General features: G+C 51.8%; 5 protein-coding genes and 2 long non-coding RNA genes across 11 annotated transcripts; 4 read left to right on the top strand and 3 right to left on the bottom strand.

Moving 5' to 3' along the window:
* Positions 1 to 1,103: 1,103 nt before the first annotated feature.
* On the bottom strand, positions 1,104 to 5,871 carry LOC126038211 (uncharacterized). Its single transcript, XR_007505952.1, has 4 exons — positions 5,690 to 5,871; positions 5,359 to 5,523; positions 1,459 to 1,644; positions 1,104 to 1,210 (listed from the first exon to the last, which is right to left on the bottom strand). It is a non-coding gene; the product is annotated as an uncharacterized LOC126038211 (long non-coding RNA).
* An 847-nt stretch (positions 5,872 to 6,718) lies between these two features.
* LOC126038212 (uncharacterized) lies at positions 6,719 to 11,937 on the top strand. 3 transcript variants are annotated; one of them, XR_007505955.1, is made up of 4 exons: positions 6,719 to 6,827; positions 7,181 to 7,351; positions 11,397 to 11,582; positions 11,831 to 11,937. It is a non-coding gene; the product is annotated as an uncharacterized LOC126038212 (long non-coding RNA). The 3 variants fall into 3 exon arrangements; XR_007505953.1 differs by lacking the exons at positions 6,719 to 6,827; positions 7,181 to 7,351 and adding an exon at positions 10,669 to 11,220 and having other exon boundaries at positions 11,394 to 11,582; XR_007505954.1 differs by lacking the exons at positions 6,719 to 6,827; positions 7,181 to 7,351 and adding an exon at positions 10,669 to 11,220.
* Positions 11,938 to 22,476: 10,539 nt separating this feature from the next.
* FDXACB1 (ferredoxin-fold anticodon binding domain containing 1) lies at positions 22,477 to 27,143 on the bottom strand. 2 transcript variants are annotated; one of them, XM_049799569.1, is made up of 5 exons: positions 26,903 to 27,143; positions 26,217 to 26,373; positions 25,874 to 26,077; positions 25,340 to 25,498; positions 22,477 to 24,602 (listed from the first exon to the last, which is right to left on the bottom strand). In XM_049799569.1, the coding sequence occupies exons 1-5, from the start codon at positions 27,108 to 27,110 to the stop codon at positions 23,414 to 23,416; spliced, it is 1,917 nt and encodes a 638-aa protein (XP_049655526.1). In that variant the 5' UTR covers positions 27,111 to 27,143; the 3' UTR covers positions 22,477 to 23,413. The 2 variants fall into 2 exon arrangements, with proteins under 2 accessions (XP_049655526.1, XP_049655527.1); XM_049799570.1 differs by lacking the exon at positions 25,874 to 26,077.
* Positions 27,144 to 27,955: 812 nt separating this feature from the next.
* CFAP68 (cilia and flagella associated protein 68) lies at positions 27,956 to 29,294 on the top strand. The gene is given in 3 exon segments (XM_049799603.1): positions 27,956 to 28,175; positions 28,177 to 28,212; positions 29,104 to 29,294. Coding segments are annotated over 3 exon segments (318 nt in total). The 5' UTR covers positions 27,956 to 27,986; the 3' UTR covers positions 29,197 to 29,294.
* Positions 29,295 to 30,521: 1,227 nt separating this feature from the next.
* On the bottom strand, positions 30,522 to 34,058 carry CRYAB (crystallin alpha B). Its single transcript, XM_049799597.1, has 3 exons — positions 33,774 to 34,058; positions 32,055 to 32,177; positions 30,522 to 30,869 (listed from the first exon to the last, which is right to left on the bottom strand). Exons 1-3 carry the CDS (start codon positions 33,969 to 33,971, stop codon positions 30,666 to 30,668), a joined length of 525 nt encoding a protein of 174 aa, XP_049655554.1. The 5' UTR covers positions 33,972 to 34,058; the 3' UTR covers positions 30,522 to 30,665.
* Positions 34,059 to 36,135: 2,077 nt separating this feature from the next.
* Positions 36,136 to 38,191, top strand: HSPB2 (heat shock protein family B (small) member 2). The gene is made up of 2 exons (XM_049799595.1): positions 36,136 to 36,258; positions 37,147 to 38,191. Exons 1-2 carry the CDS (start codon positions 36,165 to 36,167, stop codon positions 37,587 to 37,589), a joined length of 537 nt encoding a protein of 178 aa, XP_049655552.1. The 5' UTR covers positions 36,136 to 36,164; the 3' UTR covers positions 37,590 to 38,191.
* A 3,621-nt stretch (positions 38,192 to 41,812) lies between these two features.
* On the top strand, positions 41,813 to 50,629 carry C5H11orf52 (chromosome 5 C11orf52 homolog). 2 transcript variants are annotated; one of them, XM_049799600.1, is made up of 4 exons: positions 42,001 to 42,142; positions 46,541 to 46,581; positions 47,364 to 47,410; positions 47,774 to 50,629. In XM_049799600.1, the coding sequence occupies exons 1-4, from the start codon at positions 42,111 to 42,113 to the stop codon at positions 48,008 to 48,010; spliced, it is 357 nt and encodes a 118-aa protein (XP_049655557.1). In that variant the 5' UTR covers positions 42,001 to 42,110; the 3' UTR covers positions 48,011 to 50,629. The 2 variants fall into 2 exon arrangements, with proteins under 2 accessions (XP_049655556.1, XP_049655557.1); XM_049799599.1 differs by lacking the exon at positions 46,541 to 46,581 and having other exon boundaries at positions 41,813 to 42,142.
* The last annotated feature ends 209 nt before the right edge of the window (positions 50,630 to 50,838 follow it).

Consider the following 50,838-nt stretch of genomic DNA (forward strand, 5'->3'; position numbering starts at 1 on the left):
TCAACATATCATTTCCACACACCCACACAAAATCTTTAACATAAATTTCCAAACATTCACATCATGCAAGCATCGCTCCAGTTGACAACCTTCAGCAGCTGCAAAAATAAACCAAGCGCAATTGCAAGGGGGTCCACTTACCCCATAAACCAAGCGCAATTGCGAGGGGGTGCGCTTACCCTTCTCCTGCCTCTTATATACCAGTCATTGACAGGTCCGTCCTGGCTCCCGATACTGGGATGCAGCAGTCACCCCGGATTTGCTTGATCTACCCCCAAGATCGCTAGCGGCCGCTCTATCGGTCAGCAAATCCCCCCATACAGGGTACCCTCCTCCCATACAGGGACTACACTGCACGCCAGACGTCTCTGTGCGATTCACCAGCTGCCCCGGCCCGTACTTTTACAGGCTCCCCTTGTAAAACATACCGTTTGGTCTGCGGCTTCAGGAGGTTGTTGTCTGCTCCCGCGGTGAGCGGCTGGCAGCGGAGGCTCCTCCGAGGAAAGTGCTCGGGGCGCGCCTAGGGGCGTCCGCTCCACAGTCGGTCCCGCAGCCGGGCAGAGTCTCCTGCCTGGCTCACCAAACTGACGTGCAGAAAACAGACTCCACGATCACTGAGACTGTAAAGTAGGTATGTTCATTTAGCGCTGGGCGGCACAGGGGGTAGTCCCACCAAAGTCGTGCGCGCGCAACTCGGCAGTTTGCCTCAAGTTTATACAGTCAGGTATTACATATTCACAATACGCCTATACATATGCATGACCTATCCCCGCTTCGTATTAAAATTAGCTGCGAGAGATCATTTCCATAGTCTCCTCCCAGCTGCGCCTGTGCAGGGCCTCTTTATGGTGGTCGTCTGGTGGTCGCAGAGATGAAGATAGACGACTCCTCTTCGTCACCGCTAGTACCCTCTTTCCTTGCGCAGGCTCAGTGATTTCTTGGTATTCACCCAAGCCGCAAGACCAGTCTTAGCTGGCTCTTGGGGCCTGATCCTGCTTCTTATCAAGGACTGTCTTTACCTCATTGGCTGGTTCTTGGGACCAGCTCTTCTTATCAAGGACTGTCTCTACCTCAGCTAATTTCAACAATGTAAGCACTAAACATCATCTTTCACCCCCCTTTATTATGTCTACTGAGATTCTTTTGACTCCCCTTGTCTCGGTGTTCCTCCAGAGGCTGAGGTCCAGCAGCTTCCTCCCCCGTGCAGGTGCTGAAAGAGAAACATTCAGAACAGGGGAAACCACCTCAAAATCCCTGCTCTTGAGTACTTGTCCCCTGGCACGCACACAGCCTCAAAGGACACTTTCGGTGGCTGCGGAGCCCTTCCACTCCCCACAGCTGGTGCAGCAGCATCAAGGTACAAAAAGTCGTTCTGAGACATCTTTGGGAAGCCGTGTCATCTTAACGCGGAAGTGGAGCAGCTTCTAAAAATCTTGAGAACTGCAATGAGCCAAGTACCTGCTCCAGAAGCACAGACAACCTCCCAGAAGGGCCAGGGATGCTTTAGGCTTCGCAGCCCCAAAGACAGGGAGATCGCCTTCCCAGGAGTGCCTTTCGCTTGCCCCTTCTTCATCCCGATGCTGCTCCTCCTCTTGCTCACTCTTGCCTCGCTGCTCCGCAAGACACCTCTTCTTTCTCTGTCAGCTGCTGCCAAGGAAGGAGGACATGGTTAGGCCTGAAAAGCGCCAACTCCTCCGCCTGAAGGAAACAGGGATCCCTACGCCCCGCGAGGGAGCTCCCCAAGGCACCACCCGGCCACCACCCACGCGCCCACAGAGCCCCCCACCTCCGCAAAACCCTCCTACTTCAGCTCGTCTCACCAAAGCAACGCACAGCAGAGTTCCCACCGGTGCTGGAGCTGGGCTTGGAGGCAGGCACCCTGGGCAAATCCAGCTGGGCATGCAAGGCAGCAGCCAAAGAGGCTGCACCCCTGCTTACAGGGGGCTCGAGCCGCTGCCTGGACTGCAAAGTGCCTGGGACTCCAGGGCACTGGCCGGGCCCTCGCTTACAGGGCAGCCCTGGTCCCAAAAGCCCACGGAGGCTCCTTCTCTCCGATTCAGGGGCACCCTGACTTGCACCCCGCTAACCGGGCAGTCACCCCACACAGGCTGCCAGCTGAGCACTATCAAGAGTGCTGGGCACTTTCTGCCCTGAAGGCAAGTGAATCGGCAGCAGTGGCTGGTGACTGTTGCAAGGGCTTTTCCTGGGAGGTTTTGGGGGCTTGGGCAGAAGAACTTCCAGAGGTGGGTTCCTCATCACTTGGGACAAGCTGCCACTTGAATGTGGGGCAGCTGGTTGGAGGGTAACTGGTGTTTGGGGCCTGCAAGTGGTGCTTGCCACCCTAAATCTCCTGCCTTGCCCTGCCCTGCCCTGCTCTGCCGTGCCCTGGTCCCCTTGCTCTCTGCTCTCAGCCCCAGGAGCAGCTTGGGAGAAAAAGAACCATGGGGGAAGGCAGGAGGCTGGGGGCAAGGGGCCTGTTCTGGACATCGGGGACGTGCCTGCAAGCAGGGCCCAGGTCCTGCCCGGGCAGCCCTGGCACTGAGAAGCCCTTTTATTGCCCTGAGCTGGGCCGTTGCCCTGGAAGCAGGGCTAGGGCCTCTGCTCTTTAAATGTCCAGGCTGCTGGGCACCACACAGTGAGAAAAGTGGGTCTAAGGCAGCTGAGCCTGGGGGGGTAGGGGGGAGAAGGGAGGAAGGATGGCCAGGGACCGGGGAACACTGTGGGGAGGTCCCTCCGAGGGCCAGCGTCCCTCTCTCCTCCAGGCAGAGGAGCTGGTGCTTGACTGCACCCTCCTTCCTTGGCAGCAGCTCCCAGAGAAGAAAGAAAAAAAGAAGAGGCATCCATCGTGCGTGGAACCACGAGGCAAGAGCAAGCAAGAGGAGGAATGGCAGGCTGAAGAAAGGGAGAGAGAAAGGCACTCTGGGCAAAGGGACCTCCCTATCACCGGGGCTGTGGTCACACAAGAGCATTTTGGCGCTTTTGGGATGGTTTTTATGGGTCTGGGGGAGGTACTTGGCTCAGTGCTATTCCCTAGATTTTTAGAAACCATTCCAATTCTGTGGTAAGAAAACACAACTTCAAAATCTTTGCCTCTGAAAGGCTGGGGCCAGGGACACCCACCTGATTACAGGGGGTCCCTCCAAGCACCTCCCACCGAGCGCAGGGGGCACGCACAGCCCTACTTACAGGGCAGTCCTCCACGGCTCGGCACACACTCCCAACAAGCCCCACGGAGCCCGAGGCTCCGACCTGCGCCCCAGTTACGGGCTGGCCATCTTGGCTGCAGCACAACACCACGTCTTCAGGAGCCCAGGGAGCGACCTCGACCCCAACTAGCAGGGAGGTCGCCCCAGCCAAAAGCAGCGCCAAAGGCGGGACTGCGCCCTCCAGCACAGCGCTTCCTCAACCTGCACCCTCTAAAGGGCGAGGGAGAGCTCGCTCCTGGTACCTGGCTAGGGCAGCCTCCCCAACCCTGCTTACAGGGAGGGCGGGCTGCTCCTGGGGACAGAGGGCTCCACGGCTTGTGACACACGCCCCGAATACAGGGCTGTCACGCTGGCAGGTCACCAGCAGGACAGGCAGCCAGGCAGGCAGAGACCCAGGCCCAGCCTACAGGCAGGTCGCGCTGCCCGCGCTACGACGAGGCAGCTTCGCTCCATCCTTAGAAAGAAGGGGCAAGCCCGGACTCTCCCTCCACTCGCAGGCTCAGAGGGGACCCCCCGCTGCTGCACAGAGCCCTTCTTTCCCTCCTGGGAAGTTTAAACTAAGCTAAGCTAAACTAAGCTAAGCTAAGCTAAGCTAAGCTAGGCTGCAGCGATTTTAACGGGGGCCTAAAGGACAAGCTCACTCGCTCACTCACACCGACAAAGACAAGGACACACAAAGAGGAACTTCCCAGAAGAAAGAGCGAGCTCTGTGCAGTCAAGCTCTGGGGAGCCATCCCTACCCCCAAGCAGGAGAGGAGAGCCTCAGACCTGCCCCCTGGGCTGCATGGAGGCCAGAGGAGCCTCAGCATGCCAAGGGGATTCACGGGTGGCCGAAGGGCAAATGCCATGACACGCCCCAACTCCAGGGGGGTCACGCTGGCCACGCTGCCAGCAGGCAGAAAGCTGCCGGGGCCAGAGGAGGGGGGCGTGGGGAAAAAGCCCTTCCCTGCTTGCAGGGCGGGCTTGGGGTCCAGAGAGCTCCATTTCCCCCTCGGGTGTGGAGACGGTGGCTCTCACCCTCCTTACAGGGTTGCCACTCTCTCCGGGCAGCCTAACTATGGGGCAACGTGGCAAACGGCCAACGACCTGAGACCTGGTTACAGGGAGGTCGTCCAGTGCAAAGCCAACCAGGGCACCAAAGGCACTGGCAATGCTTTTGTGTGACCACAGCCCCGGTGACAGGGAGGTCCCTTTGCCCAGAGCACCTTTCTCTGTCCCCCTCTTCAGCCCACCCCTTCTCCTCTCGCTCGCTCTTGCCTCGCAGTTCCACACAATGCCTTGTCTTTCTTGTCCGAGAGCTGCTGCCAAGGAAGGAGAGCACAGTCAAGCACCAGCTCCTCCACCTGGAAGAGAGCGGGACACCAGCCCCCGGAGGGAGGTCCCCACAGCACTCCCCGACCCCCAGCCATCCTTCCCCCCTCCTACCCTCTACCCCCCCAGGCTCACCCACCCTTCTCACCGCCATGGTGACCAGTGGCCCGGAGGGAGGCAAAAGAGCAAGGCCCCAGCCCTGCTTCCAGGGCAGCGGCCCAGCTCAAGGAAATAAAAAGGCTTCCCAGTGCCAGGGCTGCCCAGGCAGGACCTGGGCCCCGCTTGCAGGCACATCCCCAATCCCCAGAGGGGGCCCCTTCCCCCCAGCCTCCCGCCTTCCCCCGTGGCTCTCTTTCTCCCAAGCTGCTCCCAGGGCTCAGAGCAGAGAGAAAGAGAGCTAGGGCAGGGCATGCCCAGCCCCACTCATCTCAGCCCCACGCCTCTGAAAGGCCAGGGCCAGGGACACCTGCCTGCTTACAGGGGGTCCCTCCCAGCACCTCCCGTTGAGCGCAGGTGATGTGCACAGCCCTGCTTACAGGGCAGTCCCCCTCGGCTTGGCATGCTCAAAAGCCCCGTGGGGCCTGAGGCTCTGACTTGCGCCAGAGTTATGGGCTGGCCATCCTGGCTGCAGCACACCACCACATCTTCAGGAGCTCTACTTCCCCCCCAGGTGCAGAGACGGTGGCTCTCACCCTTCTTACAGGGTTGCCACTCTCTCCAGGCAGCCTAACTACGGGGCAACATGGCAAAAGGCCAACAAAAGCAAAGACCCAAGCCCTGGTTACAGGGAGGTCATCCTCCAGCACAAAGCCAGCCAGGGCACCACAGATGCTGGCAACACCCTTGTGTGACCACAGCCCCGGTGACAGGGAGGTCCCTTTGCCCAGAGTGCCCTTCTCTTTCCTCCACTTCAGTCTCCCGGGCTTCTTCCGCTCCTCTTCTCACTCGCTCTTGCCTCGCAGTGACACACAATGGATGCCTCCTCTGTCTGCTCCACCACCACCTGCTGCATAGGCAGGAGGACGCCGTCAGCACCGAGGGGCGCCGGCCCCGCAGGAAGCTCTCCACAGCACCACCCGAAGCCCGCCCATCCTCCCACACCTATCCCCTATACCCTAAGCCCCCCTCCGCTACCCCCACCGGAAAAAGCCTCGCAGATCGGCTTTTCTCACCGAATTGGTGCTCCCGTGCTCCCTGCAGGGACGAGTGCCAAGTGCCCTCTGCTGCTCCGGGCTCCGCTCCTCTACCGCTCTCGGGACCTCCGCACCTCCTGCGGCGATGGCTGACTGCGTCTCCTCAGGACGGTGCTCCCGGACCCGCCGAAGGCGGTGGCCGACGCCCGCCTGCCCCGAGGCGATCGCAGACGCTCCCCACCAAGGCGGCGCCGACCCTCGCCCGCCCGCCCGCCCCGAGGCGATCGCAGACGCTCCCCACCAAGGCGGCGCCGACCCTCGCCCGCCCGCCCGCCCCGAGGCGATCGCAGACGCTCCCCACCAAGGCGGCGCCGACCCTCGCCCGCCCGCCCGCCCCGAGGCGATCGCAGACGCTCCTCACCAAGGCGGCGCCGACCCCCGCCAGCCCGCCCGCCCCGAGGCGATCGCAGACGCTCTCCACGAAGCCGATGGCCGACGCCCACCCCGAGGCGATCGCGGACCCTCCCCAGGCGGCGCCGACCCCCGCCCGCCCCTTCCCCAGGCGGGTCCCGCTCCCTTTCCCCTCAGGCGCCCGCTCTCCCCCTCACACAGGCGCGCGACCGCGGGCGACACAGGCGCGCGCCGCCTGTTCCCGCCCGCCCCTGCCCCCGCCCCCGCGAAGCGCCCGCGAGACGCCTGTTCCCGCCCGCCCCCGCGAGGCGCCCGCGCTCCGCCCGGGGAGGGGGCACGCGTCCCGCGCCCGTCGAAGCCTCGCGAGGGCGGGGGCCACGGCAGGGGCGCGAGCGGGCGGAACAGGCCTCTCGCGAGGGCGGGGGCGCTTCGCGGGGGTGGGCGGGAACCGGCGTCGCGCGGGCGCTTCGCGGGGCGGGGGCGTTGGCAGGGGCGCGGGAGCGGGAACAGGCGTCGCGCGGGCGCCTCGCGGGGGCGGGGGCAGGGGCGGGCGAAAAGAGGCATCGCGCGCCTGTGTGAGAGGGAGAGAGGGCGCCTGAGGGGAAAAGGAGCGGGACCCGCCTGGGGAAGGGGCGGGAGGGAACAGGTGGCGCGCGCCTGTGTGAGGGGGAGAGCGGGCGCCTGAGGGGAAAGAGAGCGGGACCCGCCTGGGGAAGGGGCGGGCGGGGGTCGGCGCCGCCTGGGGAGGGTCCGCGATCGCCTCGGGGTGGGCGTCGGCCATCGGCTTCGTGGGGAGCGTCTGCGATCGCCTCGGGGCGGGCGGGCTGGCGGGGGTCGGCGCCGCCTTGGTGAGGAGCGTCTGCGATCGCCTCGGGGCGGGCGGGCGGGCGAGGGTCGGCGCCGCCTTGGTGGGGAGCGTCTGCGATCGCCTCGGGGCGGGCGGGCGGGCGAGGGTCGGCGCCGCCTTGGTGGGGAGCGTCTGCGATCGCCTCGGGGCGGGCGGGCGGGCGAGGGTCGGCGCCGCCTTGGTGGGGAGCGTCTGCGATCGCCTCGGGGCGGGCGGGCGGGCGAGGGTCGGCGCCGCCTTGGTGGGGAGCGTCTGCGATCGCCTCGGGGCAGGCGGGCGTCGGCCACCGCCTTCGGCGGGTCCGGGAGCACCGTCCTGAGGAGACGCAGTCAGCCATCGCCGCAGGAGGTGCGGAGGTCCCGAGAGCGGTAGAGGAGCGGAGCCCGGAGCAGCAGAGGGCACTTGGCACTCGTCCCTGCAGGGAGCACGGGAGCACCAATTCGGTGAGAAAAGCCGATCTGCGAGGCTTTTTCCGGTGGGGGTAGCGGAGGGGGGCTTAGGGTATAGGGGATAGGTGTGGGAGGATGGGCGGGCTTCGGGTGGTGCTGTGGAGAGCTTCCTGCGGGGCCGGCGCCCCTCGGTGCTGACGGCGTCCTCCTGCCTATGCAGCAGGTGGTGGTGGAGCAGACAGAGGAGGCATCCATTGTGTGTCACTGCGAGGCAAGAGCGAGTGAGAAGAAGAGCGGAAGAAGCCCGGGAGACTGAAGTGGAGGAAAGAGAAGGGCACTCTGGGCAAAGGGACCTCCCTGTCACCGGGGCTGTGGTCACACAAGGGTGTTGCCAGCATCTGTGGTGCCCTGGCTGGCTTTGTGCTGGAGGATGACCTCCCTGTAACCAGGGCTTGGGTCTTTGCTTTTGTTGGCCTTTTGCCATGTTGCCCCGTAGTTAGGCTGCCTGGAGAGAGTGGCAACCCTGTAAGAAGGGTGAGAGCCACCGTCTCTGCACCTGGGGGGGAAGTAGAGCTCCTGAAGATGTGGTGGTGTGCTGCAGCCAGGATGGCCAGCCCATAACTCTGGCGCAAGTCAGAGCCTCAGGCCCCACGGGGCTTTTGAGCATGCCAAGCCGAGGGGGACTGCCCTGTAAGCAGGGCTGTGCACATCACCTGCGCTCAACGGGAGGTGCTGGGAGGGACCCCCTGTAAGCAGGCAGGTGTCCCTGGCCCTGGCCTTTCAGAGGCGTGGGGCTGAGATGAGTGGGGCTGGGCATGCCCTGCCCTAGCTCTCTTTCTCTCTGCTCTGAGCCCTGGGAGCAGCTTGGGAGAAAGAGAGCCACGGGGGAAGGCGGGAGGCTGGGGGGAAGGGGCCCCCTCTGGGGATTGGGGATGTGCCTGCAAGCGGGGCCCAGGTCCTGCCTGGGCAGCCCTGGCACTGGGAAGCCTTTTTATTTCCTTGAGCTGGGCCGCTGCCCTGGAAGCAGGGCTGGGGCCTTGCTCTTTTGCCTCCCTCCGGGCCACTGGTCACCATGGCGGTGAGAAGGGTGGGTGAGCCTGGGGGGGTAGAGGGTAGGAGGGGGGAAGGATGGCTGGGGGTCGGGGAGTGCTGTGGGGACCTCCCTCCGGGGGCTGGTGTCCCGCTCTCTTCCAGGTGGAGGAGCTGGTGCTTGACTGTGCTCTCCTTCCTTGGCAGCAGCTCTCGGACAAGAAAGACAAGGCATTGTGTGGAACTGCGAGGCAAGAGCGAGCGAGAGGAGAAGGGGTGGGCTGAAGAGGGGGACAGAGAAAGGTGCTCTGGGCAAAGGGACCTCCCTGTCACCGGGGCTGTGGTCACACAAAAGCATTGCCAGTGCCTTTGGTGCCCTGGTTGGCTTTGCACTGGACGACCTCCCTGTAACCAGGTCTCAGGTCGTTGGCCGTTTGCCACGTTGCCCCATAGTTAGGCTGCCCGGAGAGAGTGGCAACCCTGTAAGGAGGGTGAGAGCCACCGTCTCCACACCCGAGGGGGAAATGGAGCTCTCTGGACCCCAAGCCCGCCCTGCAAGCAGGGAAGGGCTTTTTCCCCACGCCCCCCTCCTCTGGCCCCGGCAGCTTTCTGCCTGCTGGCAGCGTGGCCAGCGTGACCCCCCTGGAGTTGGGGCGTGTCATGGCATTTGCCCTTCGGCCACCCGTGAATCCCCTTGGCATGCTGAGGCTCCTCTGGCCTCCATGCAGCCCAGGGGGCAGGTCTGAGGCTCTCCTCTCCTGCTTGGGGGTAGGGATGGCTCCCCAGAGCTTGACTGCACAGAGCTCGCTCTTTCTTCTGGGAAGTTCCTCTTTGTGTGTCCTTGTCTTTGTCGGTGTGAGTGAGCGAGTGAGCTTGTCCTTTAGGCCCCCGTTAAAATCGCTGCAGCCTAGCTTAGCTTAGCTTAGCTTAGCTTAGTTTAGCTTAGCTTAGTTTAAACTTCCCAGGAGGGAAAGAAGGGCTCTGTGCAGCAGCGGGGGGTCCCCTCTGAGCCTGCGAGTGGAGGGAGAGTCCGGGCTTGCCCCTTCTTTCTAAGGATGGAGCGAAGCTGCCTCGTCGTAGCGCGGGCAGCGCGACCTGCCTGTAGGCTGGGCCTGGGTCTCTGCCTGCCTGGCTGCCTGTCCTGCTGGTGACCTGCCAGCGTGACAGCCCTGTATTCGGGGCGTGTGTCACAAGCCGTGGAGCCCTCTGTCCCCAGGAGCAGCCCGCCCTCCCTGTAAGCAGGGTTGGGGAGGCTGCCCTAGCCAGGTACCAGGAGCGAGCTCTCCCTCGCCCTTTAGAGGGTGCAGGTTGAGGAAGCGCTGTGCTGGAGGGCGCAGTCCCGCCTTTGGCGCTGCTTTTGGCTGGGGCGACCTCCCTGCTAGTTGGGGTCGAGGTCGCTCCCTGGGCTCCTGAAGACGTGGTGTTGTGCTGCAGCCAAGATGGCCAGCCCGTAACTGGGGCGCAGGTCGGAGCCTCGGGCTCCGTGGGGCTTGTTGGGAGTGTGTGCCGAGCCGTGGAGGACTGCCCTGTAAGTAGGGCTGTGCGTGCCCCCTGCGCTCGGTGGGAGGTGCTTGGAGGGACCCCCTGTAATCAGGTGGGTGTCCCTGGCCCCAGCCTTTCAGAGGCAAAGATTTTGAAGTTGTGTTTTCTTACCACAGAATTGGAATGGTTTCTAAAAATCTAGGGAATAGCACTGAGCCAAGTACCTCCCCCAGACCCATAAAAACCATCCCAAAAGCGCCAAAATGCTCTTGTGTGACCACAGCCCCGGTGATAGGGAGGTCCCTTTGCCCAGAGTGCCTTTCTCTCTCCCTTTCTTCAGCCTGCCATTCCTCCTCTTGCTTGCTCTTGCCTCGTGGTTCCACGCACGATGGATGCCTCTTCTTTTTTTCTTTCTTCTCTGGGAGCTGCTGCCAAGGAAGGAGGGTGCAGTCAAGCACCAGCTCCTCTGCCTGGAGGAGAGAGGGACGCTGGCCCTCGGAGGGACCTCCCCACAGTGTTCCCCGGTCCCTGGCCATCCTTCCTCCCTTCTCCCCCCTACCCCCCCAGGCTCAGCTGCCTTAGACCCACTTTTCTCACTGTGTGGTGCCCAGCAGCCTGGACATTTAAAGAGCAGAGGCCCTAGCCCTGCTTCCAGGGCAACGGCCCAGCTCAGGGCAATAAAAGGGCTTCTCAGTGCCAGGGCTGCCCGGGCAGGACCTGGGCCCTGCTTGCAGGCACGTCCCCGATGTCCAGAACAGGCCCCTTGCCCCCAGCCTCCTGCCTTCCCCCATGGTTCTTTTTCTCCCAAGCTGCTCCTGGGGCTGAGAGCAGAGAGCAAGGGGACCAGGGCACGGCAGAGCAGGGCAGGGCAGGGCAAGGCAGGAGATTTAGGGTGGCAAGCACCACTTGCAGGCCCCAAACACCAGTTACCCTCCAACCAGCTGCCCCACATTCAAGTGGCAGCTTGTCCCAAGTGATGAGGAACCCACCTCTGGAAGTTCTTCTGCCCAAGCCCCCAAAACCTCCCAGGAAAAGCCCTTGCAACAGTCACCAGCCACTGCTGCCGATTCACTTGCCTTCAGGGCAGAAAGTGCCCAGCACTCTTGATAGTGCTCAGCTGGCAGCCTGTGTGGGGTGACTGCCCGGTTAGCGGGGTGCAAGTCAGGGTGCCCCTGAATCGGAGAGAAGGAGCCTCCGTGGGCTTTTGGGACCAGGGCTGCCCTGTAAGCGAGGGCCCGGCCAGTGCCCTGGAGTCCCAGGCACTTTGCAGTCCAGGCAGCGGCTCGAGCCCCCTGTAAGCAGGGGTGCAGCCTCTTTGGCTGCTGCCTTGCATGCCCAGCTGGATTTGCCCAGGGTGCCTGCCTCCAAGCCCAGCTCCAGCACCGGTGGGAACTCTGCTGTGCGTTGCTTTGGTGAGACGAGCTGAAGTAGGAGGGTTTTGCGGAGGTGGGGGGCTCTGTGGGCGCGTGGGTGGTGGCCGGGTGGTGCCTTGGGGAGCTCCCTCGCGGGGCGTAGGGATCCCTGTTTCCTTCAGGCGGAGGAGTTGGCGCTTTTCAGGCCTAACCATGTCCTCCTTCCTTGGCAGCAGCTGACAGAGAAAGAAGAGGTGTCTTGCGGAGCAGCGAGGCAAGAGTGAGCAAGAGGAGGAGCAGCATCGGGATGAAGAAGGGGCAAGCGAAAGGCACTCCTGGGAAGGCGATCTCCCTGTCTTTGGGGCTGCGAAGCCTAAAGCATCCCTGGCCCTTCTGGGAGGTTGTCTGTGCTTCTGGAGCAGGTACTTGGCTCATTGCAGTTCTCAAGATTTTTAGAAGCTGCTCCACTTCCGCGTTAAGATGACACGGCTTCCCAAAGATGTCTCAGAACGACTTTTTGTACCTTGATGCTGCTGCACCAGCTGTGGGGAGTGGAAGGGCTCCGCAGCCACCGAAAGTGTCCTTTGAGGCTGTGTGCGTGCCAGGGGACAAGTACTCAAGAGCAGGGATTTTGAGGTGGTTTCCCCTGTTCTGAATGTTTCTCTTTCAGCACCTGCACGGGGGAGGAAGCTGCTGGACCTCAGCCTCTGGAGGAACACCGAGACAAGGGGAGTCAAAAGAATCTCAGTAGACATAATAAAGGGGGGTGAAAGATGATGTTTAGTGCTTACATTGTTGAAATTAGCTGAGGTAGAGACAGTCCTTGATAAGAAGAGCTGGTCCCAAGAACCAGCCAATGAGGTAAAGACAGTCCTTGATAAGAAGCAGGATCAGGCCCCAAGAGCCAGCTAAGACTGGTCTTGCGGCTTGGGTGAATACCAAGAAATCACTGAGCCTGCGCAAGGAAAGAGGGTACTAGCGGTGACGAAGAGGAGTCGTCTATCTTCATCTCTGCGACCACCAGACGACCACCATAAAGAGGCCCTGCACAGGCGCAGCTGGGAGGAGACTATGGAAATGATCTCTCGCAGCTAATTTTAATACGAAGCGGGGATAGGTCATGCATATGTATAGGCGTATTGTGAATATGTAATACCTGACTGTATAAACTTGAGGCAAACTGCCGAGTTGCGCGCGCACGACTTTGGTGGGACTACCCCCTGTGCCGCCCAGCGCTAAATGAACATACCTACTTTACAGTCTCAGTGATCGTGGAGTCTGTTTTCTGCACGTCAGTTTGGTGAGCCAGGCAGGAGACTCTGCCCGGCTGCGGGACCGACTGTGGAGCGGACGCCCCTAGGCGCGCCCCGAGCACTTTCCTCGGAGGAGCCTCCGCTGCCAGCCGCTCACCGCGGGAGCAGACAACAACCTCCTGAAGCCGCAGACCAAACGGTATGTTTTACAAGGGGAGCCTGTAAAAGTACGGGCCGGGGCAGCTGGTGAATCGCACAGAGACGTCTGGCGTGCAGTGTAGTCCCTGTATGGGAGGAGGGTACCCTGTATGGGGGGATTTGCTGACCGATAGAGCGGCCGCTAGCGATCTTGGGGGTAGATCAAGCAAATCCGGGGTGACTGCTGCATCCCAGTATCGGGAGCCAGGACGGACCTGTCAATGACTGGTATATAAGAGGCAGGAGAAGGGTAAGCGCACCCCCTCGCAATTGCGCTTGGTTTATGGGGTAAGTGGACCCCCTTGCAATTGCGCTTGGTTTATTTTTGCAGCTGCTGAAGGTTGTCAACTGGAGCGATGCTTGCATGATGTGAATGTTTGGAAATTTATGTTAAAGATTTTGTGTGGGTGTGTGGAAATGATATGTTGAAATTTATAGGTGTATGTATGTTTGTTAATGTGTGAATGTCTTTATGTATTAATAGGGGTGATTCCTTGCTTTGTATGTGGGCTTGCAACTGGACTATATAATAATTAGCATCCGGCTTGGGTTTTGTTGAACTGTAAATCTTGTGGGAGAAGCTGGTACTGTACATCTAGCAGACGGAAAACCAGACTGCCTTGAGTGTTTTCTCCAAATTCCACACTTTTATGATTGGGAAAGAGCTCACTAAGAATCCGAAATAGTGAGACCGGTGTGTAAAGGAAAATTTAATTCCAGAAATTTGGGACGTGTGGGAGGAAAACTGGGCAAGACTGTAAAAGAAGTGTAAGAAACAATTTGCATGGAAGCTTATTAAAAGGAGAAGCCAAGATTAAACTTAAGAATCATGAGGAGGAGTTATAAAATGGGAAACAATCAAGGAGGAATATTGAGGAAAAGTCCTCTGGGTTGTGTAATTGCCCACTGGAAAGATACTGTTGGGACCGGAGCTACAGAAAGTAAAAAGAATCTTATTAAATACTGCAATCAATGGTGGCTGTTGTATAAGTTAGAAAGTAATGCTAAGTGGCCACTTAATGGGTCACTAGATTATAATACTCTATTACAGCTAATGCTGTTTTTAAGAAGAGAAGGAAAATGGGATGAGGTTTTGTATGCAGACATGTTTTTCACCCTCCGAAATCATCCGGAGTGGCAAAGGGACTGTGGAATGGTACCCCCACAGGACCCCATGGTGCTTGCACTTGAGCGAGAGAACAACAAGGAGCTTAGAGGTAAACTGAGGCGGTGTTGTTCGGCATGTAGTATTGGACAAAGATGTACAAAGACAAATGAAATTCATCAGGTACCAGAACAAGATCTAACTGATTTGTTTAAGCCTCCCCCTTGACCGCAGGAAGAGGATGCAGACTCGGATAGAACTCCGACTTCCCCGAGCAGTCCTGTATCTTCCCGTACTAGGAAGAAAATTACCTCAACAGCTTTACAAGTACCTCTCCGAGAGGCGGTGAGGCCAGATGGTGGGACGATGTTAATCAAAGTACCCTTTTCTACTGCTGACCTAGGGGAATGGAAAAAGGTTGCAAAAGATTATAGGAGAGATCCGATAACTGTAGCTAAGCATTTCCAATTTATTGTGAAACAGCATAACCCTGATTGGAAGGATATACAGTTATTATTGGAATATATGACTGAGACAGAGAAACAGCTGATTTTAAAAACAGCAGGGAACCTTGCTGGACGTATGAGCTGTTAAGGGCAGAGTTGCAGTTGCATGTGTTGTGCAATGGGGCTGGTATGCAGAGCAAATTGGGGCTGAGTTTTTGAGAGCAGGCAAGGCCGCAGCCCTCCGTGGCCATCTCAGCCTCCATCCTTCTGCATCTCGAGGCTGAGGAGGGCCATCGATAACTGCAGTGTTCTCATTCACTTCAGAGAAGCACTGCTAGCTTGTGCCTTAGGAAATTCAAAAGTAAGTGTCACAACTGCAAATCAGTGAGTTGGAGCGCCACTTCCACAGTTAAGATGTTCTTCAGAGTGGACTGGAGTAAAATTGCTCCCCAGTTTGGGGCAAAAACAGGAAAGGTTCATTTCAAGAAATGCAAGTTGCTGTTGTCAACAAAGGTGTAAATGATGGGCATGACTGCCTGTTTTAGGGTGGTTTTGATGATTCCCAAGAAGGTAAACACACACACTGACTATAAGGGAAAAAGCAAGCATTTTGTTAACTACACGCATACCTTACGCTAAGGGTATCTTACAAAGCAAAAAAACCCCACTATTAACATACCGACCCAAGGACTAAGAAGATGAACCATCTGTACATTCCTGTGCCATCTTGCGCTGCAAGCTCAGCCCAGCAGTTGGTAGGCGCCAGCTTTTCAAGTGCATCCCCACAGAGGCAACAGTGACCTTGCCGTCCACCTCCCCACTGCTCTTCAGAAAACCCCGGTATTTTATACATTTGCGGAGGAACAGGTGTCGACACTCATGGCCAATGAGTGCCAAAACACGCCTCGATTGCAACATAGGGAGCCTATGGCACATGCGCCCACTGGCCAGGCATGCTGCGCGTGCCATAGCCATCCCTTCTACTGGTTCATGGGCTCTGTACATGCGGCATATTACCATAATCCATCAGTCACATCCACTATGCTCTACCCAACAGCAGGACTTCTGCAAGGTGTGGTGCCTTGTATTCCTCCATTATTGCACATACTACCTCCCCCTAACATTGCCCAACCTCCTTATCCCCATGGTCAGCATTTCAAACAATAGACAAGAAACTGTCTGTTCCCTGTGCTGACTGCATTTCTTAGTTATATACGTCTTACTCAGTGTTGATCCATGGACCAAAATTCCATCTTTTAACCCTTCCATACACACTGCCTTACTTCCTAACCTTTTATTTTAATGCCATTAAAGTTGAGACAGACCCTGGAAAGTGCCTGAGGCAATTGCCAAGAAATGCAGCACACCTGTGAGCTCTGTGGAGAAAGTGAAGCAGCAGCAGCAGCTGCCACTCTGCAACCACAGAGTGTTTTCCTCCACTCCCTCACCTTCTGAACTTTCTATAATAAAACTTGAGCATTTCAGTAACAGCTTGTCCTGCCTGTGCCTGAACACGAGGGAATGGAGCCTCATCATGCTTGTTCTCGGTTCTGAAGTTGTGTTGGGAGGTGAGTGCTAGCAAGCGGGAGTGGAGGTGGCCAGGGGCGGTACCCGGGCCGGAAGCATCACAATTGGTGGGCAACTCTTGGGGAGGAGCAGGGAATCAGCAACAATCACGTGTCAGACTCGAATGCCTTTTTTTCCCCCTAAAAAGCTGCAGAACCTGGCTGGCTTTTTTCCTTTTTCTTTTCCTTCTTTCCTTAAAGCCTTGCAGTTGTGAGTGATGGGCCATTGCCAGAGCACTTCATGTCAAATGCAGTGGAGAAGTAGCTTGCGCTTCCACCTGGGTCTGATATGCAGCTAAAAACTCCCAAGTCAAGACTCGATGGCAATTACCCTTCAGAAATACTAATTATTATTTGCATTGCAGTAGCACTGAGGAAACCAGCACCACGATGTATTTGGCATTGACTTACCTACAGAGATAGTCCCTGTGCTAAGTCTTGAAAGACGTGTATGCACAAGACCCAGACGAGTGTCATTAAACCCTTTTTACAGCTGGGGAGTCAAGGCATAAAGCAACTAAAAGCATGCGTGGTGTTACTAGTGCTCACACAGTAATAGTTAAACTGCTCAGACCAGCTCTTCAGTTTTCTCCTGTTTCTTCAAATGCCCCTTGCAGGCATTTGACAGCATACTTTATCCCTGAGGTAACCATGCTGGCTCACCATGTTTGTTGTATTTCTGTTTAAGTATTTTCTCAGTTTCATGCACTGACGTTCGCCACATGCTAGTTCTGGGGTCTCTTCTGTTCTTTATCTTTCTGGAGAGTTTTCCACTTCTTCATCCAGCTCATGTGTGCAATGCTGCACAGGACCCTGGTGGATTTCTCTCTGTGTAAAGCCTTCCTTTCCTTTCAGTATCTGTCTGCCTCGCTTTCACCCAGCGTATACTGATGCCTCAGGCAAGGAATCCCATCTTCAGCACAGTGCAATTGCTAAAGGATTGTTGCATTGTGCCATTTTTCATCTTGTATTCTTTCAGCATTTGCCCACCCAGTGCTCGATGCTAGAGAGAAGGGCAGTCTTATGGAAATGTAGACATATATCCAGCCTGGCCAGGCTCTGCACAGTAGCCTGGCATGAGTGCCTGGAATTAAGCGATGCAGCTCCTCTGCATACCAAATGAGAGTGACACTTAGGATCCACCTCTTGGCAGTAACTAGCATGGCTCATCTCAGGTAACTCCCTACGTCCCTATGCAAGTCAGAAGTAGGAAGAGCTCCTTTATTCTTCTCTGATACCGCCTGAGCAGGAGGCAGACAGCCAGGCTGACTTTTCTGTCATGACTTCGGAGAGAGACCGGCAACTGGGCAGCTTAACTGTCTTTAATAAGGACGATTTTGAAGAAGACTGGGTTAAAGTGGCCAGTGGAGGCTTTGGGCATGTGTACCAAGTCAAGCACAAGAGGTGGAGAACAGTTTATGCAGTGAAGTGCTCCCCATATCTGCTGCAGGACACCAGCGTGGAGAGGTAACTGCAGTCTCTTCTAGCTCAGCAGTTCAAACTGTCAATTAGAGCCATCTATGGTGAATTGGTGCTAAAACTCTGAAGGAAATGCTCACATGGCTTCTTCTCCCTGGGAAGTCAAGTTTTTGGTTCCCAAAGGGAGTGGAAAAACCACTACTGATCTGGAGTTTTGCCTCTCTTTCTTTCTTATGTGTGTATGTGCATGTGCAGGTGGGAAAAGAACACTTACTCAGAACAGTTAGTGTTGAAATCTGGAGGCTGAAGTAGGCATCTTAAACTAAACATGGGCACGTGGATAAAAGCAGCCTGATTACTTATTTGCAGCTTTCACTGGACATTGGGACTAATGGGTATCTATTAAACTAAATTAGTCACTAAAGTCACCAGATTTAAAGCTGAGGGACAGAGAATTTCCAGCTGGTTTTGCTGGCCTCACAAAGCACTCTGCTCCCTCACTTACCCTCCAGACATGTTCTTTTCTCTTGATGGTGCATCTGCACCTTCAGTTTACTTTTTGCTGTGTCTCTCACCTGCAGAGACTTCTCTGCTGACTACCTTGGGTCTGGAGATAGAACAAAGCCAGGTAATTGCAACTACTGCCAATACCACATACAATATAGGCAATCCTGATCTAAAAACTGAGTCAATGAAGTTACTTATTCTCAAATTTTATTCTGTTCAAGTTGGAAGGAACCTGCCTAGTTAAAAATCACATGCTTGTATGACTTCTTGTCATGTTACTGACAACAACTGAGATGGTTCAATTTGAGCAGTGACTGTCCTCTTTTGTTTGCACTGCTTATGCTCTTCAGGTACTACGTTTGCATTTCATTTTCTTTTGGGGGAAAAAAAAATGAGTCAAGTTAATCAGTTTTACTTCTGCATATATTAATTCTAGTAAATTTATTCATATGGCTTTCATGGATTATATCAACTCCTAGTGTACACTCCAGAAGAACGGTTGAATGTGAACAGAAACATTCATGGGTTTTTTTTGTTGTTGTTATTTTTAAAAACAACATTTCTGCGATCACCAGGATTTGAAAGCCTAAATCTGAAAATCTGAGTTTGGGAAAAATGTCTAACAGTTCATGTGCCTTTAATAGTTACTGTACTGGTGTCCTAGGGACTGAAGTTGCACTATTTTGTCATTAAAATAACTTTGCGCTCCAACATAGTGTTATAAAAGGCTTTCCTACCCCTTACTTATATCTAAACAGCCTTGAGGCTGCTCTGACTTACATTATACTTTTCAGTAACCCCTGTGAGTTCTGGATTACAAGACAAGGCCGTGCTGTCCTGCACTATGGCCGTGCCAAAAATCCTTCCTTTCTGGGGGGGGGGGGGGTGGGTGTTGTAAGAAGGGCCAGCACTGGTCCTGTAGTGTTGTGCATCTGGGGTGTATGGTTCAATGACTGTTTCTGCTTGCTTTAGAATGTTTCCACGTTTGTGAGAGGCAGACCTTCAGTGTGCAGTTTGTCTAATGCACACATACCCACAGAAAACATCTTTGAGTGCATTGCATATGAGTCTGTCATAAGCCTTTTCATGTGTATTATAAAATGGTTCTGGTTTATCTGTCAGCACTAAGTACAAGCCCCAAATGCAAAACTGAAAGTTTCCAGGCCACTCAGTGGTTTGAAAAAAGCACAGCAGCTCAGATGTCTGGTAAGGGGGCCAAGGAGGCAAAAGTTTCAGAGGAGCTTTTAAAAGTCCTTAGCACTCCTGTCTCTGGGCTTGTAAAAACAATGTGTCTCATCAGTAGCTATGAATGGAGACAATGGTGTGGTGACTTCCATCTGCTCGCATTCGTGATGCGTAACCAACTGCTTTGCACTGTTCCTTCAAAATGATGGCGCAAATTGACAGCCAGTTTATTAACCGTGGATGGTTTTGCTTGTCAGGAGAAAACAGGAGATGGATTTTGTGGGATGATGGAAGACATCCCTGTGGGCACGTGAAAGCAAGGAGGGCAGGTGCTCTGTGAATGCCACTGAATCTATGTATCACCTGAGAGAAGGAAAGAGAGTGGGTGGAAGATGGCTCTCGCCTCAACTTCTGTCAGCTGCAAAGGCTCATAGCTCGCAGGTCTGTTGAGGCTGAGGAGAGAAAAAAAAATCACAGGGAATCCACAGAAAAGAAAATACAGCCACAGATGCAGCCACAGTATTTTCCAGAGGGTTGAAACACTCAGATTCTTATATGGGAATCACTTTGGGGCTCTTGCTTTTCTCCCTTACAAGCCTCATTTCTTGGGGCTCCCTTTGCTTGTCCAACATCCACCTTCTCGCTGTACCTTCTCACGTATCTGTGCTAATGGTGCAAATGCCTCCCCCTGGGCTAATCTCACTCCCTCTGTTACTTCCCACAATCCTGATCCACCACAGGATCCAGCATAACCTTCTGTGCAGGTCAGCTCCCACCAGCCCCTGGGGTGCCTGGGAGGGAGGCACACAGGAGCTGTGCCCAGAGATTCTGTCCCAGGAAGGGAACCAGAAATCACAGAAGTCACTTTTTCTCCACACGCATCATTTTCCTGGGAGGGGGAAGAATCAATCTATCTGCAACCCTCTACGCTGCAGGTTGCAACTTCTTCCTGTGCTAACCCTTTCTCCCGCAGTGGGAAAGATAATACCTGAGACTCCTCAATACAGAGGTACGTTTTACTGTGGGGAGCCTGCTAGAGGAAGTCTGGCAGAAGGATTTGCTTAGCTGAACTATGTTTAGAGCTATTAGTGGCCTGGCATAATGTTGCAAGCTCAGATTCATTCCCAGGGTGTTCTTTCTAAATGCAGTTTTGGCACTTTACTGCTTGGCTGCTGTCAGCATGCTCTGGGCATCCCAACTCGTTCAGCAGGTTGGGAAATGTAAAGATTTAGTGAAACAGGTCTGCCAAAACTGGCAACAATGGACAGACATGTCTAGACTCCCTTTGGGACCAGATTCACCATGCTCACGGACAGAAAGCTGCAGGCAGAGGCATAGGTATAGGTATGCCAAGCCTCCACGTACTCAAGCTCAGTACGTTAGTGTGTCTGCCGGCAAGCAGTGTGCAGGCTGTCACTGAGGCTACCCTGTGGACTTGTGGTGTATGAAAAAGGCATGGCTCACCATGTGTCCTGGTTTCAGCTGGGATAGAGTTAATTGTCTTCCTAGTAGCTGGTACAGTGCTATGTTTTTGAGCTAGGTATGAGAAGAATGTTGATAACACTGGTGTTTTCAGTTGTTGCTAAGTAATGTTTAGTCTAAAGTCAAGGATTTTTCAGCTTCTCATGCCCAGCCATCCAGAAAGCTGGAGGGGCACAAGAAGTTGGGACGGGACACAGCCAGGGCAGCTGACCCAAAGTGGCCAACAGGGTATTCCATACCATGTGATGTTCACATCTAGTATATAAACTGGGGGGAGTGGGGGCAGGGGGATCGCCGCTCGGGGACTAACGGGGCGTCGATCAGCGGGTGGTGAGGAATTGCACTGTGCATCATTTGTATATTCCAATCCTTTTATCATTACTGCTGTCCCTTTATTAGTGTTATTAGTTTTTTCTATTCTATTAAACTGTTCTTATCTCAACCCACAAGTTTTACTACTTTTCCTGATTTTCTCCCCCATCTCACTGGGTGGGGGGGAGTGAGTGAGCAGCTGTGTGGTGCTTAGGTGCTGGCTGGGGTTAAACCACAACACCATGCTGTGCCTGCTCCTGACATCATGCTTTCAGGAGCATCCCTTGGGAATTTCACCACAGTGTGAAAACGAGCACGAGGACAAGGCTTTCTGTGATCACTGAAGTTCTTCTAAGAGCTGGACTAAGATGGAAGTTTTGATCTCTTTCTCTAGGAGCCTAGTGGTTGAATTTGCCCAAACAATCCTCTGCTCATTTTGAAAAGTCGTAACACCTTGTATGTTAGATTTTAGTCTGCAAAAGATCATGATGTGGTTGCATTATCACCAGTTCAAGGGGCAAATTGGAATGAATCGTTTTGGGGTAGGCAGGGCGGCTTGGAAAGGCTAGATACCACTAACCTACTATACCATAACTTAGCTTGTGAATCAACTGATACCATTTGTTGGTTCCATGTTTTTTGTTTTGTTTGTGGTTTTCCCCCCCCAGGACCAGTATGAACTGTCTAATGAAAGAGGCAGCCAAGATGGAGAAAATCAAATTCCAGCACGTTGTCACTATCTATGGGGTCTGCAACAACCCTTTGGGGATAGTGATGGAATATATGGCGAGAGGGTCGTTGAAAATTCTTCCCACTCACAAAATATTATGGCAGCTCAAATTCCAGGTTACCTATGAGATGGGCTTGGCTATGAATTTCCTGCATAGCATGACACCTCCTTTGCTGCACTTAGATCTAAAACCAGGGAACATTCTCCTAGATGGGAATATGCATGTCAAGGCATGACCTTAATGCTGTGTTTGTAGGGACAGGTTATTTCTCAAATATGAGAAAGGTTATTTTTGCCAAATGAGTCCAGAATCCTAGTAAATTAGGTTCTTCAGGAACACTCAATGAAAGATTGACTGGTGGGGCTTGTAAGAAGCAGCTGGTAAACAAAGTACCTCCAGATCATACAGGCAATCTGTGCCAGAACTGGGAACTGAAGGCTCCAACTTAGGAGGAAATGCTGATCTGCTGGACTCACTGAAAAGCACTGACCGCAATTTTATCAGGATTTTACCAAGTTTCAGCTGCTAGGCACCTCCTCATATCCCTGATCATGAAGGATGGAGGTATCTCCCAGCTAATATAAGGAGGGGTGAGATTGTGAGCATTATGGGGGAGGCTCTCATTTTTTCTGCTTGCAGATCTCGGACTTTGGGCTGTCGAAATGGATGGAGCAGTCTAGCCGAATGCAATATATTGAAAGCTCTGCTTTGAGAGGCACTTTGAGCTACATCCCCCCAGAAATGTTTCTCCAGAACATCAAGCCCCCCAGGAATCAAATATGATGTGTACAGGTAAGGGCTGCCTTTCTGTTCAGAGGTCACACAGGGTTGCCACCTAGCTCTTACACAGAACAAGAGAGACTGGCACATTGCCTCTGGGGCTCCCGGTGGCATCAGACCCACTCCCCACGCTGCGGTGGAGCTCCCACCGCTGTGGCGGAGCCCACTGGGCTTCGCTGGGACACAGCGCTGGTGGCAGGTTGCGACACAGTCTGTCAGCAACTGATGGGATCAGTCAATATTGGACGGGCCCCCCTCTGGCTCCGCCGTGAAGACTCTTGCGCTTACGATGAGGAAGTTTTTATTTCGTTCCCAAAGAGCCGGGGGGGGGGGGGGCTCCACTGTTAGAATTCGGGAGCAGACTTTCCAGCAGTAGAATTACATACTGGTAGAAGAGCCTAACAGAACTACCTGCAAGGGCTTCTTCATGTCTGCGGCAGCCATGAATTACCTAGCACAATCCGGGAGTCGCTATGGTGTCAGCAATGACCTCAGGTCTTGTGAGTCTTCAACATTTGTTAAAAGAAAGGCTTCTTGCTACCTTTCCCCAGTGTAAGCCTACAGATCCCAGTAACTCACTCTCTAACTGGAGTTCTCCGTCAGCAGTTACATCTGCTGTAGCTATTCATGCACTACTGGCGGTACAGCTACCCTTTAGGACCAGTTAGTATCCTTTAGAATCTAGTAATGGAATCATCATTTGTGATTACCATTGGTATTACTCAGAAAACAGCCTGCTGGTGCACGCGGCTGGGGCCCCACCAGGTGCACCCCTGGCACGGGCCTCCCTTCTGAGATAGGCTGCATGGGGTGACCCAGCACACACCATCCTCCCACAGGGATCGAGCATCTGTGCAGAGTGCTTTCAGTGCTCAAACCGTACGCTACCCTTCGGAAATAGCAAGATCCTCCCTCTTCCAGTGTACTAAATACAGTTGCCACCAGCACAAGATGCTGGGCAAACACAAGCGAGAGTAGGAAAAGTGAATTGGCATCAGTAAGGAGATCAAGCCCAGTCTCACAGGACCCTAGCAAAGAAAGGCTCCACTGGTTAAAATGAGCTTTCATTACACACATGCAGAACAGGAAGGTGCTTGGTCTGCATTAACAGAATTTCCACATTTACAATGTGTGCAGGTACTTGAAGTCCACACCGCCTTTGTAAGAGGCACTGCAATAACACACAGGTCCAACAAGATGTAGGCCACATTTTCCAGATCAGCAACAAGCGCAGACGCTGCTCAAGCCCCTGAAAACAACAGAGAAGCCTCTACCGAAGAGCTACTCGCAAGCGTTGGTTTATTTCCTTCCGAAAGAGCAGCTGCATCCCTGCCACCTCCTGGCGGCTCAGTGCCTTGTCACAGGACTGAAAGGTCAGGCGGTAGCAGAGGCTCTTCCGTCCGGTCTCGGACTGCTGGAAACTATCGATTAACTGGATGGAGACGACCATTTCACCTGACACCTGCCTAGCAACTGTGTGAAAAGCAACTTCATCAAATTGTTCCCCATCAGGAACCCAAAAGCTGACATCATGCACATAGGAAGGTGGATAGAGAGAAAAACTCTTGAAAAGCCTTAACTCTCCTCTAGGAAATTGACGGAGGAACCGTGTATCTGATGTCCAGAGCATTCGCCAGTCAGATATTCCACAGATCAGCATGGCTAGGAGGTCAAGATTCAATGAAGCAAAGACAACAACCAGTTCACTGCTTACTAGTTCGTAATGAGCTGTCCTTATAATTCCCACACAGAAGCCCTTCTCACAGGAGCCTGAAGTATCTATCTCCATACAGATGAAGTACTGAATTTTACTAAGCTGAGATTCAAAAGCAGCAAAGTCATTTAGCTCAGTTGTTTCAAAGCTCTTTGCTTCCTGCAGATTGATATTCACTTTAAAGCGTGGAACAGTCTGGTGAAAAGAATGTATGCTGGTTTTAATGTTATTCATCAACATCTGGATACACTTGCTTTCTGTACCCCTGTTAACTGCACATACAAAAACCATCTCATGAAAAACAGGCATGGAGTAAGGAGTGATAAGACACTTCCTGAAAACTGGGCCAGAAAGAACATGAAGTGTCCCCGGAAGAAATGCTCCTCTTTGTATTATTGCCTGAGCATAAGGTAGAAGGGAAGGTCTAAGATAATACTGTTTTGAAATGTGGCATCCCTCTTGTACATTCACCCAGCCATTCTTATCTGTGTCCCTGCAAAAATCAACATGGGAAAATAAAACTGCATTTGCCAGTCCATTAGACATTTCTTCAGTGCTTGGAGTCTCCTCTGGGCTCAGAATGATCCAAAAGATGTTTGAGTGACAAACACCATTCAGGTGACCTTGGTGGAGCAGAGAAAGGCAGTAGTCAATATTTTGTAATGGAAAGGCTTGGCTGAGCTCTGCAGTAAGCTTCTCCTTTATTGTCCGTACTGGATGATTTGAATTTACTTCTAGGAAACCCCTGTGAAAAATAAAAGAATAAATTACAGACACCACTAAACAGATTTCCTTGAAATGCCTTCCTGTGATCATAACTTGAGTGCAGCAATTTACCCAAAACAATTTCAGATATTAAGCCAGTTTCTAGGAACTACCTGAACAAGCCAAGCCTTTCATCAAAGGTGTTGCAATGGCTAACACATTTTCAGGACAGCGGTGTTTGTCTCCAGGTTGCAATCAAGAATTAACTGCACTTTTGCTGGTAAAAAAGGAATGAGACTTAACAGTCAGCATCACCATTTCCACTCAGCACAAGCACTACCACACTACAGAAATTAATAAAATTATGCTAGCCCTGGAGAGTCTCCAAAGTACACAGCAGTTTGTCTAAGAGGTTAGCATTTTTTATCCTAGCTAGCCTTAGTATTGTGGTATTAGCAGACACCATGTCAGCTCCTGAATTTCTTCCACAGTACAGTAAAACAGATTAAAGTTTTCATCTTTATTTGTGTGTTCGAGTATATAGCAGCTTGGTCTCAACCATTAAGTTTCTTTTTCTTCTGTAGACTTATTTTTAAGTAAGCCATAACCAAAAGCCAGCATGAAGGAGACCTGAAGCAGAGATCGAGCAGGAAATTCTGTAAAGGGGAAGGGAGGGAAAGTGAAGCAATTCTATTTTATCTGATACCTATGCTGGTCATTCCCACTCAGAACTGGAGTGTGTGGTATTGCCAAACAGAAACTAATTATAAAACTTACCTATTAATTTTGTCCACAAGTACTTGCGGTACTTGAAAAGAAACTTTTCGGCTTTCCAGTTCTATCTCGCAGATCATGGGTTTGAAATATGGAAGTGGCATGCTTCGTGTGAAAATGTGGTTTAAAGCTCCCTCTACACAGAAAGGTTTATCTTGACTCCTGACAATACACAAAAGCAGAGCAAAGTCATTGATTGTTCCCTATATTTAATGTGTCCCAAGTTGAATCCCAGGTCTTGTTACAAGATGACAAAAATGCAACTCTACTATACTTTTACTGGGCAGGTGGTCCAACACTGGAACAAGTTGCACAGAAAGGTTGTGCAGTCTCCATTCACGGAGACTGAACGTGGCTCTGAGAGACTTGCTCTAGTTGGCTCTGCTTTGAGCTGTGGGGTAGGACTAGATGATTGCCAGAGGTCCCAGCCAACACCAACCACGCTGTGATTCTGTGATTGCTAAGCAGATGCACATACCGCAGTCCTCCTGCTGTCTTTAGGCCAAGATTGACCTTTGTTCTGAAATGGATGGTTACCTGTAGCCTGTACACTTATATCCATGGATAGTGTCTGCTTTAAAAGGATGAACGTTACTCAAGATAAATCCAGCTCCTGCTGCCACAGCCACTATTTGCCAGCTGTTGTGCCATTCTCTCCTTGGTTGATCAGCAGGTGTCCCACCCTGTCCATTGCAAAGAGCCACATGGATCTCTCCCTCCACTGTCAGCACTTCTGCAGAGCTGGAAGAAAAGCCAGGCAACAAGAAAAATCCTGCTAGCGCACCCAGAAATTTTATAGTGCCAGAAAAACACCTGTAACACAGCTAGAAATCTGTATCGCAGCAGTCAATTAGCATAGAACTACGTCTGGTTTACTTACCCATGGAAAAACTGGGCAAGAAGCTCTCTATTCTTCACTACCCCAGCCTTTCTCCCACAGTGAGGGAAGTTGAAATAAATACAGTCAAAGTCTCTTTTTTCTGGTAAAAAATAGTCCTTCAGCTTGGTGCAGTCCACAGAAAACAGAACTTCAGCTCCTTCAAAAGTGGATGAAAAACAAGACTCTGATGTTTATCATTACAGAAAATTATAAAGAAAGGCAGCAATTAAAGTCCTTGAGTCCATTTTTAAGCATATCAGAGCAGCAGCTGCCAGTCACATGCAAGAGGAAAACCAGAAAGCCGGGGCTCCCTTTGCTCTCCTGCAGAGACTTCTGCTGACTGGCTACTTGTTTCAGTAGTATTCCAGTCTGATTAGATTTCAGGGCATTTGATTTAGCCTCTCGGACAATTCCAATTCCTCGCGGCAAAAGTGGCCTTCCGAGATGCCTGCAGTGGTGAAGGGCTACGAAGCGACGGGACAGCTCCTCCCGAGGCACGGCAGCGCCAGGTCCCCGGTTTAACCGAGGCCTGCCGCTCCACAGCCTCGCTCCCACCCTTACCAGAAGAGCGGTTACAGCTAACGGCTGACTACCAGCGACACCGCTTCCCTCCCCGTCCCGGCCTCCTCCTCCGTCGCTTTGCCCCACCACCTCCGGCCCACCCAGCCCCGCAGGCGCCGACCCACCCCTCTCCCGCAGCCGCCGGATGCTCTCCGCGGCTCGCCCCCGCCCGGCCACCTCCTCTTCGCTCTCGTAACAAGTGGCCACGACGTGGGTGCCCGCGGCTCCGCACAGGGAGGCCGCGAAGGAGAAGTTACCCTCCCCCAGCAGCAGGACGCGGCGCGCCGGCTCCATCTCCGTAGCCAGAGCCGGAGGCCGCCGGCGCTCCCTCATGACGTTTCTGCCGGCCAGCGGGCCGCTGCCGCCCTCCCTCACCGCCTGCTGGCGGCGTCAGGCCTCGCCGACCCCGACCCCTGCGAGGCACGGAGCGGCCGGCGGCGGGGCGGAGAGCGGCGCCTTGCCGCGGCCCCGGGCCTCCGCGCCTGCCTCTGGGCCCGCCGCGGAAGGGGCTTCTCCCCTTGGGGGCGGCCCGGGCTTCTGCGGGCCTCGCCGGTGCTATGTCGGCAGCCGCTCCCCCTCAGGGACCCTCTGCGCAGGGCCCAAATGGCTGCCGGCGCCCCTGGCGAGGCCGGGAGCTGTCACTGGCGGGCCGCTGCAGTCCCAGGACTGCGAGTCACGGCTTGGGAGAGAGTAGCCATGCTTTGCTGTCGTCTGTTCCATTTGTGTGCCCTCAGCTGCTGCACTGGGCCAGGACAGTGTTTCAGGAGTCACATGAGTGATGACAGCAGAAGGTTTAAAATTGGCAAAGGCAAGCTTCAGCAGAGACCTACTGCCTGCAGTTGATGAGGTGTGGTCCTGGTTCAGATATTAGGTTCCTGTGGGCTTGCGTAAATCACTTTGTCTATTTCAAAGGGTGGGTCAGTTACAATGAGAGGTATTCAGTAATGTGAAGCTGAGAAATGCAGTATCGCAGTTTAGGAAGATATGTACTTGCTATACTACCTACCCATGCCCACCCCACCCCCCAAAAAAAATTTTTGGCATCAAGAAGGAACACAGTTCTTCTCTGATGCCCACTGGCACCCGTGGAAGTATACGAGGCCCCTCTCCAGTCAGCAGGGAGGTGGAAGGGACAACATTCCATGCCATGTTAGGTGCTCTTGAGGCACAAGCTGATCCTAGGGAATTGTTGATTTCTATTGCCAGATCATGTCCAAGATCTGTCTCTATAACTCCCTCCATGGTGCCTTAATGCATACTACCGGCCATGGGGAACTGTGGATGGACTGGGACAGCACTTACAAGTTTTCCCAGTATGGCTGGAGGTGCACCACCAATGAAAATGATTACTCAACGAAAACCCTTATAGGGAACTGGAATGAAGAGCAATACGATATCCCAGAGAATTGTGCAGCCCAAGCCACCTCCTTCCCAGGTATGTCCTTGTGCTTTTCCTTATTGTGGATATAGCAAATCTCAGTTGAGATGATCACTTAATTTGTCATGCACACAGGGCATTATCTTTTCCATCCCCAGCTACGAATGCATCAGAGGTAAGCGTCCCGTGAGTAGCTTCCCTTTCTGCAGCCCTGCTCCTAGTCTTTTCTACTCTTTTTAAAAATGCAGAAAGGCAACAGTCAGCACCCTTTTCTCTGATGAGTGTCCTACAACAGTTCCTCTACAGCAGTAAAGATGTGAGGAATGCTTTTTTGTGTAAATTCAGTCTTACTCCTAATAGTGGCCCCAGTCCAGCTCTCTTTCCTTTGCTGTTCAGATGGTGAATCACAAGTCATCACTGAAGCTTTGTGATCTTAGGTTAGACTGATCTGAAAGTAGTAGTGCAATTGCAGATACTTTGGTCTTCCTGTAAGATAAAAAATGTTAAAGTTTTTTACTTACACTTAGCTATGCTAAATGTGAGTTTTTCAGTACACTCACTGCTTTGAAACAACATACTCTTCAGATTACAACAAGGGAAAGCATCAGGGAATAAAAAGTATGTGCACATAACTGAAACATAGTCTGTTGGACCTGTAGTGTAGCAAAAGAGGAGCTTTTGAATGACATTTGTGCTTAGAGATGACACAATTATTTTCTGTCATTTTCTCATTGTTGGGCTGTGCTCCTGTGCCACCACAGAACAGGTATTTCGAGTCACTCAGGGAGTGGTATTTGCATTTCAGGTGTTCTTGTCTAGCTAACCTCATCATGTTTATCCCCAATGAGCTTTCACTCAAAATTCCCATTTCCCTCAGCTGTATTTTCTGGATATATTCTTGCGATTTTGCACTTACTTCCTCAAGGTTTTTTGTATTTATTCTTTTAGGATTTGAATGAGAACCTCATTGGTTTCCGGGCCACCACCCTGAGTTGGAACCTCCTTCATTCAACCCAACTGCTCAGTCCTGCTACACAATAGACTACAGGCCTCCATATGCAGCATTTTCTTTGCTTGTGTCCAACAGTCAGAGAAGGAACAAGAAGGATGCAAGAAATGTAACAGAGATGGAAAGAATCTGCACACTATGCCTTCAGAAAAACAGGAGGCCTCTCTGCCAGCAGTGCTACAAGGATATCCTTCAAGCAAAAAGACCTGTCACACATTAAAGCCAAATGTAGCATTATGTGAAAAACGTTCTTCCTGCTTTCTAAGCTGTATTGTTTGTAATCTATGTGTGTTTCTGTTGTTTATTTTGTGTGCAGAGGTGATTGCAAGTCACCAGTCACCCTGTGCCTTGTCAGTCAAGCCTAACGCCTTAACTGGAAGAGCTTATTAGAACCAGCTAATAGGAAACGCTAGACCTTGGCAATTACCTTGGTATTTGACAATGACCCCACATCACTGAGTGCTCATTTTCTTTTTCTCACTTAAAGCCATGGAAGAAGGATGTCCTCACAGTTCATTTGAGATTTAAACTGATCCCTTCTAATGTAACTTTTGTCTTAGCAGTTATAAGGAACATAGAAAATAGGTGATAACTGAGTCTGATGATCTGTGCGACAGATCTATGGCATTCCATCCTTTTTGGAGATGAATTTTAGAAATTCAATTGCAGTAATAGAGACTTTCCTTTATGCTCATATCCCTTTGAAGAGAGGTGCTAAACAGATGATGACACCTGCAAAGGACTTAGTAGTGTTTTGTACCACGCAACAATGTTAGCATAAATCAGTTTAATACTGTAGATGTCAGATCCTGTTCATTGTTTGAAGGGCACTGACAACATAGTTTCAAAGTGATGTGATTTGAACCATGGGAGCAGGACATTTTTGTCCTCTCTGGATATATCTGTCTTTACTGCAGCTATGCAGTTTTCATCTGCAACTGCTCTGAATTGGTTGCAGCACTTGCATGCTTCTCCATAACATGAGTCATTCTAGAGATTTAAGATACAGTTGTCTTCCATTCAGTTGTTATCTAATATCCACACTTCGAATGGGTTTCGATTGTCATGAAGTTGTTTTACCAGTCTAATTTCCACTGGAGAAACTTTTCTGTTGCTTGTGAAACACTCTGAAATCCTCTGGCAACATTGAAGGAAAAGGCTCGTGCAATTAGATGTTTGCAAAACATTAGAGTATGCAAAGTGCAACTAGCGACGTGTTTCTGAACACCAAGACAAGCTCTTCTGGACACACCTGCCTGCCACTGTGTAAGCAAGATTGATGCCAGGTATGTTTCCCTCCACAGCAACCTTACACAGCTTTCTTGACCCAACACTTCCCCTGTCCTCAGTGCTCAAAACAAAAAAATACAAACTGCTTATTCATGTTTTATTTGTTAGTAAACTTACTCAGCATAAATAATACGAGTAGCCATTCAGTATAGCTGGCATCTGATGAAAAGTGCTCTTGAATGGCCCCCCCGGGGTGACTTTAAATAGCAGCCTACTTCCTTTGGGCTCCTGCAATGGCAGGCTTCTCTTCACGGGTGATAGGAATAGAGCGCTCGGGGACATCACTTTGTTTCCTTGGTGCACTCACAGTCAGGACACCATCCAGAGAGAGCGATGAGGTTATGGTCAGAGGGTCCACATCATCTGGAATCCTGTATTTCCTGTTGAACTCCCTGGCAATAAAGCCATGCTCATCCTTCAAAAGGAGAAGAAAAGGAACATCCCTGATTAGAAATGTTCACTCAGTTCCACCTAAACCACGGGCCCTTTGCATAAAGTCTGAGATCAGGAAGCTCCAGCTCTCAAAGGAAAACTTTTCAGAAAGTTAAAAGAGTTTTTCTTATGAGATGCCCTTTTTAAAGAGCCAAGACTGGCCAAAGTGAGACACTGCCCTGCCTAGACTGCAGGTGCCTGCAGGTGCAGTGTTTACAGGAGGAGGCTTCATGTTCCAGCTCTTGTGCCAGCCAGAGAGTGGCTTCATCGCACAGTGGTGAGCTGTCATTCCTAAGATGCAGCAGCTAGACTTACATGCCGTGCCAACCACGCCTGTTCCTGAGGGTCTCCAGAGCTCCAGTAATACACAGCTTTCTAGTGAGCTCATCTCTGCTATAGTGCTTGATTATTTTCTTAGCTGAAAAAATCTACTGAAGCTATGTCAGGATTACAGGCTTCCACCAGCTACAAGTAATGCTGTTATTTCCTTGACTGACAGATCTGTGCTCCCAGAAGCTCTTAGAGCTGACAGTTCCAGTGACATAGCTACTTTATCATGCATATTCGTTTCCTTCTGGCAAGGAGGCAGGGGGTGGGGGTTGGGATGGTGATGGGGTCTGGCAAGCCCTGATACATACAGCTTTGGACGTGGCTTTTGACTTCTGTCTGCCCACTTGCCACACAGGTCTCTAGAGCCAGCAAGCTGTGGGATGACTGACAGCGGAACACAACTTTTAAGGCTTACAAACTGATAGATGGGCCTTTTTCAGGAAGAGGTAGCCTTATGGTAACACAACAGGGCAATGCACTGATTCATTATGTGGTTTAATTATTACAGTTCGTTGTTAGCTTATTGAATGCCTCGCTGCATTCCTGGCCTCTTCCCAGAGAGAAGGAGGCCCAGAAATGCCCATTTCAAAGATGATTTTCCAGTTCAGTTCACAGTTCATGTAACATCAGCAATAAATCTCCACCCTGTTGCTGCTCAGTCTGGGATCAGCTGGGGGTGGGGTGTGTGCACAGAGCATCTTCCATTAGGACTGGTTGGTAAAAAACATTAGAAGTATTTGAGATGAGCACAGGAGAGGATTGTTTTGCAGTCTCCTTGTTTAACCATAGATGAGGAAGCTCACACTGACTAACAGTCGCACAGATAAAATAGAAGTACCTGGCGCTCCTCGTGTTTACCATGAATTTCTATCATGTCCCCAAGCACCTTCACTTTTAGCTCCTCAGGGGAGAAATGCTTCACATCAAGATTTACAGAAAATTTGTCCTTCTCCAGTCGCATCTGCAAAACAAGGAAGGGACTTCAGAAAAGAGCAGGTGAGGGTTTCAGCTTAAAAAGGCTCTCAGAATATAGCAGTTCAAGACTCAAGCTTCTATCTACACATGCATGTCTGACCTTCACTCAATCCTGGGATTCTGATCTGGGTGGCTTTGTCCCTTGCTGGCCTGTTACATTAATGCTCATCACTACAGAATCTAAAATGTGAATGCTTTCTCCTGATCACATGAGATAAATGTTTTCCTTGGGAGTGCGGAAGAGATTCTCTTAATCTGAATTTGTTAAAACTGACTCTTTAGTTTTACATCCAGTCCTTTTAACAGAATGTCTGAAGGTTTCCAGTTTCTGTGACTGGATTTTGCATAGTCTTTCAAGCAAAAGAAACCCTGACTGTGCAGCTGACTGCAGCTCATCTGCAGGCTTGCAGGCTTTACCCCTGCATCGTCACTCTTTAGTAGCCAAAATAATGTGTCACTGGCAAGCAGTACTGCCTCACTGCTCACCTCTGTTATCTGAGCAGCAGGACTTCTGCTGAAACTCTGAGTCACCTGCTGCTAATCTCACCTCCTTCCCTTCCATTTTGCCCTTTATCGCCTCTAACAAATACTGCTTTTTGCTGCTTCCTGAAGTTGAATTTGCATTTTCTGCCTGTCTTGGACACATGTGGGGGACTTTGCTATATAAGCTGGCTGTCTCTGCCTTCCTGCTGCATTTGTGGTCAGGGAGCATGTGAGCTGGGATGTGGAGGCAGCCTCTGTGCCAGCTCTAGGCTTATTGGTTTCCGCAGTTTGACCTGAAAGTCTAAGTGCTTCCTCTTCCTTCTAGATTATTTGCGAAGATTTCTCCACTGTGATAGTCAGATGTTGTTATCTGTGGTGCTTATTATGGCTGCTTCAGTGGACAGCGAGACCCAGGTCACTAAATCAAGGGAAACATTATGCAAAGATTAAAAAAATACTTTCCTCTCACTCATTTGGCTTAGAATAGCTCTACAAGTTACTTGTAAATAAGACAGTTGATTTCCAGAACAGGCAAGGTTGTTTGAACTGCGTGCCTCTTGGTTCAGCCCCTGAAGCAGGCCGATGGCTGCCTCATGATCCTTTGGGTCCTGTAACTTACTTAAAATACTGCTCTTCTCAGCAGTGATTCTTTAAAATAGGCCTCTTTTTCCTCAGCAACCATGAGCTCCCACACTGCCTGACATGAGGATCACACTACTCCTGCCCACTACCCCTGTGCTGTTTGCTTCTCGGGAGGAAGTGGGATTGAAAGTTTTGCACAGCAGGCAAGGAAATTAGGCTTCCTCCTTTCTTCCATCAGCTCTTACAGTCATTTGCTGCACACACTCAGCTCAGTTTGCCTCTATTCCCAACACTATGGCAATAGTTGCTGTTAGTCGCAACTGCTTAGCAGAGCATGCAGAGGTTCTTGCCTAATGCAGAGGAGCAGAGGCACAAACACAGCACCCTTTTCCCCAGCCTTTTCCTAATAACGGCCTACAAGCAGCTTCCAAGCTCTCAGGTCTCATGGGTCTGCAGCTCCAGACCCATCAGGACGTGCACACAGCAATAACAAAAAGCAGTAAGAAGGGAAGATTACCTCAGAGAGTCCTGTCTCTAGCCAACTGGGCATCCGAAGAATGGGGGATCTCATCAGGAAGGGACTGAGGCTGGGGGAAGCAGGGAGGAGCTCTGACTCCTGCAGGTGCTCTCCGAAAATCTGGTCAAAGATACGACTCGGTGCCAACCAAGATAACAGGGGTCTGCGGATCAGGGGGTTATGAATGGTGATATCCATTGGAGTGCGCTGGAGGAGCCTGGCAAACAACTGTGCTGCAGTGCTGTGCCGGGAGCATGGGACAGCTTTATACCCGTGCAGCTGGCCTGGCCTTCCCCCCCCCCCGAGGCCTCTTGAACAGTGGTGTCAGGGATTTTATTGTCCCAGTCCTGGGCTGGTCCCTTCGGTGGTGCCCAGTAGCTGTCTGGGGGATTTGAACACACTGCTGAGGAGGAGGGGGAAGGGGAGAAGAAGAAAAGGAGCCTAATGGGGCAGCAAGAAGCCAAACTGCCCAGCCGCCCTCCCCGCTCCCCACGTGCTGTTTATCTGCAGAGTCCCAGGCAGGCTTGGCAGATGTTCCCAACTGCTTTGGATGCCAGCAGAATCAATGCAGCTCCTATCTTTGGCTCACAGGGAAAATGACAAGGGGCCATTGTTCCCACTGTCAGCACTGAGACTTCAGCTCCCCATATCACCCACCAGTCTAGGAAGAGCTCTGCCTTTCTTTGAGGTAAGAGAAGCCACAGGTCTGCTTTAGCTAGAAAGCAGGAAAGATCCCAGGAGGTTCTTTGCGAGATATCCTGGCAGTGCGGCTCTCTGCAGCCCAGTAAGCCTCACTGCCTTAGTGCATGCCCATTGGTATGTGTGTAAATGAAGGAGGGTTTTCTCCACAGTGCTTCAGCCCAACACCTCTCATCTTTTGCCCACTACAGAAACCACTTTGCTGGAGAAAGCAGAAGAGCCTGACACTCCGTGACCTCAGAGTACTCCAGAGGGCTGTGAGCAGAGATAAACGGGTATGTCAACAGCATCAATGGTGCTACACTGAGACATGCTTTCTCAGGGGTGCAAGCTACCTCTGTCTCCCTGTGCCCCTGCAGTAAGCTGATTTCCTATAATTATGCTCCTAATACATCTTAATTCACACATTTATTTTAATTCCTGCCTCACCTGTGAACCTAAATTATGGGAATGGGTTCAGCCTAGCAACTGTCCTTAAAGAGCAAGAGCTAGTCTCTGCCTCTGAGAGCTCACAACTTAAATATAATTACTGGCTCAGAGGCACATAATTCTTACTGCTAGCACCACCAGTGCAAAAAGGTCTGACCCTCTTCATCTCAGCTTGCCTGCAAGAATAGGGAGCAGAAGTTGCTCTGTGCAACAGCGCAGGCCATAAATACCTTCTCCAATTCCCCATTACATCAACAGCAGTGCACCTGCTCTCTCATACTGCAGGGATATGGACTCAAGGAAATCTCTGGTTTCAGGCTATAAGGAGCTTAACTGGGCACTACTACTCCCCTGTCTGCTCCCCCTGTCCGTCCCCCCCCCCCTAGTTCAATAAAACTGGACCTATGCCAGCTTCAGATCCCTGGTTAACTCATGATCTCTGGCACAAGCATTTCTCGGGGTCTCATTACCTTCTGCCAAAGCCCTGGCCAGGGAACAGTCTGGACAGCCAGCTTGCAGCAGCATGGTTTGGGATGTGGAGGTATCAGCAGTGGGATCTGGATCCTGTCTAGCCCTGCTTAACTACCTGCAGCACTTCACCACTCATAGGAACAAAAGGCTTGAGCCATCCACTCAGCTTCTGGGAAAATCAAGCTCCTTTGTGTTGGGCACAGGAGGGGCTGATCTGGGCCCTAAGCTCCCAGTGGGCTGATGGGTGTCATAGTGACTTCACATGACTTTGTACGACCTGACCAAGCACCATTAGCTATTGCCCCGTCCCCACAGGGGGCTTCAGGGCCAGCAGAACCAGTGTCAGAGACTCTTTGAACCTGCTTACAATGAGCCTTCTTGCTCGCCCTTGCCTTTGGGAGCACCGCAGGCAGCAGAGCCTGAGGTCTGTCCTTCTTTCTCCTACTTCAGCCTCCCTCAGCCTACCTCTGTGCCTCCCTGCTGGACTTGGCTACCCATTTGCCTCCTGCACCCCCTCCTAAAGGAAGGTATCTCAGAGGCTGGGAGGAGGTGTGGGATTTTCCTGAGCTGTCCCTGACTGCAGGCAGTGTCTGCACTCCCTGCTGGAATGTAGTGAGAAGCTTCCCTCGTCACCCTGGCAAGGCATCCTGGGGCCTGTGCATGTGGCTATTTTGGTCCATCTTTTTATCACACACTCCTCCCTGTAGAATTTGCCCAATTAAAACCTTGCAATCTGGAGCCTTCACTCTCAGAGGCAGTGAGTGCTTGGAAGGTCCCCTTCCCGGACACGCCATGGCTGCACGGACTGTCCCCCATGCCTACCCCATGAGTTCGGAGTACGAGTTTGCCAACCCTAGCAAGATCTACGACCAGAACTTTGGAGAAGGTAAGAAAGGAGATGGGAAACCCTCCCCCCGACACCTTTCTCTCCTCTGGTGCAGGAGGGCTGGTAGAGTCCTCCTGGGGAGATTGAGCTCCAGAGCAGGCTAGGGAAGCTGGAGCCAAGGAAATTTGCGCATAAGAACCCAGGTCAAATCAGCAGGGAATATCCAGGGAATATCCAGGGCTCTCTCTTCAGGTCCACTTTCTCCATCCATGCCTACTGCTGTCTCTCCTGTCCCTCTCTCATGCCCCCAATGGTCTGGCATTCATGCATATGCTGTGCAAACATGGAGCAAAATGCTCCCGGGCGGGGGGATTTTTTGCAGCCTGAGGCTGTGGAGAAAAGCTGAGCTGGGGTGTTCAGCACAAAGCCAGGCAGTGGCTGGCAGAGGGGAAGGAATGTGGGCAGCAGCAGAACCATTCAGCACCAGCACAACAGCATGAAAAGGCAAAAAGCTCCAAGGAAAGCCCCCTGGACAATGGCACACAAAAGGCCTTTAGTTCTTCAGGGCAGTTTCTTCACCATCAGCATTTTCCATGCCCATCCCTGGCTGTGGGCTTTGCACTGCAGAGCGCCCAGTGCACTTACCAGTCCCTCCCTGTCCACCCAGCAGACATGCGAAAGCTGGATGACTGCCCGTGGGTTGCTGGCAGCTGCCAGCTGTGTGGTGGGAGGCAGTGGCTGGCAGGCATCTGGCTCTGTGTGCGTTTTAGAGACACGAAGGTAGGAATCACGAGAGACTCCATCCATATTGTGCTGATGTGGTGGCAAAACCAAGGTGTTTGCCAGGTCCCAGCCTCCTCCTGTCACCCTCCCCTATCTGCTGCCAACCATCCTTCTCCAACTCCTTCGCCTGGAAACCCCACACTCCTCACTGAGTCTCATTTTCAGGTGTGTCCCCATGTGAGATTTTAGCCCCTGCCCTGTACCATGGCTACTACATCAGGCCTCGGATCAATAAGCAGCTGGATCGAGGCACCTCTGAGATCAGCCTTAATGAGCACAAATTCCAGGTGTTCCTGGATGTCTGTCACTTCCTGCCAGATGAGCTCACTGTCCGCACCGTAGACAACCTGCTGGAGGTGATGGGGCAGCACCCACAGAAGGCTGACCGGCATGGCTTCATCTCCCGAGAGTTCACCAGGACCTACATCCTCCCTCTGGATGTCGACCCATTGCTGGTGAGAGCCACATTGTCCCACGATGGCATCTTAAGCATTGTGGCTCCTCGGACGGGGAAGGAGGTGAAGGCCAGAGTCAACGAGGTGAAGATAACCCAACAGGAGCAGCCAGAAGAACAGTCTGAGGAAGGAAAAGGGAAGGAAGAGTCCTAAAGGCCCCAGATCTGGGCTTGCACAGGGAAGGTGGGGGGAACAGGGGTGGGGAATCCACGGTGCCAGACCCCGATTTCTCACCATCAGTGTTTAGCAGGGCTGTGAGGCAGCCATATATATGCCAGACTTCTGCTTCTTAAGGCTGATGGCTGGAAAAAGGGACTTGGAACTGAAAAAAAGAGGGAGACTAAAGTGTTAGAGATGGTAATGCAAGTTTTCTCCTAGGTCAAGTGCTCACTGAACACCACGCAGGGTGCTCTTCTCTCACCCCACTCTCACACCAAACTGTGAGGCTGTGTCACAGTGGACTGCTAAACAGCTGCTGTGCTCTAGCCCAGAAGGGTACTGGGAAGAGGGAAGAGATAACCCCAGTGCCTCACTTCTGAGCTGGTGGCTGACCTTTGTGGAGATAGAAGGTACTTGTTGGTCTGTAAAAGTGCCTGCAGCTCTCAGGAGGAGAGAGGAATAAATCTGCCTCTGATCTTCTCTTGTTTGCCTTGGATTCATGTTGGTTCTGGCCAAGCTGCTCTGCAGCAGGAAGGAGGGACAGTGCCTTAGCTTCTCCAGATGCTCACACTGAGCCCATCTGTGGAAATGGCATCAGTGGGGACTTGGAGGGATTCTGTCCATGAGGCAGCCAGGGGAACCTCTGTGATCGTCCCTCCTGGCCCAGGTGCAGCTGGAGTTGCTTGCTGCAGTGGGCAGCAGCTCAAGGAGAAAAGATGTAGAGTGATGGGCTCTTGGAGGCTCACCGTGCATTTCCAGACCTGCAGCTGCAGTTAGCCCAAGTAAACAAATGCCAAGCCATGGTCTCTGCTTGCTTCAGGCCTCTAGTTTATGGGACATAAGGCTTGTTCACACATAGACCTTCTCAGTCCCTGTGAAGAGAGTGAACCCCAAAATGCTGAAGGGAAAGGCCCTACTCAGATCCCAAGTGCCTTGCTGTCATCCCAGAACTCTGTAGAGTCACAGAGGGGATGAATTTTGCCCCTTTTGCAGACACCATGATGCTATCAGCTACATGAGAAATTTCGCTGTAGTCTTGTGATGTTGGGCCAGGGATCATGTGTGCTGCTGTCAGTGGCAGCTGCTGCCTTGGATGGCCTCGGGGGGCTCAGCAGATGCCAGTTGCAATCCTTGTCTTGTCAGAGCCAATTAAAGCAGCCAAAATGCTGTGTCACTGGCCAAATATGGGGGTCCCTGGCATGCCTGACTGCAGCCCTCCCACAGAGAAGAGAGGAGGTTCCAAGGTCCCTGTGGACAGAGCTTTTCGCTCTCCTTGCTGGGATGTGACCTGCAGGCTTTTGCACTCTGCCTCCATGAATACATAGGGCCAGAAATACCCTGCTCAGGAGTCTACCCCATGCAGCATACCTTCTCGTTTGCTGAAACAGTGGTATAAGGCTGCTCTTTCACCCTTGCCGGGCAAAGTGGGATCCAGACCAGAGTGAACCACTGTGCAGCTATTTTCTACTTCTCAGGGCCCCTGCCAGCAATGAGGACCAGAGTCAAATTAAGAGCAGCCCTGCCTGCCAGCCTCATGAGAGAAAGTGGGAGGATGGCTAAGCCTCCATCCCCCCTGGCACAGATCAGATACCCATACTCACAGTTTGTGCTGCTGAGGGATGCCCTTACTCGTGAAGTAGGACCAGATAATCTGCTGCTAGTAAGTATTTCAGACACTGTCAAAATAAAAATCACCTTTACAACGGGCTTTGTCTAAGTCATTAATAATAATTCCAGAGATAATCCTGGGCTAGTGACTTTTAATCACTTGAAGCAGCTGTTTGTAAGGGCAGGAACAGCCTAGTTCTTAACTGCTCCCCTGTATATAAGCCTCTCTCTGCTCCTCAGTGCACGGCACACCAGCCTCATGCACTGCACCAGATACACACCGCATCCCATTCACAGCAGCACCCACCCATGTCCTGAGTCCCAGGAGGACTGAGTTCCCAAGCCCATATCCCTGTGGTGAGGGCAGAGACCTGTGTCTGTGTATGGGGTCAGGTACAGCCATAAATTTCTTAGTCCCCTGCCATAAAAGGAGTCTTCAAACTCACAGCCACTTCAGAGAAGCAACTGTAAAAGGCTTTTCTTTGCCTCTGATCTGGCATCTTCTGTGCTGGCAAGGAGGATCGATGGTCCTCTCACTCACTGCAGGCCTCCTGTCACTAGGATAAACATATTCACTGGATTGGGGATAGGGAGGATGGCCAACATATGACCTGAAAGCTGGGCAAAGGGTGCCTGGCTGAAGGAGTGCACATACTTACACAATACAGACATGGCACATGCTAGAGCATGGAATGCCATCTGGCTCTGCTCTGACTGCAACACAAGGGCTGTGGGTTGCTCAACCACTGGTGGCTGAAAACAGCATGTGGCCAGGGCTGGCACTGCACAGGGAGCGGGATCTACAACAAAAGTGCCCCAAACAGTTCAGAGCTCTCTCTCCTTCATTTTTTATAGACAGTGCCAGCACCACACCTATCACAGTGTGGTCCCAGTCCCCCAGTGTCTAAGGTGCCTTGACACTACTGCAATAGAAATGCACAGCATTAGTAGTCATTACACAGTTCTGTTCCTCCTCTGGCTTTTATTAGCCCTGTCTTTGCTCTCAAACGAGTTCATTCTCTATTGCTGGGCACTTGCAGGCTTGTCCTGTGCCAGTTGCACAGCTTGTTACCCAGACGATGTCCCTGAGAGCATGAAGACAGCTGCCACGAGTAGTGATGCAGTGAGAGGGGCTGGCACTGCCTGGTGTTAGCCACTGCGCTGTTCCTCTGCACCCTGGCAGGCTTTGCACAAAATAGCCTGATCGGTTTGCTGAGCAGGAGCACTGGAAGCCATGCTCTTTTTATCCCTGCAGACACAGACTGAGGAGGGAATGCAGAATGGCAGCCAAATGCTCTCCAGCTCTGCCAATGTTTTTGATGCCTTTCTGTTTCTCTGGTGGACCTCAAACCAGCAGCTCCAGTATTTGTGAAATGGGCTGATGGGAACAGTCTCCCAGCCTTTTTTTTTCTTCTTCTCCACAAAGCAACAAAGCCCAAGTTATCCCAGAAATCAAAACAGACACTGGGTCACTAAATCAACAGTGTCTGTGGTGAACCCAGAGACACACAGTCTGCAACTTCCCAAGCAGGGACAGACTCCTGAGACCACCCCATCTTTGCAGGACCCTGAGAACATGGTCTTGTTGGGATAAGGACTGAATCGCATCTGCCTGCACAAATCTGGTCCTAAATTCTCCCTGGTGTGCTGTGGTGCAGGCTGAGCTGTGCAATTTCTCCAGCCACATGCTGAGGAGCAGTTTTGGAGTTCCAAAGCAGAACCCTTCTCCTCCTGCCACCTTTGAAAAGGTACAAGCTTTGATCTGCACTTGGGCAGATGAGAAATGGTGCTGTAAGCCTGGCTGAGAGCATGGCTACAGCTGGAGTTGGGGACTAGGGCTGGTTCCTGAGATAGTCTGCCAGAAGTGTGAATTAAAACTTACCCACTTGTCAGCACATCCCATGAGGCATTCAGGCCTGCACAGTACTGGGGCTGACTGCCAAATCAAAGCTGTAGAGCACAGTTTCTGCCTGAGGACTACATTAACATGGTATCTTTCAGTATTGAGTATCAGCTCTCTTGGAGCTGCCAGAGATCAGCTACCTGTCATTCAGTCCAGGAATGACCAGCCACAGTCTGAAGGGCTCTCAACAGGGGTAGAGAGTTAAAATGCACATTAATGTTCCTGTCTGACATGCTGAGGGTTGAGCTTAAGAGCTATATTGCAGGCGCTTAATGATGCAAGGTCCCTCATGGGATTCTGTCATTCTCAAAAGCACAAATCTGTACACTTTCATCTAGGTAGCTTTAAAAAAAATGGATTCTCAGTAAGGTCCCTGAGGTTGCATATGCCTTTCTGCCTGCAGCAGAAGCAGCAGCGCTAGAGCTCAGCTGAGAGTAGACCTGCAAGCCTGCTCTCACCTTCAGTGGGGCATCACCTCCCTCCCAAGAAGATACGCTCTCTTCCACGGATGATGCCAGCCCATGCCACGCATTTTTCTGACATCCTGCTTGAGAGGCAATGATGAACAGCAGGAACAGCACTGACTGCTCCCACCCTGGTGTTTCTCCCTTTGTTCAGGGACATTTGAAGTCCCTCCTCCATCCTCTTTTGCATCACTGCTGGCATCAGCAGGACGGCGCTGGTGGGAGAGAGGGATAGCAGAGGGACACCCCCTGTGCAAATCATAATTTTAGCCCCAGGGCTGAGGCCTGGCGGCTCCCTGCTTCCTTGCCCTCTCCGCCCTGAGTAGCAAGAAGAGAGCGCTGGCCCGGGGGCACGGAGAGCCCAGGGCAAGCCCTCCGGTAGATGGCACGCACGGGCCTAGCAGAGAGTCACTGCGGCGATGGAGAGAAATCCGACACTGCCAGACACTCCCTTGGAATAGCCAGGGGCCGAGCAGGAACCAGGAAATACAAGCTCTCCCTGTCCAGAAAACGCTTCTACTTCATGGAGGAAGGAGCGACATGGGCAATCTCTGCAGCTGCGGGCGACCGTGGTGAGTACGGCATCCGCCAGGTACGGGGATGGCGAAGGAAACTCGGGGCAGCCCAAGCGGAAGTTTGAGTGGACTTTGCAAGCTTTGCTTCCCAGTGCTGGGTTCGCCAGGGCTCCCGCCTCGCTCTCAGCCCTGTACCTCGCCAGCTCGCACAGAAACGGAGAGCAAGCGAGCAGGGGCCCTGGGTCACTACTGTGCAGGCGCCGGCGGGGGCGGGAGGCTGGGGCAGCCCCTGCCTGCCAAAGACATCGTGGGGGGAGGCGAAGGGGCTCTGTTGCACCCATCTCTCAGCCCAGAGCTGTGGCACCTCCTGGGACTGGCAGCTTGGGTTCCCGCAGCCATGCCAGCAGCTGAGAATAGCTCAGTTCTAGGAAGGATCTAGTTAAATTCCCTGTCCTTGCCCCAGTGGTCTCCGGCCAGGTAGACACCGTAAGGTATCCCCTTGGCATACTGCAGGGAGGGGGCCCTGGGGCAGTGGTGGTGGCACTGAGGGGCTGGTGGGTCAGCTACCCCATCCTGCTCTCTCAGCTCCTCCGGCCCCTCTCCCTGCCTGCGTCTGTCTGGACTTTATTTGTGCTTGGGAAATCCTGGCCACGTTTTTCAGATGTTGTTGCTCTTTCTCCCTGGGAGGAAGGATGACAGTTTAATCCCTCCTGGCTCATGTTGTGCCCCGGACCTCCTGCTTACAGAAAAAGGGCACGGCGGAGCATCGTTCGGTGCCAAGTGGAAATATTTTCGGCTCTGAGCGTGATACAAGGGGGAGACCCATGAACGTCAGATGAAGTGCCGAGGACATTCTCTCCAACACTGCGTTTGTTAAAAGTCTTGGAAATTCATCAGCGCTTTTTAATAATTACAAGAGGCACAGCATCACCTAGTGGCTGAAGCAGAGGAGGAGGTGCAGGAGACACCGAGGTCCTTCCAACCTGAGCCCTGAGCTGGAGCGCAGAGGAGTTTGGGATTTAGGAACAGGAGCTGGAGGTGGGAGGTGGAAGGCTGGTTCTTGACATGTCCCCCCCCCAAAAGTCCCATTTTCTACTTCCTCTACCCTGTGGCAGAGGGTAAATGAGGCACCTAGGGCATCAGCTTCATTACTGCAGCGGACAAGGGCCTGATCACGGAATGCCTGGGGCACAGGCTGCTTCCCTTGAGCAGAGCTGCAGTTGGCCGGCATGCTGCTGATGCTGCGTGGCAGGGAGAGCTGTGCCACAGCGCATAGTGGCAAAGCCAGAGACTCCGGAGTACAAACACCACCATTACAGCATATGCTGTGGTGGCACTTTCATGTCCGGACAGTACCAGGCTGTGCACAAACACTTCTGCCACCACAAGGAAGTATAAACCAGAATCTGAAGGTCACTCATATGCAGGGCCAGGCAGGAGAGCAGCTTTCGGAGCAACGTGGTGGCACGCTGGCTTCTCTGGGGCAGTATCAAATTCTGCTCCCCCAAGGCTACTGGACCAGGACTCCTGTGTCCCGCTTGATTTTCTCCCAGAGGCTGCATGGAGAGTAAGAATCTGGGATGGTATTTCTGCTGGTGGTGTCACTACTACCTTCTGGCAGATTCCTGCAGCAGAGGACAAAGCTCTGGCCAAAGACCCTTTTGACCCCAGTATCCCTGTGGAACTCAAGTGCTAACATCTCCTTGCTGTGCAGCAAGGAGAAAGCACAGCTCTCTCCCCAGGAGCATCATCCCCTGTCGTGTACATGGAAACACGTGGGTGAAGAAGGGCTCAGGCTCCCAGGCTGTCCCCGTGCTGTACAAGCTATTCAAACGGGCTCTGAGCAAGGAGAGAGGAAGGCAAATGGGAACATGCTGTTAGTAACATGGGCTTGGGAGACACCTACAGAGGACCACAATCAAAAGCAGACTGGTGCACTGAAGCCCCGCTGCAGAAGTTTGCATGATTCATAGCTTTGCCTTGGTGACAGAGGGAAAAAAAATGGTACTTAATTTTAGTACAGGTGTTTCCAGGCACCTGTGCTGCTTTTATTTCTGATTTTCTCAGCACCACAGCTGTGTCAGCACAGAGCTGGGCTTCCTAAGTAAAGCTGAGACTTACAAAAGGTCTTAGAGGGGATAGGAACCCACCTTCTCCTGGACGGAAGATCCTTGTCGTGATCCCTACCAAAGCACAAGCTTTGGGAGACAGAGCCAAGAGCAAGAGACTGAGGAGGTTCCTGAAGTCTTTAAAGAAAAGCCATTACAGCAAATTTATTCACAGAAGAAAGCTACTGATGAAGGAAAGCGTGCCCTCAGGTCTGGGTACTTCTGCAAATATGGTCCTGCAGAGGGCAGGCCCCAGGTATTCTCACCACTTGGTTTAGTACTCAGGGCCTCTGGTGTGCATGGACAGCAAAAGATGCCAAAATTTAGGACCCACTGTGAAGCAGGCTTTTGTAGTGCAGAAATCAGGTTGGCATTGACATGGGGAAAGGGGAGGAAGCAATATAGGAGCAGCGACATGTACGCTGTCATGTAGAATACAATGTGCTTCTAGCAGGCTGTGAGTTAGTTACAACATGTTTGACCTGGTTTTGAGACGAGGTGAGAGGTTTGCCCTGCTCTTGTTTCCCTTGCCACATCCGTTCTAATTACCACAGATCTGAGGCTGGGAGATGCCATCTCCTGCCTGGGTGTGATTAGCCTGCAGACAGCCTCAGAATAGCTCCAGCCTACACACTGGCTGCTAATGCTCTCTCTACAAAGGAAAGCAACCAAAACAAACAAGAGCAGCTTGGAAAGCTGATACTGCAGCCTACCTCACAGGAAAGAGGATGGGGACCCTGCTGATCTTGCTTCAAATGGTGCTATTTTAATTACATTGTACAACTGCCTGAATGCTGCAAAGCAGCAAAGTGCTCTAGCACACAAGCCTTGGCAAGGAGGGCCCTGGAGACCCTGCAAGCTCATAGAGACATTGGAGGAGGAAGCTGAGAACCACTGCAAGAAAAAGCAGTGCTGCCTTAAGCTAGGCCCCTAAGTCCTGGGGGCAGCCCCCCAGATTTTGTCAAGGACATTGGTGCCTCTGTGGGGCAGCACACAGCAGAGTCATGGGAAGCAGTGTTGGATCCTTTTGCACAGGCACATGGCCACCTTGCCTTCCCCAAAGCTGTCTTTGTCTTCCCAGGTCTAGCAAATCTGGTTAATCATTACTGACCATTTTGAAGGTCTCCAAGTTCTTTGCCTGCATTCATGTTTTTTTTGTTTTGCCATTACAGTGCCAAAGGCATTACTACACACACTGTCCTGCTCACTCACCCACTGAAGCTGCCTCTAAAAGCCAGCAAAGGCAGAGCTCTGCCTCAGGCACTGCATTGTTCCTGCCTGCGGCAGGACTGCCTGGCAAATGCACAGGCTGCGGGACATACAATGTTACTTGGGAACCATCTGGTAACTCTATAGCCCCATTAAAAGCGCTAGCTGCCCACTTCAGCTTTTGCCTGTGCTGCGGCAGAGACACAGACCCATGTGAGACCCTCAGCTGCATGCTGTGTTGGTCAGCGGCCAGCACCAGATGGACATGCGTATGCAGGAGGAGCCATACAAGGGCTGGCACCTGCCCCCCTCCAGCCCTCTGAGCGCAATGCAACGATAACATTTCCTTTATGCATCTGGCCCAGAATGTGACATGTCTGTGCTCTGCCAGACAGCCTGTGCACCCCTGCCAGCACCAGCCTGCAGAAGCTCAGCTCCTGGCTCCATTGTTAAGAGCTGGAATGAATTTGGCTCCTCTTCATTCCGTGGCTGCAACATTGTTGTGTTTGGCTTGTCTCTTTCTGGTCACACAGGTACAGCCGAGATCAGGGTTTAGCTTGGCTTTTATTAAGTGCATAGCTTGTTTGGTTTGGTTGTGTTTTAAGTGGAAAACTGAGAACGGAAAAACCATCTGAAACACTAAATTAGCACAAGGTCTGTGCACAGCTGCTCCTTGGGCAAGGTGGCCAAAGTGCAGGGTAGAGGGCTATCAGAGCATCTGGCCCTAAGAGAAGGGTTTCATGCCAATTGAGATCATGCCCTGCACCCTGCGTCCTTGATCATACAGCTGTGGAAATGTAGTTGCCAAACTACAATGAAATCTGTTCTGATTCACTCTGATGCATATGCATATTGGACAGCCAGGCAGGGGTGAAAGGCAACGAGACTTGGGGGTGTCTGTGGAGTATGGTAGGTGTGTCACAGAAGAAGGAAACACATCCCCACATCTCCCCTTTGGACCTTCTCCCTGCAAGAGTCGCTCAGGTTCTGGCTTGGCTCCATAGCTCTTCTCTAAGACACTTCTTGGGCCTTTCTCATTACCCACAGATGTGGTACCCTGGGGTGGTGCATTTCGGTTTGCATGTTATGAGAGCAGAGGTTGAGGCTTCTCAGGGCTGACATCTCTCTTTGATTTCAGGAATTGCCCTTCACCTTTTAAAAGAAAGAAAGAAAAGCAAGGTAAGGATTTTTGAAAACGTTTTAGAGAACAAGGAGAGGTAGAATGTCTGAGCCCCTGGTTAGCTGACATTGGTCAGTGCTGACTGTGAATTGGATCCCTGAGGCTGAGGTCCCCTCCTATACTCTTTTGTACCTAACCTTCCCCAAGAGAAGTTTGGTAGAAGCAAGAGGCAAGATTTCTTTAAAACTTAAAGCAAGGGGTGCGATGTGCTATGGGACTTGGCAAGGGGGAGGGAAAGGACTTCAGCAGTATCTTTAAAATACCAGAGTCTCACATCAAAACACATGTGAGTCCTCTCAAGTGGCAGCATAGCAGAAGCTGCATCAAACTCCTGTAAGAGCTGCAAACATCCATCTGACATCAGTCCCCCAGAATAAAGTGCATTCCCTAAGTAGCCCTGTGGCCTTTGGACCGTGCTGGGCAAAATATGTTTGCCAGGCAGCAAAGGAAATAACAAAGTTAAAACTGGATCTGACTTCTCCAAGGGGCTGACAAGGAGGTTCTCTGTGCTGTGTCTGTCCTCCTAGGTTCTGCCAAGAACATCGCGGTCCACAACATGTTGTCATCCTGGGAAACCTTATTTTTTTCAAGGAAACAAGCCCAGGCTTTCTTCTTGGAAGCAGGCCTCAGAGACAGCATTAGGGTTGAGGGTGTCAGATGAGGTGGAAATTTGATTTGTGTCCAGTGGGTAGAGCCCATGGGCCAGATGCTGCATTTCTGCATTCAAAGGTGGAACAATAAACAGTTGTGTTAACCTGATCCACTGGTGTTTCTTTTTCAGGAACTAATGTGAGACATGAGAGCCAACAGAATCAGCCTGGCAGGAAGGTAAACAGTTTCCCAGAGTTGTTTTCCTAACTGTGTATTGAGAAGACAGTGCTGACCACTGCTTCCTAGGATAGATGGGTTGGGAGGACATGGGGCAGCTTATTCAGAGCCATGAATTGTCTTATCCTGTATAGGCTTTAATGGCTTGTGGGAACAATGTGCATTGCTGCACAGTGATGCGGGCCCATTTTTTTCCCCTAAAGTGCAGTGGAAGCATTAGGATGAAATCTCTCTCAGAGCCTGAGGTGTCAGAGGGCTGGATGGTGCTGGGAGCAGTGTGCAGGGTGACTCTGCCTGGTCTGGGGAAGGCATCTGTGGCAGCAGCCCTGGGACCTGACCTTCCAGAACTCTTTCTCCCCAAAGGGTCCAACGTACGAAGATGTTCTGGAGTTTCCTGTCTACGCCACCGTGAGTAAGCCCAAGAGCGTGAAGCAGGATGACAGCATTCATTACGCAGACATCCAAGTGTTCACCAAGGTCCGGGAGCGCTCTGCAGCAGAGGTGAAGAACTTACAAATGCAGAATGCCACAGAGTATGCCACCCTCAACTTCCCCCGGCCCAGGCTGAAATATGACAGTAAGAATGGGACCCTGGTATAAAAGGCTTGGTGGTCCCCTCCTCCTTCAGCAGCAAAAGGATTTCACAGACTTAGAGATGCTGTAAATGCAAGATAACCTCATGCACACATCAAGTCTCCCTGAGAAAGTGCAGAGAGGCTGTGTCTTCCACCTGCATTTCTCTTTGGAGGACACAGACATATTTATTCTCACACAATGAGTAGTTTCCTATCTCATTCTGCTGACAAAAAACACCTCTTCACCTTGGAAGAGTTGGCTCTGAAGCTGGCAACCCATCTCTTCTCAGCACTGTGAGAAGGCAGAGCTGCTCCTTGGCTGATGAAGGCTAAAACCACAGCTCAGAGCTTCAGTGAGAAAGTTCCTGCTGTGGCACAGGACCAGCTGAGTGCTGCTCTGCAGATGGATTTGGGAACATGGCATATAGGATTCAAGGGACAAGGAAGATGTTGCCCCAGGATTTTATGTCAATGTTAAGAAAATTCTGCAATGTGCAGGATGACATGTGGATGACACTGTGAAGAAATGGCATGAAACCTTTAACAGTATCTACTGCAACGTCTTCCTCCAACACCTGCCACTGCAACTGCAGTCATGCACTGTGTGCATCCCGTTTTCTCAAAAAGCAGTGTTCTATAACTATGCACAGCACACTAAAACCAAGGCCAGGAATGCACAATTAACTGAGGGGTACAGAACAATTTCTTTCACTGAAGGGCTGTACAGATATGCATCCCTACCCCAACATGCACAGAAGTGAGTAGTGAGCTCTTGGCTCTGACTGGAAATGAAATAAGGAAAATTCACAATTTAACTGCAAGGCAGCCACTTAAGAGCCACTGCCTATATTTAGGGCAGTTATCCAATTCTTAGAGTACAGCAGCTGTCTGCATGCCTGAGGTACTGGATATGAATCCTGGCCAACTTTAGAGAGGGTTTTGGACTTTTCCTCCATTTTTTATTTCGTACTGTCAGCCTTAGTTATGAAACCCGGTGACATAAAGCACACACCATGTGGTGTTTTCTGCTAACCCTCCCAGATACACCTATCAGAATTTTTTTATGGATTTAAAATAGTCTTAGTAATGCAAGTATAGTAGTTGTCCAAAAGGCTTCTGCCACAGGTCTGAATTTGGCAGTTGCAGCAATGGCAGTTGAACAGGGCTTCCAAGCAGTATCTTCAGGCACTAAATCAATGCTTGGCACATTCTGTTCCTAAATAATGGTTTGCATAGCTAAATGTAGATCATGGGACAACCTGTTTATTGCCAGTGTTTAAAAAGGTACATCCTGGTACATTTTATAAACATACATAATTTTGCATATTATGGCTTAGCTGAATCTAAAAAATATGAAGGAGTTCCTGCTCATTACAAAAAATAAAGCTGATATGGGCAGTGTTTGCTAAAATGGAAGTGTTTTGAGGACCAATCCTACAATTTTTCTACCTTTTTGCCCGTGCTATCCATTAGACCTCAGCAGGGTTATTGTAAGGCCAGAGTAACATTTGCAGGAGAAGGCCCCTTTTTTATAATGGATACAGTATATTTTTCTACCTGAAAAGGGTTTTTTTGCCCATGCTATCCAGCTGACCTCAGTGGGGCTATTGTAAGGTCTGCAATAGAAGGCCCTTCATTTATAATGGGTACAGCATTATGTTATTGGAAGGGCTGGTTCTTTTGAGTGCCAAGGATTCCTCTTTCTGCTCCTCCAAGTTCTTTTCTGTACTCCATGCCCAGCATGAAAACCTGTCCTTTGGACTGAGGAGGATTGAATGGGCACAGAATTTACTTACAAGAGTGTGTCAGGGAGTCATGGGACACTCTAGCACTCACTTCTGCTAGCCCAGCTGTCAGATGGGCTGCCAGATCTGGTTCATGATGGGCAGCAGTTGTGTACCTCCTTGCACTGAATCACTGGTACAAGAGCTAGAAAGGGACACTGGCTTCAGTTCTAGTCAAGCCCTCTGCATCATAGGAAGAAACTGGATTTTTTTTGAAACATAAATATGGACTGTAGTTCAGGAGATGGGAGGTTTTCTAGACAACAGGTCATTTTTAAAAACAATTAAAGTGAAACAGTCCATTATTGCAGTGGCATGCACAGTGTGTGGTACTGAAGTTTTTCCTCACTCAGCAGGAGAGCTGGGGTGGGGGACAGTAAGCTGCACAGATGCTAAGGTCAAGCTCCTGGGCCCTGAGTGGTGTAAATTTGCACATCCATCAAGTTAAACCAGTTTTGCTGCAGACATAGGTAGGACTAGGTTTGGCTCAGAGGAACTTGCTTTCACTTAGTCACGTCACTTAGTTTTGTTGATTTGTGGATCAGCCCTTTTGTATTCTGAATGCATGGGAGCTACAGTAGAAACTCTCTTTTAATGAGTGCCTCAAAGCCTGGAATGGTAGTTTATCTTCTATTCCCTAAGGAGCTCCAGCTTCCATACCTAGCTAGTACTTGGTATTGTTTCTGAAGTGCAGCGTATCTTAGAGATAATCAAATGCTCTGCATAGGAACAGGAGTAGTACACTAGTTTTGCCTGTTTACCAGGCCTCAAACAGATAAAATGTGAAAGCCACATGTTCTGCAATAAGTGTTCTTGTAAAGGACTTTGTTTTGCACTGAATATTAAAAGCTTCCAACAGCGCATCTCCTGCGTTTCCTGAGGTTGTTATGTCTAGGTGTTAAATAAGGGTTAATGTATCAAACGTTCCTTGAACATTAAAGATCTAATTTTTAGTTTTAACTAATAACTTTGCACTTCGGAGGGAGGCCGTTGCCCGCTCGTTGCACTGGGGTTCTAGGCGGGGATTCTGGGGGTGCACCCGCGGCCCCGGATGAGCGCCTGCAGAGCC

This window comes from Accipiter gentilis, chromosome 5, assembly GCF_929443795.1.
Source record: "Accipiter gentilis chromosome 5, bAccGen1.1, whole genome shotgun sequence".
Classification (NCBI taxonomy): Eukaryota; Metazoa; Chordata; class Aves; order Accipitriformes; family Accipitridae; genus Astur; species Astur gentilis.

What these genes read in the sequence shown, in the direction of transcription:
- FDXACB1 (XM_049799569.1), bottom strand. Translation starts at nt 27,110, where the DNA reads ATGAGGGAGCGCCGGCGGCCTCCGGCTCTGGCTACGGAGATGGAGCCG. An exon ending in CCGGCGGCTGCGGGAGAGGG is followed by an intron (nt 26,374 to 26,902) that starts GTGGGTCGGCGC and finishes CCACTTTTGAAG; the next exon opens with GAGCTGAAGTTCTGTTTTCT. An exon ending in CTTGCCCAGTTTTTCCATGG is followed by an intron (nt 26,078 to 26,216) that starts GTAAGTAAACCA and finishes CTTTTCTTCCAG; the next exon opens with CTCTGCAGAAGTGCTGACAG.
- CRYAB (XM_049799597.1), bottom strand. Translation starts at nt 33,971, where the DNA reads ATGGATATCACCATTCATAACCCCCTGATCCGCAGACCCCTGTTATCT. An exon ending in TAGAGACAGGACTCTCTGAG is followed by an intron (nt 32,178 to 33,773) that starts GTAATCTTCCCT and finishes CTTGTTTTGCAG; the next exon opens with ATGCGACTGGAGAAGGACAA. An exon ending in GTAAACACGAGGAGCGCCAG is followed by an intron (nt 30,870 to 32,054) that starts GTACTTCTATTT and finishes CTCCTTTTGAAG; the next exon opens with GATGAGCATGGCTTTATTGC.
- HSPB2 (XM_049799595.1), top strand. Translation starts at nt 36,165, where the DNA reads ATGGCTGCACGGACTGTCCCCCATGCCTACCCCATGAGTTCGGAGTAC. An exon ending in CGACCAGAACTTTGGAGAAG is followed by an intron (nt 36,259 to 37,146) that starts GTAAGAAAGGAG and finishes TCTCATTTTCAG; the next exon opens with GTGTGTCCCCATGTGAGATT.
- C5H11orf52 (XM_049799599.1), top strand. Translation starts at nt 41,953, where the DNA reads ATGGCACGCACGGGCCTAGCAGAGAGTCACTGCGGCGATGGAGAGAAA. An exon ending in TGCAGCTGCGGGCGACCGTG is followed by an intron (nt 42,143 to 47,363) that starts GTGAGTACGGCA and finishes TTTCTTTTTCAG; the next exon opens with GAACTAATGTGAGACATGAG. An exon ending in AGAATCAGCCTGGCAGGAAG is followed by an intron (nt 47,411 to 47,773) that starts GTAAACAGTTTC and finishes TTCTCCCCAAAG; the next exon opens with GGTCCAACGTACGAAGATGT.